Consider the following 72,089-nt stretch of genomic DNA (forward strand, 5'->3'; position numbering starts at 1 on the left):
GTTCCACCTTCCAATATTATAAAAGTTTCCCTTTATTCCTGAGTACCCCAAAAGTTTATAAATTTCTGTCTTAAATATCCTCAATCACTGCTTACTGGGAAGGAGATTCTCTCATTCAAGTCCTAACTGGACAACTCTTTATTCTGAGACTTTGACCCTAGTTCTCGACTCCTCCGTCGTGGAAAACATCCTCCCAGTATTTATGTTTCAGGTACCTTAAGAACTTTAAATGTTTCAGTAAGATTATGTTAATCTTCTCAATTCTGGGGAATGTAAGCCCAGTTTACTCAATGTCTCCTCGGAGGATAATCCTCTCATCCCAAGATGAGAACCTATGCTGCACTCCCTCCAATATGCTTCCTTAGGTAAGGAGACTGGGTCTGGGTTTTGCCTGGGGTGTGATGAAGAGTCAGTGGGTTTTGGCAGCAAACTGTCAGCATTCATTTCTGAAGCAGACCCCAATTTCAGGACATCTGGGCATGCACAGATTTGCAGGGAAATCCTGAAATTTGCAGTCTGTCGCTCAGGATTCAGAAACAGGCTGCACTGGGAGTGGCTCCATTATTACAAGATTATTAATTAATGCTTTCTCAATGCACAACAATAGAATCTTAAATAAACCATCCACTAACTATTCCAGGTTCCTCAACTTTCTGAACTGGAGAATGATCTTGAAAGTATTCCATGAGCTCATTCTTTACAGTGTTGGATTTGACAAGTTTATATGAAAATTAAGATCTCCTGTGATTATTATATTACCTTCTATTTTCCTGATTTATGCTCTGCCTAATGCTGAAACAATGTTATGGGGCCTATAAACTATTCACCTCCCTCAATGTTTCCTTGTCCTTGTTATTTTTTAACTCCATCCAATATGTACACACACCTCTGACCATAACAAATGGGTGCTGCACATTGTTAGAACCATAGAACCATAGAAAATTACAGCTCAGAAACAGGCCTTTTGGCCCTTCTTGTCTGTGCCGAACCATTTTATGCCTAGTCCCACTTGGACCATATCCCTCCACACCCCTCTCTCTCACAAGAATGTCATTGTACCCATCACCCCTTTAACTAATTCCCACCCTGTTTCCTGCAAACCTCCCAGACCGGGCTACCTCAGCATTCACCAGTCTGTTGACAGCCAGACCCGAGAGGTCACTGACTATCAAAGACCCTCAGCTGAGCCACAGAAGCCTTCAACTTCCAATGCAACAATTAGGGTTGCACCAGATTAACTAAGTGAGCAAGTAAGCCCAGCATTAGACAATACCCTCAAAGCCAGCAAAGCATTAACATTTGTAAGAGAAATTAGGGGATTGTAAACTATTTTCCAATATCTTTGTGTACAAACTGGGCTCTGAGAATATCTGATGACCCTGCAAGTTTAGTTGACCTAAATCCCAATTGTTCTTTGCGTGGATGTAATTTATTGGAGGCTGAAAGGAATGGCAGGGATGCTGGCTGTGACTGCTAGAGGAACGGGGATTGTTCCAGTGAAATACTCTTCGATGATCTGCGGCCGATGGACTCAGTTTGCCTGTTGCTTTTGAGCCCACCTGCTTCAGAGCTTTCATCCTCCTGGTGCTCAAGGACCTTCTCCATTGGTGGGACCAGGTGTTACCCCAATTGTAACACAAAGTTAAGCTAGATACAGCAAATCATTACAATGCGGAAAACTCTTTGTGGGCTAAGCTGCAATCCGTCAGTAAAACCTGGCTTTGTTTAGCGGGCCCAATAGTCTGTTCTTGTGGATGCATAAAGCAGGATGTGCCACATTTCCACCAATGATCTATGGGCTTCTCTGTGGTTTCATGAGCCATACATGCAGCCAATAGCCCTGGTTCCCAAGCAACCACCATCAGACTTGATGGGGGGGCCCAATGACTGGGAAATGGAAAAATGGAGCAATATGAAGGTGCCATGACAACCTTCAGGATAGTGGGCACAAATTGCTGTCTTAAAATTTATTCTTGGAATATGGAATTTGCTAGCAAGGCCAACATTCATTGCTACTCCCAGATTTATACATGGCCTGCTAGGCCACTTCAGAGGACAGTGAAGAATCATAGGAATAAGAGTCGGACAGTAAGTCCCTTGAGTCTCGCCTCAAAAACCTTTTGAGGGAGAGAGTTCCAGATTTCCATAGTATGTTTTAATAAGTACAGCTGCAGTGTTCCAAAACCAGAACTTCAGGAATAAATCCATGCCGGATTTCAAACCTCGCCAGTTCTCGGGGAAAAAATTGAAATCTCAATTCAATTGATAAGAGACACATGAGATCAAATGACTTAAGTTTCTTTTTATTAAAGATGAAATAAGAATACATAATAATGAAGAAATTATATTTGAAAAAAATAATAGGGCATGTAAGGTTGACTTGCAAGTTATTCTAAGTATGAGCATGTTAATGTAGCTACAAGGGAACCACTGCTTCCCATATGCGTGCAAACATGACCTATCATCTATTTCAAATCATTTCAAGCACAGCGATGGAGTAGATCGTGCCAGCTAATAGTTAAACCGAGAACCCTTGGACTGATTCACCTTCATTATGTATTCAGGCCATGAGAGGTCAGTTAGGGTCAAAGGTCATTGGGCCAGTCAGTGCACGGAAGAAAGGTAGGCGTGTGAAGCCAATGTTTAGTCCATGCAGCACCTTGCTGAACTGTTCCAGTAAGTTATTTTGCTCATTTAATAAGAATTAAAATTGCAGTATAGCAGCTTATAAAAAATGTCCTGCTTCCGGACAACTCAGGCTGCTGGACAGCCGGACTTGTGACATTATTGCCGGAATTCTACTGCCTCGCCGCCACAGAATCAGAGTGGGCGAGTGGCGGACAATGGAAATGTCCGTTGACCTCGGGCGGGATTTTCCGGTCTCAGGTTGAGCAAGGCTGTAAAATCCCGCCCTATATCTGTACTTCCTGACATCACCCTTGAATGGCCTAACTCCAATTTTAATATCAGACAGTCGTGTTTTGGACTGCCCTACCGGAGGAAATAAATTCTCAACATCCACCTTATTAAATCTTTCAATCATATTAAACACCTCAGTTAGATCACACCTTAACCTTCTGCACTCAAGGAATAGGATAGTCCATGGAATCTGTCCTTATAGTCTATCGCCCTTAATCTCCAGTTTCGTTTTGGTGAATCTGCATCTGCACCCCGTCCAAGGCAAACACGTCCTTCCTGAAATGTGAAGCTCTCCTCCACTGCTTTCCCTGCAGCTGCAGCTCTTTGATCCTCTTCTTGCTCCTTCACCTCTCGCCACAATGAAACTCCTTGCAGGAAACTCCATGAAAGCAAAAGCTAGTTGCCAGAAGCCAAATCTGTTCAACAATGTTGAACAGGTCAGTCGGTTTAGCTCAGTTGACTGGACGGCTGGTTTGTGAAGCAGAGTGATGCCAACAGCCTGGGTTCAATTCCCGTACTGACTCAGGTTAGTCAAGAAGGCCCTGACTTCTCAACCTTGCCCCTTGCCTGAGGTGTGGTGATCCTCAGTTTAAATCACCATCAGTCAGCTCTCAAAGTGAAGATTAACCTATGGTCATCTGAGACGATGGTGACTTTGCTTTCGGGGCAGCACAGCGGCACAGTGGTAAGCACTGCTGCCTCACAGCTCCAGGGATCCGGGTTCGATTCCCGGCTTGGGTCACTGTCTGTGTGAAGTTTGCACATTCTCCCCGGATCTGCGTGGGTTTCCTCCAGGTGCTCCGGTTTCCTCCCACAGTCTAACGATGTGTGGGTTAAGTGGATTGGCTAAGCTAAAGTGCCCATTAGTGTCAGGGGGACTAGCTGGGGTAAATGCATAGGGTTATGGAGATAGGGCCTGGTGGGGTTGTGGTTGGTGCAGACTTGATGGGCCGAATGGCCTCCTTCTGCCCTGTAGAATTCTATAATTCTATGATTCTAAGAACGAGAGACAGAGAAAGAGACAGCAACAGTACTGACAAAATTAGGCGTGGGCAGCATGGTGGCACAGTGGTTAGCACTGCTGCCTCACAGCACCCGGGACCCGGATTCAATTCCCAGCTTGGGTCACTGTCTGTGTCATTCTCCCCATGTCTGTGTGGGTTTCCTCCGGGTGTTCCGATTTCTTCCCACTCGTCCAAAAGACGTGCTGGTTAGGTGCACTGGCCATGCTAAATTCTCCCTCAGTGTCCCCGAACAGTGCCAGAGTGTGGAGACTAGGAAGATTTTCACTGTAACTTCATTGCAGTGTTAATGTAAGCCTACTTGTGACACTAATAAATAAATAAATAATTCAAAGTATTCAAAACTACACACCCTCGTCAGTCGAAAGTCACCAAAAATATTGTAGCAATTTACCTAAGTGCAGCAAATGATTCCTTTAAATATAGTTGAAAATGACTTATACCACTGGGTCATTTATTGGGTTGTTTTGGGTTATTAAACCAGCGCAGGATCATGATTTACTTAATAAGATTGGATTCCTGCCAATGTTCAAGTGGAAATATTGCCTGCCGATCATCGGGCCTGCTTGAAGATTGCACTGTGCTTGTTTCTGAAACAATTTCAGCACAAACTTTAAAATATAAATTTAATCCCGTCAGCCGGAAACTCCCACCGAAAAATGAATGGATGTTTGCTGGTTTTCCAACCCCTCGGTGATGGGTCCTGCCAACCAACATCACTATATTTTCAATGAAAATAGAGCAGTAGTGAAACAAAAATCATCCCCATAGTCTTTTATAATAAGTTTGCAATACATTTTCACTATAAGTCTTCCAAATCACAAGTGTATCGCTCCATATTTGTTGTTGGCATGAAGAAAATAAATTATTTACTAGTTCCTTAGCTCCTGGAAAAGTTTCATTATATAAACATAGATTTCTTACATATTCCACCATTGCAGAAAATGTTTTCAAAATTTTCATTGATGATTCATCTACATCAACATCATTGGAATCACACAAAGAATCTAATGTTCAAAACAGGAGAAAGGGGACAATAAGAACTATAATATTTCATTACATTTTGAGGAAGTAATGTCCCAAGTGGGTTGTGGAAAGCCTTGTGAAGCCGTGTGCCCAGGTTTCCAGAAGCCCTTCGATAAAATTGCTACCACATTACAGCATATAGAATCAGAGAATAATACAGCAAAGAAGGAGGCCATTTGACCGATCAGACTTCTGCTGGATCTTAGAAGGCTGTACAATTAACCTCAGTCCCCCTGGTCTTTCAAATAATGTACTTTATTCAACAAAATAATCTGTTCTGAGAGGCTCCTGAACAAATAGGTGGAAATTCCTCCAATTCTCTTTTTGTGCCCAGACTTACCACTGTGTAACATTATGCATGTGGGCATAGCTAAGATGGTAAAATGGTGAAAGACTCTCATGACCATGGAATGGGCAAGCTGCCAGTGTAAGTCTCACTGTTCATTAGCAGCTCACCCAATCACCAGAAAGCTTGCACACATGGCCCAAATATTTCGGGGGCATTACAAGACTTGTTAAATTATGAAAGTGCGGTCTGAGAGCATTTATGATGGGAAGTGCATCGGCACCATCTGATTATAGGCATTTGCCCGACCTAATGACCACCATGGAAAGCAGCAAGCAGATGCTGTAAATTAGTATGCAATGCTAACTTGAAGGCATCTCTGCCATTTTCCAATTTCACATTCCAGCTAATGTCCTGTTTTAACCTTGCAAATCAGAACACAGAGTTAAACAGAATGAGGAACAATCCACCAGTGCTATTTAAAAGACCCATGGGGTAATTATAGATTAGTTTCTGGATTATTTTTATGACTGCTGGTGAAATTGTATGTGTTTTTGGAGGTTATTTATATTTGGCTGCTGTTTAAATACTATATATATAACAGCGTTGCTGTATGTTTTTGGTTATATCAAGTATTGTGATGAAACAAGTTGTTTCATAGAATCGTAGAATCCCTACAATGCAGCAGAAGGCCATTCGGCCCATCAAGCCTGCACCGACAACAATCCCACCCAGGCCCTATTTACCATAATTAACCTTGCTAGTCCCCCTGACACTAATGGGCAATTTAACATGGCCAATCAACCTAACCCACACATCTTTGGATTGTGGGAGGAAACTGGAGCACTCGGAGGAAACCTAAGAAGACACGAGGAGAACATGCAAACTCCACACAGAGAGTGTCTAAGTTAAAGTTTAAAGTTTATTTATTTGCACCAGTAGGCTTACATTAAGGCTGCAATGAAGTTACTGTGAAAATCTTCTAGTCATCACAGTCCAGTGCCTTTTCGGTACACTGAGAAAGAATTGAGCATGGTCAACGTACCTAACCAGCACGTCTTTCAGACTGTGGGAGGAAACCGGAGCACCCGGTGGAAATCCATACAGACACGGGGAGAACGTGCAGACTCCTCATGAACAGTGACCCAAGCTGGGAATCGAATCCAGCTCCCTGGCACTGTGAGGCAGCAGTGCTAACCACTGTGCCACCATGCCACCACCGTCTAAGTGCTCCTTTTTGGTGTTTCGCGAGTGGCTGCTAGGTGACTGCTGGCCATCAATACAGATGACATTTTGTCTATATTATTGAAGGAATTAATTTCTAATGTTGGTTTTTAATTCTCATTTTCAGGTTATTTTTATTTTTGGGTTGCCTGAAGAATACAAACTTTGAGCCATTCAAGGCCTAGACAGCCCAGTTTTGGGCTGCACTATCTTGAACTTAATGCCAGGGGTTTGACTGGCTGGCTGACAGGCAACAGCAAGGTCAATGGTAAAAGGGGAGAGTGGGCAGGAGGAAAAGTGCTGTCTTCATGTTCCTTGGATTTACTGCCATTCCCCTGGTACGGCACCTTAACAATCCTATTGATCTAGTGGTAGATTGCTGGTCCGCTGTAACTCCCTGAAAGCCCCTTGCAACTGTGGTTTCAGAATCTGAGCTTACAAAGCACAGGTTGATCTTCCACAACAGCATTCAGACCTTTGGTGGAAGCTGTTTCGCTGTATTGTAAGCTGTGGCCTAAATCTTACCAGACTCATGTAGGCAACTTTGGTAGCAAGCGATTGGGTGGGGGGGGGCACGATGTATTGAAAAGGCAACATCGGGTTGGCCCTAGCCATCAGCTGATCTTGTCAGAGGCTGGTGAACAATGCTAGTGGTTACCTGCCAGACTGTTGCAGGCAGTGAATTAGTGGCAATTAACCCGGGAAATTGGAGATGCAACCATTATCTTACTAGTGGCAGAAAGGCCCTACACAGCGGGTGAAGTTCAACTGGTGGCTGCCCTGTGCAAACAGTTCCTCTCCACAGCGCAAGCCTGGCAGCTGTGATCAAAATTATTTTTAATTTTTTCTACATCTTAAGTGGGTGCCTCCATCTTGAAGCAACTCCACCCATTCTCCTGGTGGGGCTGCTGACTGGACTGAAGCCCACTCGGCCAACATGCATGCCCCACCTACTGCCTCTCAGTTGGCTGCCTTAGATGAAATCATGCAGATGGGTGGCCAGGCATCACTACTGGAGTCAGGATCTACTTTTGGCCTTGAAATCTGAAAAACTTTGAAGACAATAATATTCTGCCTTCTGACACCGACCATCAGGATCTGCATCATGGTGAGATCCACAGATGTTTTGCTGGATGTGATCACCTTTCTATGTTGAACGGACCGAGTAAGGTCAGAAGGTATTTTTTTTAAGTTAAGTTAGGGCATCATGATTGGCACAGGCTTGGAGGGCCAAAGGGCCTGTTCCTGCACTGTATTTTTCTTTGTTCTAAGTCCTTGGTTATGTACATTCAATCTTCTTCGGTAGCGTTAGCCATTGTAGTTCTCATTTCACTCCTCTGCAGAACTGGAGGGTAACCCTACCCTCCAGTTAACTGACACCTGCACTAGCCTTTCTTATTAACCAGGCTCCTGCGCACTTGTACCCATTGTCTCATGACATGCTTATCCTTCTGTTCTATTCTCTAAACTTCTGACAGTGTCAGTCTTTAACCTGGTAGCTGCAAAGGTAAGATCATATGATGGTATTTTTATCTTCACCATCCTCTTCCTGTTCCTCCTCTGACTGGGAAGATTTCAGTTCTTGGGTATCTAGAATAAAAAAGGGACATGAAAGGGTGGGGGCGTGATGAGCAGAGGGGAGAAAGTCAAAAGTGTGTCCTTACAACATCTGCAGCTTGTGAGTTAGAAGAGATTGCGGGATGAGGGAGAATTGGTAAGAGAGAAAAGGATTAGGTATGGAGAGACCCCCCATCACTGATCCCTCCAGCCCTGCCAGACGCCACAGCCTCAGCAGTGTTCCTTTGTATGATGGTCTGTCTCTTCCATGGAGGTTAAAACATGCTTGTCCTCCAATTCGTTGCTGCTGCCTCCTTTTATGCATTATCTCCTCCTGCAAGAAAGAAGCAATTTGGGCGATGTGGCAGTCATGATCGAATGGTTGCCAGTCTATGTGAGCTATAGGTTTTGGGTGTGGGACTTCACACAATTTTTAAATATGTAAGAGTGCGGATATGACTGAAGCTTTTTTTGGTAAATGGGTGATGGTAGACAATAAATTCAGCAGTGAATGAGGCCAGTGGTGCGGTTGATAGGATACACCATTTGAAGATTGAACACTCATCTAGGCAACTTGTGTCAGCTCGTTAAACTTCATTGTGCGCTTCATTCACATTCTTGGAGCTATACGCTTAGCATTGGCCTCCACCATCCTCCTGAACATATCATGTGAATGCTCCTGCCCCTCTCTGAATACAGGATGTCATTCCTTCTCTCTACATCTTGAACCAAGGCCTCCAATGCATTCTCAACATACATTGCAGTACACTCTCCGTCATGTTAGTTCTTCAATTTTTTACAGCAGATTCAATTAATGGAATACTCCCATCACTTCTTCCAGCCATAAGGTACCTCTCCTTTTAGAGGAGTCAACCAGCTGTGATATTAGACCCCTTGCTGATGTGTGCAGCCAATGAACAGCATGGATAGCCCCCCCTGGCTGTACACAGCAATCACGTAAAACAACAGACATCACCAATTTAATGCATTGCCTGCAACACAATGAATAAACACAGGTTAATTGCACACAACTATCCCCACACCTGCTCTGGGGGGAGGGGGGGTTACTCAATTTAACCCCTTTAATCTTTTATCAATGTCTCCCTCTTTCTAAACCACTCAATCACTGGAAACTATGGCCCAGATCCTTCAGTCTCCGGATGATCAGAGACTGGGTGTGCAACCCAAATGTGCACTGGGACTCCAAGGAAGTCCTGATGCATTGATCTCTATGGGACTTACCTGGGAAATTTGAACTTCCGATGGGCAAATTCCCTGTTCCTCGAGACCCTGTGCAAATGTCTCCAGCTTTGAGTTAGACTTCTGTGGGACTTAGCTGAATAGTCACCCAGGAAATATTAGAGAGAAAAGTCCAAGTCCAATTCCTGGGTAACTAAAGAACTGACCCCCCCAATCATTCAAACTGACCACCGCAATCCCCCCTCCACACCTCAACTCCCCCATCGACTCCCCAACCCTACTAATCCCCAACCTGACCGGACTAACCCTCAACTAGACCGGACCAACCCTCAACTAGACCTGCCTATGCCCCACCACCCAACTACACCCTGAACCAAAATGACCAGTACCTACTCTGACCAGAATATCCCACGACCCACCTGCCACCTCACCCACCTGCTACCCTCACAATCTACCACCTCAACCATCCACCACCTACTACCCTACTCGCTTCCACCCTGACCTGCTACCCTACCCACCTGACACCCCATACACCTGTCATCCTACCCAACTGCCACCTCAGTCAAGTGCCACCCTACCCACTTTCCCCACCCACTCAGCCCACTTACCTCATTCACCTACCAATCCTACCCGTTTGTTCAATCATCCATTCTGCTATTCACTTACATTCACATTGGCCATTTACACTTACCATACAATAGCTAGTGCTGTAAAAGGGGACATGTCTTGTCTTTCCCCCAGTGCTGTGATGAAGCTCTCTGAAGGAAATGGAAATCTGAATTTCATTAGAAACCAGGCTCAGAAGAACTCGCAAGAAATGCAAGCTGTGGGAAAGTTTGAGTGGGGCTACAACGTGATGACAATTGTTGCTACATGGAAGACCAGGACCTATTTGTTTCTTTCTTTACTATCTTATCCCTTCATAATCAACATTTAATCTAACAAGATATATTCATTATATTGCTTGTCGCTGCCATTACCTCACCCATGCCCTTGTCACCTCCAGAATTGTATATTGCAGTGCTCTCCTAGCCAGTCTCCCATTGTCTCTGCAACATAACTTTCATCATAATCTGCTGCCTGTATGCAACCATGGACCAAAACCCATCACAACCATCACTGGAGGAGGTGACAGGAAGAATAGGAGTCATGTGTTGAATGATGGTAGAGCACAGTGCCTCAATGACAGTAACACAACCGTATAAGCAAAATTAAATCAGTTTAACAATCGGATTTATCAGCAGTGATTACCAACATTCATCTCCAGAACCTGCAATTATCTCCATCATAAAATGTATTCATTGTTTCTACCCTGCAGCTGACTTCCAAGATTTTTTTTAGATTCTCAAAACTTTGAGCTTAAATACCTTATGAGCATAAAGATAGGGTCACTCTAACTATACATCACACCTCCAGGTTCTTGCAATAGAGACACTTCCAATCTGACCCAGTTCTTCTTTGCTGCTTTGTGCTCCACAGTTTTGAAATTCTAAAAAAAGCAGCTCTTTAATGTTGGTGAACAGCCCTTGCCTAGCTGCCTGTTCCAGTATTCCCCTCTCTGCCGTCCCATGGTGCTTCCATCAAATCCTCCAGGAAAACCACAGAAATGTTTTGATGAGTTGACCTCACAGACAAGTGAGCTTTGGGACAGACAGGTTTTCTGCGGTAGGTTCTCTGGGACAGGTTCTCTGTGGCAGGTTCTCTGGGGCAATGGGTCCCAATGGTATTATGGCAGGACTGTATAATCCTGCCCATAGTGACCAGAGCAATCTTTCTGCAACATTCTGTACAATCTGCTCGGAACATCTATTTATTTATTTGTTAAGTTTGTGTGTTTTTAAAGTACTGAACAGAACTACCTCTCAATGTCAAATCGTGTGAAGACATTTTGAATGTTTTACATTTATTCAATTCCATCAAGTAATGTAATAAAATGATATGCGCATATTTTGAATTACAAGAAAGGTTTTGATTTCCCTTTGAGATTTTATATGGTCATTTGATTTATTTTTATCATGCCTTTATTCAGTGTCTTCCCTCTCATGCCAGTGAATCACTCTCATTTAATATACAGATTTAGAATTTGCAGCATGTTGCTTTTTCATCATCCTCTATACAACTTCTACAGTCTCTACAATGTTCCATCACAATGGAAGCATCTTTTTTCTTATAGGAACAACTGTCATTAATATGTGCATGTAGAACATGGCTTGCCTTGTGCCAATTGAAACCTATAAATTATTTTTCTTCACCAACATATTGCGACTGTAATTCTTTCCTTCAGTATTTATTCAGAATACTGCAGTAATACAGTGTTATACAAATAGCTTTCTTGCACACATTGAACTAAGCAGCAGTGCTGGAAAACCTATTAGTGTTGCTTCACATTGTAGTACAGTTTAAACATTTATTTTTAATTGAAAATTCTGTCATGTATGAAAAAGGATGTCACTAAAAATATTACCTTAAGTCTATCAGTGCTAATAAAACTTGGTTTGAGTGTAAAATATTGCATTGCTGGCATAAAGGTTTCAAACATAAGAATATGCACATTTGTTTAAGTTAATTCAATCCCTCACTTCATAATTAGTCAAATTGCTGAGTTTGATACCCTGATGGGAATCATTTACCATGTGATACATTTAAAATATGCATACTGGTTTAACACTGCAACAAATATTCTCTATGCCTCAATTCCATTTATTCGGATTGTAAAATCACTAAAATTGCAAGGAGCTTCCCGATAAAAACATAAAAACTTGGAAGATAAATTAAAGATGTAATTTAATACTGAGAAATGTTTCCACACAGCTGTGCTAAAAATAACAAATCTATCAAATTTAAAGTTAAAGTTTATTTATTAGTCACAAGTAGGCTTACAATAACACTGCAATGAAGTTACTGTGAAAATCCCCCAGTAGCCACACTCCGGCACCTGTTCGGGTACACTGAATTTAGCATGGCCAATCCACCTAACTAGCACGTCTTTCGGACAGTGGGAGGAAACCGGAGCACCCGGAGGAAACCCACACAGACATGGGGAGAATGTGCAGACTCCCCACAGATAATGACCCAAGCCGGGAATCGAACCCAGGTGCCTGACGTTGTGAGGCAACAGTGCAAGGTTATCTTGTCCAGCGCATCATCATTTTACGTGTCACACTTCAATATGTCATTTTTAAAGCAATGCGTCTCCAAAGGAAAGGCCTCAGGTGAGCTTTGCCATATTAGGCAGGCTGCCTAATATGCTGCCACTGTTTAAAGAAGGTCACCAATCTTCGATTCAGCTTGGCTTCACAGGTTGTTACTTTCTCCATTGATCCTGAGAAACAAAGAGCTAGAATCCACATCTACAGATTGGGAGGATTCCCACAAAGACAAAGAACAACTGAAGGAACACATATTCGAAAGTCCCAATAAACAATACCTCCCAATTTATTTAATTAACACTCCCTGGTGCACAATGCCAATGGCATTACCTCACATATTAATGTCTATGGCATTGGTTGCTGGCCTGACACCTTTTTCATGCAACAATCCACCACCCATTATAACTCAGATCCATTTAACAAGCATGATTAATATGTCCACAGTCACGAATTATGAGTCTAACAACAAGAAGGAGGATTTGGATTTATATAATACTTTTAACATAGATAAGTGTCTCACGGTGCTTCATTGAGACAGAATTATAAAAAAGAATACCAAGCAAAATAAGAAGACATTAGGAATTTAAATTACAAAATACATTCTGATTTCCTTCTGAGATTTTATATGTTCATTTGATCTATTTTTATCACGTCTGTCTTCTCTTTCACGCCAGGGTATCACTTGAACTTAACGTACAGATTTGAGATTTGTAGCATGTTGCTTTTTTATTATCCTCTATAAAATTTCTACAGTTTTTACAATGTACCATTGCATGGGAGACTCTAATCTTATAGAAATTACTGCCATTAAAGCTTGGTCAAAGAGTTAGGTATTAAAGGCGGAGATACTGAGGGATTTTCAGATGGAATTACCGGGTCTGAATAGATTGCTGATATCACAACTGCCTATGAAGGGGCAAATTGTACGGGGAAGGATGCACAAAAGGCCCAAGACAGTGGCAAGGTAGGGCAAAAGGAGGTTACAGAGACAGGTGGGATGGCCAAGGCCCTGAAGGAATGTAAATACAAACATGGCAATTTTAATGTAAATTAGCAAGTACAGAGATGATGGGCAGAATTCTCCCAGAGGAGACTAAGTCCCATGGTGGAGGAGGGGAGGGGGAGTGTTTCCCACTGTGGAGGCTGATGGGAAATCATGCCATATCTTCCAACCCAGACCTGATTAATTATGCTGTGAAGTTTTGTGCCATATTCCGTCGTGGGATGGCCTTCGAGCCTTAAAAATGTTAAGGTGCAGAAAGAGGCCTTTCAACCCATTGATTGATTGCATGTAGCCCACCATCATATCTGGTGTCATATTTAAAAGGCATCCAACATCACCAACCCACCACTGAAGAAAGAAGATGGATCTTCAAACCCTGTTTGAAGGCTGATAAATTATGTGGTAATTGAGGCTGTTTTGCACAATCAAGAAATAGGCAACTTTGTACTATTGAACAAGTGGTCCTAATGCATCACTGCCAGAACGTTATGGGAGTACTAGGTATTATACGGGAAACTCTGTATTGAAAATATTGTGTATATTAATCTGATTTTTTTCACAGCTCAAGCGATGAAACAACACTTCTCTGCAAATTGTAAAGCCACCAATAATACATGAACACCACAGAAAGCAACTTGTATATCCATTTTTAAAAAATTTTTGGATAAGATTAAAATTATTGCCCAGTTAAAAAATTATCCTATCCATGTATTAGTTGTAAACTTTCCAAAATCAGCATCACAGCTTGTTGCTAAAATGCATCCTCAGTACTGTAGGGATCTGGGCTCTTTACTAAATCCCAGAGCAACAAAATTCTTGTCGAGGAATAATCATATTGGAAAAAAATGGATAATTACTAATTTCGAATGCAAACTAACAAATTTTATTGGAGATCAAAGATTAATACTTAACATTGCACTAGTCAATTTAGTCAATCGGCATTGCAGTCTTGGGTTCTGTTTACAACTAATGCTAGACTCACTGGAGCCCACATGTGCAAATGTGCCCTCACTATAATTCCCCATGTTCTTTCTTAAAGTTGCAGTCCAATATTTTGGCACTTAAAGAAGTGCCAACTTAAAAACTTGACAACATTCCAGTAATACATAAAAAATAAGGTTTTCATCACTAAGTTTATGTACAGTTCTATCTGATAGCTTAAGTCATATTAATTATACAAATGTGCCAATGAAGTGAAGCCTAACAGTACTGAAAACTAAACAACTTTGCACTTCCCTCGGCGGGCATAGATTTAGCACGAATTATTGTATTCAGTCTAAAATTTGAACATAAGCAAAGAGTGCTTCACAGCAACATTAGACGGGAGCAGTTAGCTTCAGTGGGTTGTACTGATGATTCATTCAGCTCAGAGGGTTGCCCAAACTGACATTTGTAAGAAAACACTGTAGAATATTGTTGTTACTACTGCTTTCCGGGGTCATAGTTTTGGCTTGCTTTTCTAAAACACAACACAATTCCTGCACTTACTGTTGTTGTCGTATTCACACTTTTAAAGATATTTTCCAAGGCCTCTGTAGTGCAGGTTATGTTTTCTGTTAAAATTAGGAGTTCTTGCAGCTAGGTGTTCAGTGTGAGATACATCAAAATTCTATTTATTGATGCATAAATGTCAATTCCTTGTTTGCCATTTACATTGCATTTAGAACACCTGCGAAACACAAGAAAATGAATAGTAAATGCCTTGATTGAACAATAATTACTTTTGGTCAATTAATGGAGACACAAGACAAAAATTATTTCAAGAACAGAAGCAGATAGTGTTGTTATGGATACTGATTTGTTTCTATAGATAGATCTGCATGAATTTGTTTTCCTGTTTTAATCATGCATTCTTTTCAAACATTACAGAGATCGAGGAAAACATTTAGATTTACAAGCAAATGCAATAGGGATAAACAACAGGGATCTGTATTTCCCACTCTCAAATGTCTCCAGGTCTTTCTCCTCACATAGGCTTTGAACACTTTTATTACTACCTATAATCATTTTCCAATCTGTAATGACTTCAGTCAGGCCATTGAGTTTGGCCTATTGGAGTGTAAACTTCCTGATTAATGATCCAATTGATGGGCCAATCAGGGAGTCTTTGCCTTGTACTTAACTGGGAGTGTCAGTTCCTCTGATACCCCGGGAGGTAAACTGCGAACTGATAGCACTCTGTGTACTGCTGTTAGATTTGTAAATAAAGGGATTTTGGTGAAGGGACATCAGCGTCCGCAGACTTATTACACAACCCCAGTCTTTTATGCCATCCAAACTCTGTACGCAATGTTAAAACCAATATACTTTTTTCTGCCAACCTTCTCTGTACATATATTCTCATTTCCTTTTCCTCAATTTCAAGCCACTGTTTCTCCGTACCTTCACAATTGCCACTTCTACCTTTCCTCTTTTATCCTTGGAGTCCTTTTCTCACACTCCTGATGAACTCCTTGAAGTTCTTCGTCCATCATCACCGTCAGCAGCATTATCAGCATCATCAGCCAGCTGCCACCAGAGCTCGTGTCACTGCTCTCCACATCTCTTCCAAGCCAGGACTTCATTCCTGATGTTACGTTTCAGATTGTGCATGGCCACCCTTACACTGATGTCTTCTGCACTGTAATGACGCCAAAGCTTGCTAATTGTAGCTAATACGAGGAATAGCTCATCTTCCATTTGCTGACATTTCCTGTATCAGAGATTCCACCCACAACCCCACGGCTTGTATCACCCAAAGGTGTTGGCACTTTCTGGAGGTGCCAAAGATACTTGACTAATTACAGTTAACACCAACTGCTCTCATTATGGTTGCAGGTGTTAACATTTGACCTGACACCATTCAACTCCATGGACTTCAATTATTGCCCATGTATGGGGGCTGGTCTTTATCTCTTGATCATCCTGATTTACATCTCAGAACACAATACAATCCAAGGAATGGTGGAAGGGCAGACAGCTGGTCTACATGGGGAACAATAACCAACAAACAACCAACTGAGGTTTAAACTGCTTAAATAATCTATGATATAAATGTTGGGGTTTAATAACGCATAATGAATGATCCGTCCAGTAATACAAATATTGCAATGCTCGCCTGTCATCACTCAAGCTTTCAGTTCCCTGCAGTTTCAATTCATTCATCTGAATTAGGTGAGTCACATGAGTTCTTTGCCAGGCCACTAGAGGGAGCAGCAGAGCAGAGTTTGGTATTTTACCTCAGGTCTGGCCTGAGGGATTAGAGGGTGTTGCAGGGAGCACATTGCCCTGAGCAAAACATCCTTCTTGTCAGCTCATCAAGGACGGATACTGGCTGTCATGGAAATAGCTCCTGTTCAGGTGCTCAGCAGAAGACATTCTACAATCTTTGGAAAAAGAAAGGAGTGGAAACATATATCAATTGAAATATAAATGGCAAAAAAAGGTAGTAAAATCACTACATGTTATAATTGCCATAAAAGATAAAATTAGAACTAAGTCGAAACAATACATATGGTTATGTATGATTTTAATATTTTACAGGTTTGAATTTTGCTTGCTTTTTTGTCAAAGAATGACAAAGCTTTTAGCTTCTCCACTTGTTTCTTCAATGCGTTGTTCATTTTGATTTAAATATCCCATTCACTTTTTTTGCAGCTGAGCTTTTTCAAACCAGCCTTATTAATAATTATATATTATTGTGCGATTTTTATTTTTATAAATTACCCATTGCTGTCCACCACTGCTGTCACAAACCTGACCAAAAAGATGATGCTCAATTGAACATAAAAAAAACAGTTCTCTGTAAACCTCAATTAACCATGATGTCTTATGACAGTCAGCATTTACAAGGTATAATTACACTATCACATCTGACATTTCAAGACTAAAGATAATTTAAACGACCTCTGCTTCAAGGGCTCTGTGCAAGCACTAATAATAACATCAATTAGCTTGGCACTATTACAATATAATGAGACTTCACTTAACTGAACCATTAGCTGCGGCAAAACTCTTTATTTAACACTGTTAATTTTCTTACTACCGTCAAGCTCAACACTTTGTTAAACTTGATGAAAGAATGGTACTTTGCATGGTAACAGGTAACAAATACAGCGTGTCAATAAATAAAGGTTAAGGAAGTATATTAATGTTGGTCATTTTCTTTGTGATCATTAATTCTATTAACAAATCAATATCATGCATCATCATTTCTGGATGTAAGTGTTCTCATTGAAATGAAGTCTGAGGACACTACTTGTTTCCTCACATCACCCTGACCAAAGTTCCAGCTAGTTTCACCATAGCAAATATCCATCACTAGCTCGACAGTCTGCGACTAATAGCTGACAGAATTTTTGTTTCCTTTTATTCATTCATTCACAGGCCATGGGAATGTTGGAAAGATTATTATTACCCATCCCGAATTGTCCTTGAGAAGGTGATGGTGAGCCACCTTCCTAAATTGCTGGAGTCTGTGTGTTGAAGTTACTTCCACAGTGCTGTTAGGTAGGGAACTGCCAAGGTTTTGACCCAGCAAAGAAGAAAGAACTAGAAAGACTTCCAAGTCAGGATGTTATGTGAATTGGAGGATAACTTGCAGGTGGCAACATCCTTCTGCATCCAGCTCATCTTTCTAGGAAGTACAGGTCACAGGTTTGGGAAAAGCTGTCCACAAAGCCTTGGTGAGTTGCTGCAGTGCACATTTTTTTAATAATCATTCATGGGACATAGGCGTCGCTGACTGGCCAGCATTTATTGCCCATCCCAAGTTTCCCTTGAGAAGGTGGTGGTGAGCTGCCTTCTTGAAACATTGCAGTTCAGTGGTGGCAGAGGCAGTGAATGTTTAAGGTAATGGATGGGGTGCAAATCATAGAATCATAGAAATCATAGAAATCATAGAAATAGAAATCATAGAAAATAGAAATCAAGCGGACTGCTTTGTCCTGGACGGTGTCAAGCTTCTCAGGCATTGTTGGAACTTCAATCAACCAGGCGAGTGAAGAATATTCCATCACACTCCTGACGTAATTGTGCCTTGTAGATGGTGAACAAGCTTTGGGGAATCAGGAGTGAGTCACTTGCCACAGAATTCCCAGCCTCTGACTTGCTCTTGTTATTACAGTATTTATATGCTTGGTCTAGTTTCAGGACCATGGTCAGCCCCACAATGTTAATGGTAGGTGGTTTCGTTTTGAACATCAAGGGCAGATGCTTAAATTCTCTCTTGCTGGAGATGGCCGTTGTCTGACAGTAATTAGATTTGTGATGGATTACTCTCCACTTGCCTGGAAGAGTGCATCTCCAACAACACTCAAGAAACACAACAATATCCAGAACAAAGCAGCCCACATGATTGGTCTGTTATTGTGGATTTATCTCAGGATTTGTTGGTTTCTTGCTCTAGAAGAGATCATGCTGGAGGCAGTTCAAAAACATTTATTTACATGCTAACTATTTACAAAGACTAAATAAGAACAAGACAGCAGGAGTTATTCCCTGACAGGCTTCACTCTCATCTCCTATCAGTGACTGACATCACTGTAACAAAGCTCCTTAGACACATGCTCAGTTGCTATCACCCTTTACTCTACGATTAGCACCCCATCCACCATCTTAAACTTTCCCTCCCTCCACCACTGCACAAAGTGGTAACAACGTACACCATTTACAAGATGCACTGTAGCAACTTGCCAAGGTTCCTTCAATGGCACTTTCCAAACACATGATCTCCACCAACTACAAGGACAAGGGCACCAGACACATGGGAACCTGCAAGTTCCCCTGCAAGCCATTCTGACTTGGAATTATATTGTCATTTGTCCACTATCACTGGAACAAAATCTGACTTCCTTCTTAACAGCACTGTTACCTACACCAGATGGAATGCAGCAGTTTAAGAAGGCAGTTCACCACCATCTTCTCAGGAGCAATTAGGGATGAGTAGCAATTGCTGTTTTTGTCAGTGTCGCCCACATCCCATAAAAGAATAAACATTAGAGCAGTGGTGCCATCAAGTCACTCATGGGAATGGACATACTCTCCTCTCAGAGTACATTCTGTACTTTTGCTACCCTCAGTGTTCCTCTCAACTTGTGTACAAGATGGAGTAGTACTGATTCATCAGCTGAGGGAAGGTGTAAGGTGGTAAGCAGCTGGAGGTTTTGGTTGCCCATGTTTGACTTGCTACCATGAGATTGCCAGAGCCGATGTTGAGGGCTGCTCCATCTCAGCTGTGCAGTACTGGGACAAGACATAGAGGCATGACTATCAATGAATCTGGAACATTTGTTGAGACGTATGATTCCATGAGTATGGCTGTTGCTTGACCATGTTGTGGGACAGCTTTCCCAATCTTGGCACAAGCTCCTACATATTCAAGAGGATGACTTTTCAGGGTCAACTGAGCTAAATGTGTTTTTCTCATGTCTAAAACCAGGGTCTAGGTCAATGCCAGGTGGTACATCTGTTTTTATTCTTGTTATACCTTTTTGTTATGAACGAGTAGCTTGCTAGGCCATTTCAGAGCACACATTGCTGTGGGTCTGGAGTTACATATACACCAGCTTGGATAAGAATGGCAGATTTCCTTCCTTAAAGGACATTCATGAATTAGATGTATTTTCAAGACAATCTGGTAGTTTCATGGTCACCCTTACAAACCTTTTACTCTTAATTAATTTAATTAATTGAATTTAAATTCCCCAGCTGCTATGCTGTGACTTGAATGCATGTCTCTAGATCACTAGTCCAGTAGCATAACCATTATACTATCTCACAATATATAGTATCTCACAACCCACTTTACTTCAGGTTCAGTATTTACAATTTTACTTCTTATTTCCTTGTTTACGAATGTATTTGAATACGCCTGTATTATATCAAAAAATGAAAATAAAAAACAGATATACTCAAAATAAATAGCAAGTGAGTCAACATCTAAAAGAGAAAGAAATGTTAATATTTTGGGCATGACTTTTCAGCAGAAATCTTTCAGATCACAGACACCTACTTCTCCAATACAAATAATTGTACCTATTCAAGTTGCCCTTCCTCCAAAGCGATTGTTACATCGTAATTCCTTGGCAGTACACTAAATATTCACTAAAGTCCTTTAGGGAAGGAAATCTCCTGTCCTTACCCGGTCTGGCCTACATGTAATTCCACACCCACAATGCCCTCAGGGATGGGCTATGAAAGCTAGCCCAGCCAGCGACACCTACATCCCACGAACGAATGAATAAAATGCCTTTTCTGATAACCAGATATCTCCAGATATTGACTTTACAGGCAATACAGTACTTTTGAAGTATGTTCACTGTTGTAATGTACACTTGTGAGCACAGCAATCTCGTACGAAGAGCAATATGATAGTGATCATGTAACCTAACTTTGTGATGCTTATTGAGGGATAATAGTATTTTTACATCCATTTGAAAGGGTAAATGGGGTCTTGATTTAAAATTTCATCCAAAAGACAGCACTTTCAACAGTGCAGTACTTCCTCAGTACTTCACTTGGAATGTCATGCCACGGTGGCACAATGGTTAGCGCTGCTACCTCATAGCGCCAGGGACCTGGGTTTGATTCCCGGTTCAAGTCACTGTCTATGTGGAGTCTGCATGTACCCCCTGTGTCTGCATGGGTTTCCTCCGGGTGCTCTAGTTTCCTCCCACAGTCCGAAAGATGTGCTGGTTAGGTGTATTGGCCATGCTAAATTCTTCCTCGGTGTACCTGAACAGGCGCCGGAGTGTGGCGACTAGGGGATTTTCACAGTAACTTCATTGCAGTGTTAATGTAAGCCAACTTGTGACACTAATAAATAAATAAACAGGCTTGTTTATTGGAACAGGAGCAAAACCCACAACTTCCAGATAGTAAGAGTGCCAACCCAGCCAGAGCTGACACACAATTGAACTGACGAAGAGTCATTCAAAAAAATTGTTTTTAGGATAGTTTCCTTTATCACAACCACAGCAAAATAACCAATGATTGGGATATTTAATTGCAAATACTCTTCTTTGAATCTGAAATCCAGCAATGATAGATGTAGCAATATATGCTTGCTCTTGTGTGCTCAGTTGGAAGAAGCTCGCTAAATGCCAAAGGATTGGTGTTTTGTTGCAATATTTACAATGCGCTTTTAACACACTGTTATTTTTATAAGAGATTTTATAAACTTTATAATTTGAAATGGAATGGATAGTTTAAATGTAGCAGCTCACCTCCACCTTCTCAAGGGCAACTAGGGATGGGCAACAACACTGGCAACAAGTGATGCCAACGTCCTGCAAAATATTTTTTTTTTTAATGATGTTTGGCTGAATTTGAATGATTGTTAAAAATCATGACTAATTGAATCATATACTTATTCACAGTAGTCCACAGAGAGGGACTGAAAGAAGAAATTCTCCTTATGTCTGGTCTCTACCACTCAATGTTTTGCCCTGAGGTTTTGTTGGCATCAGTAAAGTTACTTTATTCCCAGAGTGGGCTCAATAAAGGTGGGAAGCATGCTTCTGGCCTCCACAGTCAGTTTGTTCTGTGTCGAGAGGGTACCTTCAATTCATAGCTTTCATTGGGAGCCCACAAGTCAGAGGATCTGCGGAGATCTCAGCACAACCTGAGGTGGCAAAACAGGCATTTTCAGTTTTACCTCCACATTCCCACCTGCCCAAAACCCCAACAGCCACACCACACACCAGTACAATCTTAACATATTTCCTGCCTTTTGCGCCTGCAGTCTGCTGCTCTCCAATTTTCAGCCCTGCAGCTGCCGCATCACTTTCTGTTACTAGGGTTGAGGACTGCCTGAGGAATAAGTCTATGCAAATTGCCCAGGGCAGGATGCCCCTCAGCACACATCAGGAATAATAGGGACCCAATAATAATTCTGCAAACGGGCAGGAGTCAGTAAGTTATGTGAGAAAGCTGAAACTAAATACAACATTTTTGTCTGGCACTTTAATGCAGGTATCTCATTATCAGTTACTTCTATGTTTGATGTCTAAAGTGTAACAGTGGGCATGGTGATATCCAATTCCTGATGCAGTTTCAGCTCAAGTAGTTAAAGGACTCTTCCAAAGATAGAATTTGGGAAATACCCCAATAAATAGGTAGAATTCATATGTATTCAGGATATTATACTTTAGAATTGAGAAAGTGGACATACATTCATGTATGGCCATTTTTACCCAGAAACCTTAAAGCATATACATGGATGGCACTAGCTGGCAGCTTTGGTTTCAATAAGTGTTCAACAGATATCTGTACTATGCATAAAGTAACACTCTCTCTCACTCCCGCTCTTCATTGCTACTCTCCACTCTCTCTGTTATTCTCTCTCCATCTCTATCCTGTCTCTCTCTCTCTATCTCACATTTACCCTCTCTTGGGACTTTCAAATTCTCTTCACACTAAGCAAAGATAAGAACAAGTTCTAAAGTAATTTTCAAAGCTTTATGTATTAGTTTATAACACACAATATACTTTAAAGTGCATAGCAATGTTACTGACTATGAAAGACTATAAACTTTAAAAGCTTTCATGATGGTATTGTCTCTCCTTATCTATTCAGGAGAAATTCTTAAAACTTACCTCAGTAAATTAGAAAAACATACTTTAAAAAAATCTATTCCTCCATTAAAAATTTAAAATCACATCTATAAAAAATAGAAACAATTAGAGTTAAACAGGAAAAATATTAAGGACATATTTAAGAACACGGTGACCAATTTGTACCCAACTGCCAAAAACTGATACATGCGGAGTAAAGCATTACTTTGAATACTGATGGGTGTCCTTAACTTGATATTAGCTGTGGCATTGTATTTTTAAAAGTTTCATTGGATTTTGTATTAGAACTAAGATTATGTGTCGTACCTTTTATAGTCATTAATGTTGCAATGTATCTATCCACTTTAAAGTGTATCGCATGTTAAATAGTTTGATAAATTTGTAAATAAGTTGGTAAAGTATAACAGCGCTTTAGTCTTCTTCATGCAGTATGAGAACGCACCTCCCTTGTATTAAGCCAAGTGCTCTGGTTTTATTGATCTCTCGTGAAGTGCACTTAATTATGGGCCTTGGCAAAGAGAGCGTCCGTTCCTCCTGGATGCATTTATGCATGGAAGCCTGAGAGATCCCACAGGGGTCCCCAGTCCTGGAAAGAACCACTGGTGAAGTTCAGCAAGGCACTAACATTCATAGCCACTGGCAACAGATGTCCTCCTAGTCCACATGGCGCCGCTTTGTGAAGGATGTGGTATATGTGAGCCGCTTGAACCCTGGACATGCAGAGGCATTGGCCATGTTGTTTCTCGCACATCCGCAGGAAAGACATGCATGTACTGTAAACGCTGGGTCTTACAAGGTGCCTATGAAGGACTTTTCCGGGAGCCCCAACCTCGGCATACAGGCAGCCTTAACCTCAGCTGTTGCCGTTTGATCCTGAGGGTGAATCTCCTGCCTTTGCCATTACTGGTGCTGCCATCATTGTGTTCTCCTTTTCTCCTGGCTGCAGGCAATAATGGCGATTGCAATCAATGTAGCATCCACTTTCCTGAAGGTCTTCTCTCTGCAGCAGACATGTGAAAGACACGAGTCAGCATGAGGCTCCAACGGTCCTATTTCTTCTCATGATGACTGTCAAGTCATTGGTGGATAAAGGATTTGGTAGTATTGCAAGCAAATAACCACCCCTAAATCAAGTCATGCGTAGAGTGCACTTCAACATTACTCTTCCCCCTACCCTTTAGTTGAGGACAGTAGACTCTTTAGCATTAGGTGTTTTGAGGTATGGTGGGGCAGGGGCAGTTGGTTCTCATGGGTATACCTTCCACCAAAACAACTGTAACCAACGTGTGAGGCAGGTCAAGTCGCCCAATATCTCCTGATTCCCTGCTTGCTGTGAGAAATTTCAAGGCTGTGACCAATAAGATAATACAAAGTGATCGATTAGTGCAACTTATCGGTATTTTCTCACATGACATGCCCTTCACTATATCTTTCCTGTTTACCTGGGTTGTGAATAAAGGGTTTATAACCTGCCCCTCACACGCCCCCCCTCCCAATGCACCAATGGTCCCAAAGGCCCTCAGAGAACTCACCAGCTGAGTTTATCCTCATTTAATTTGTTTTGTTGCCCAATCACTTCATGTTGTCGGAAGGTGGTGTTGAGATCGCAGTGTCGGACCGGCTTGGCCTTTCTCTGTGCAAGTCCCAAAATCCTGGTGCAGCAGGGTTTTCGGGTTTCCCTCATTCCATCACCTTTCAATCCTTATACTCAAAGCCTCGACCCCATTGTGTGCCTTCGACCCAGGTGAACCTTGACCTCCAACCCCCACCTCATTTTGAGGCCTCGAAACAGTGTGATGTACAAACCTCTCCCACAGCACCCCAGTCATTTGTGAGACCTCCCTTCACCCCACAGTGCAGACCTTATGAGCTGCTGTAGTCCAAATCCCAAATGTTCATTCCTTGAGTCGGGGTCTCATCTTGCAGCTGGGTCAAAGCCACATCCCCCCTACCGCTGCTTCACCCCCACCCAGCCCCCCTACCGCTGCTTCACTCCCACCCACCCCCCCTCAAGAGTGATGTGCTGTTACCAGCTGAACCTGTGGAAGAATCCTTGGTGCTGGGCAGGGTGTGCGAGGTAGGTGAAGGAATGTGACTCACCAGGTTCACAATATTTATGTAGCATTGTGAAAGACATCGGCATACTGATCTATTGAATCACCATGGGAAGAGATTCCCAACGAGGAGCTCTTTTAATGAGTCTTAATGATATTCCATGAAGTTGTATGGTGGGAAACACAGACTGCCATCTGAGTCCTCACGATTCTATCGTGAACTGGTTTTATTTATTTTTTTATTTAGCACCCCTACTGTACAGAAGAAGGCCATTCGACCCATCAAGCCTGCACCAACAACAATGCCACCCAAACCCTATTCCCATAATCCCACGTATTTACACTGCTAGTACACTCCCTGAGACTGAGGGGTAATTTAGCATGGCCAATCAACCTAGCCCGCACATCTTTGGACTGTGGGAGGAAAAAGGAACGTCCGGAGGAAACCCACGCAGACACAGGGAGAATGTGCAGACTTCACACAGACAGTCACCTAAGGCCGGTATTGAACCCGGGTCTGTGGCACTGTGAGACAGCAGTGCTAACCACTGTGCCATGTTATGATGTCGTAAAATCGATGTTTTGCAGTCGCGATATTTTCTGCTTCCTCCTGCCATGACATCCATCATGGGGAGGAGCAGAAAGATCCCAACTAATGACACAAAATTGTGAACAGGACAGATTTTGCAACTATTGATTCAGTTGCATTCTCTCTCTCTCCCTCTCTCTTCACTCTACCTCCAGTTCGCTTAACGTTGATGTGGTATTAGAGCTAGCTGGTCAATTAGTATCAATTCCAAAACAAAAACTGTCAAAGTAGTGATTCATTACTATTACACCATCCTCTCAAAAGTCAACAAATAAGAAAAAGAGCTGTCTTCATTAGCAATAGCATTTTCTTCTGGTTTATAATTTGAGAATTCTTCATAGACAAAGTCAATAAGTACATTTTCACTGATTGAAAACTTATATTAAAAACATCAGCCAATTTCAATCTTGAATACTCTGCATATCAACGTGGATCATATTACTAACATTAAATAACTTAAATCCAAATAAAATTTAATCATCAATAATGTATCTGAAACAAGAGACAGTGATAATGATGTCTAATCTCCTCATCTGATAAAGTGGAAATGGCTGATTAATCACCAATCGCGCAGAGACTAGGGCTACCGTAAAACCAACTATGTACACGGGTTAATAAGATTTTCGAGAAAGAAGACCCAACAGTATTAATTTAGGACGAGTTACCTGAAGTTTTAAAGCTTGAGTCAAAAATAATAAAATTGGAAAGAACTCAAAGGGTTGGAAAGCAATACCCCAAACCTAATAGGATTCAAATGACCGTGATAATGCAATTTCACGATTACAAAGATTGCCAGAAGGCTCTTGATATGGAGCCAGGCTGGGAGGAGAAATTAAGATGGATGGCAACTGGGTAATAAGTTCTTCAGACATTTCACCACATTTACAGAAGAGGAGGAGAAAATCTGACAAGGTTAAGAAAATGCTTTGAAATCCTGGCCTTCAATTTTGATGGTGCAGTAAATGATTTGCCTTCCTTTTTTCCCTGAGTCTGGAGAAAGTGATGAATTTTATTCATCAAAAAGCCAAAAAAAAGGCAAATAGGATAGGAAAGACCCTCGAAGTAGAACAATTATTGGACAGCATAAATTAACTTTAATATATGAGGTATATAAATATAAAAGTGAACATGATTTGTGCTGTAATGTGGCTTCAATGCAATAGATATGCTTAACATATGGAGAGACCACTATATATAAGAAATGTTAGTGAGCTAGCCTATACACTGATCCTTCTTCTTCTGCATGACTATATCATCTTTTGTATCATATCAGTCAGATCTGTTCAGTTTATAATTGCAATCATAGATGTCTACAAGAACAAAGCTACTATGTAAATAAAGACCTTTTTTATCCTTTAAAACAAATCAATCTACCATTAGAAGGCATCTGTGGAGCACTATTGATGGCAATGAGCAAAAACAGGGGCTTTCCAAATTAAAGGTATCACGCATGTGCTTCAGTCATCAGGCAAAATGGCATGATGCCCGTGGGGTTTTCTCAGAGCACCTTTATTCTCTATCTTTACCAATACTTCTCTGTGTACCTCTTGAGGCAAGAGCTATAACATGGCCTTCTTCATTGCAAACATTAACTTTGAAGACAGCAGTTGAGACAGAAATCAAGCTGGGCTTTTTTAAAAGAGAAAGAAAGATTTGCATTTTTATAATGCCTTTCATGACCTCAGATCATCCGAAAGTGCTTTCAATGAATTAATTACTTTTGAAGTGCAGTCAATGTGGTCAGGAAGTGTGGCCTCCAAATTGTGCACAATGAGCTCCCACAAACGGCATTGTTGAGCATGGGTTACACGGTGGCACAATGGTTAGCACAGCTGCCTCACAGTGCCAGAGACCCAGGTTCAATTGCAGCCTCGGGTGACTGTCTGTTTGAAGTTTGCATGTTCTCCCTGTGTCCGTGTGAGTTTCCTCTGGGTACTCCAATTTCCTCCCACACTCCAAAAATGTATGGGTTAGGTTGATTGGCCAGGCTAAATTGCCCCTTAGTGTCAGGGTAAATACGTGCGATTACGGGGATAGGGCTTGGATGGGATTGTTGTCAGTGCAGGCTTGATGAGCCGAATGACCTGTTTTGGCACTGGAGAGATTCGATGAATAATGAAAGGGTAGTTTGTTTTCTGTTGAAGCTGATGGAGGATAAATGTTGGCCAGGACACTGGGAGAACTCTACTGCCACGGGATCTTCCTATTAACCTAAGTGAGCAAATGGCTTCAGCATAAGAACTCATCCGAACAATGACATAGAAACATAGAAAATAGGAGCAGGGATAGGTCATTTGGGCCCCTAAGCCTGCTCCACCATTCAATACAACCATGGCCAATCCTCTATTTCAGCACCATACTCCTGCTCTTTCCCCATTCCCCTTGATGCCTTTAGAGTCTAGAAACCTATTTTCTTCTTAAGTTCCTCAGTGAATCACAAAGAAGTCTCAGGCCTACAACATTTTAAGCCTTCATCTTGAGAGAAGTAGGCATAGAATCATAGAAACACTACAGTGCAGAAGGAGGCCATTCGGCCCATTGAGTCTGCACCAATTCTCCAACAGAGCATCTTACGCAGGCTCACACTCTACCCTATCCCCATAACCCCACACAGTTATCCCACTAATCTCCCTAACCTACACACTCTCAACACTAAGGGGCAATTTAGCATGGCCAATCCACCTAACCTGTTTGGAGGAAACCCATGCAGATATGGGGAGAGCATGCAAACTCCAAACAGACAGTCACCTTTAGACTGGAATTGAACTCGGGTCCCTGATGCTGTGAGACAGCACTGCTAATCACAGTGCCACCGTGCCACCCCCATGATAGCATGACAGTAAATGTCTTTACTATGAAGACCTAAATACATGCTACATATTTTTGTAATCACCTTTATCTTGTGTGTGCGTGTATGTGTGTGTGTCTGCATGAGTGAGTGCTGAGTAATAAACATGTATCCTTCGACTTTTAAACTGGCAAGAAACCCTGTCATTGTCTGTTCTTAATAATCACAGTGCTCAGGAGGTTAAAACACTTTTTTTTCTTTTAAACACATTTCTCTCTGGTTAGTTTAGAGGTGGAAAATGCGGGACCATTCTATATCTCTCCCCTGACCAAGACAATCCACTCTATGAAGTACTCTAAGTATGATCCAGCTAACTTTCAATACAGGTTTAGTATAACTTCCCTACTTCCCAATTTTATCCCATTAGAAAGAAAGCCTAGTGCATGGTGCCTTTTCGAATACTTTGTGGTGCAACTTTGAGCAAATGGTGCATTTATACACTGAGATCCCATGTTCCTCTACCCTACCTAGACTTAAATCTTCCAATTAATAAATAACTTCCCACCAAAATGCGTTACGTTACATTTTTCTGTGCTGAACTTCATTTGCCAATTATTTCTCTGTTCTGTAAGGTTATTAGTATCCTCCTATATATTGTTGCAGTCTTCATCCGTATTGACATTCCCTCCCAAATTTGGTTTCATCTGCAAATTTTGAAATTGTATTCTTGATTCCAAAGTCCAAATTGTTAACGTAAATGTGAACAACAGAGGTACCAGCAGGATTCTTGTGGAACACAATTTCCCAATATCTGCCAATCTAAGTGACTTAGGAAAAAATTAAGGTAATGAGGTAAAGTCAACATGGTTTCGAGAAAGGGAAGTCACATTTGACCAATCTATTGGAGTTCTTTGAAAAAGTAATATGTGCTGTAGATAAAGGGGAACCATTGGATGTATTGTATTTAGATTTCCAGAAGACATTTGATAAGGTGTCACATCAAATGTTATTGTGGAAAATAAAAGCTCATGGTGTAGGGGGCAACATAATGGCATGGGTAGGAGATTGGCTAGCTAACAAGACAAGAGAGTAGGCATAAATGGGTCATTTTCTGGTTGGCAATATGTGACAATTGGTGTGTCACCAGGGATTAGTGTTGGGGCCCCCTTTTGCAAGTTATATAAATGACTTGGATGAAGGGAATGAAGATATAGTGTTAAATATACTGATGACACTGATAGGTAAGTAAGTTGTGAAGGGAACATAAGGATGCGAAAAAGATTTCAAGGACAATTAGGGATGAGCAATAAATGTTGGCCTAGCCAGCGATGCCTACATCCTGTGCATTACTTTTTAGAAGTAGGTTCATTGAGAGGGCAAAGACATGGTAAATGGAGTATAATGTAGGAAAATGTGAAATTGTCTATTTTAGCAGGAAGAATAAAAAAGAAGCATATTAGCTAAATGGTGAGAGTTTGCAGAGTTCTGAGGTACAGAGGGACCTGGCTATTCTAGTCACTAGGAACTAGTGCTTAATTGCCACAGTTAATATGCAGGTGCAGCAAGTAATTAGGAAAGCTAACAAAATGTTATCATTTATTGCAAGGGAAATTGGATACAAAAATAGGGAGGTTATGCTTCATTATACAGAGCATTGGTGAGATCACATCTGCAGTACTGTGTACAGGATTGGTCTCCTTATTTCAGGAAGGATGGAAATATGTTGGAAGCAGTTTAGAGTTTACTAGAATAATACCTGGAATTGATATTGTTGGAAATGTTAGACAAGGTAGGCTTGTATCTGCTGGAGTTTAGAATAGTAAGAGGCGACTTGATTGAAATATATACAGTCCTGAGGGGTCTTGACAGGCTGAACGTAGAAAGGATGTTTCTTCTTGTGGGAGAATCTTAAACTAGAGGTCACCCATTTAAGACAGAGATGAGGAGGAAATGTTTCTCTCAGAGGGCTGTGAGTCTTTGAAACTTTTTTCCTCCAAATTTGGTGGAAGCAGAGTTTGAATATTGTGACAATATTGAATATTGTGGCATGTGACGATTTAATATATACACAGTTCTTACAACCACAACACCCATTCCTTCTGAATTCAATTAAGTCTGAACTGAATATATACCTTCAGTCTCCTTCCTGTCACTGGCCAGCACCAAGTGCCCAAGTCAAAGCACTCACTCACAGGGTTGAGGTGTATGCAAACACTTGGGATGACTTTGGACTCTGACAGCCTGAAGCCTAGTAGGCCCTGACTGGCTGAAGGGCTCCTGCACAGGAACAGGAGCCTCCACAGGCTGCCACTGAAGCTGCAGTAATGTCAAAAAGGCTGATCACAGACAGCCAGGTGGATTCCTCAAGGACAACAAAGTGCAGCACCTGCTTCTGGCCTCGAGATGGGCTGATAAAATTCAGCCCACTGTGTGAATCGCTGTACAGACATTTTAACTCGTGTCTAATAGGAGTTCTTCTCACTTTATGTTTCAACAATCTAAAATACCCGTGAAAAGTACCAGAGACCAAAGAGGGGTTAATTAAGGTTTTTATCAAGAAATGAGAAAAATCTGTTTCCACTGGCAGGAAGGTCAGTTACAAAAGAACAAGGATTTAAGATAATTGACAGATGAAGAGGAGAAATGTAGAGTGTTCTTCATGGAGCAAATTGTTCTGATCTACAGTGCACTGCCTGAAAGAGTGCTGAAGGTAGATTTGGATATATACTTGAAATTTAAAAATAGACTTCCATCTATGTAGCACCTTTCACACCTAGCCAATGCCCCAAAATACTTTGCAGCTAATGAAGTACTTTTAAAGTGTAATAACTGTTGCCATGTACGAAATACAGAAGGAAATTTGCACATAGCAAGTTCCCACAAATAGCAATGCATTAATGACCATATACTCTGTTTTTGTGATATTGACTGAGGAATAAATACTGGCCAGGACATTGGAAAGAACTTCTCTGCACTTCTTCAAAATATTGCAATGGATCATTTACATCCATCTGGGAGGGGAGACAGGGCCTCAATTTAATAATTTATCCAGAAAGATACACTTCTGAAATGCAGCATTCTCTCAGTATTGCACTGGAAAGTCAGCCTAAATTGTTGTGCTTGAATTCTGAAGAGGCACTAGAACCCACAGCTCAGAGGTGAGAGTGCTACCAACTGAACTATAGCCGACACACACCAAGCGAAGCAATTGCTTCGGGGAGATGATGTCCTAGTGGTATTATCGCTAGACTATTAATCCAGAAACTCAGCTAATGTTCTGGGGACTTGGGTTTGAAACCCATGGCAGCTGGTGGAAATTGAATTAAATTTTTTTAAAAATTGGAATTAAGAATCTACTGATGACCATGAAACCATTGTCAGAAAAACGCATTTGGTTCACTCATGTCCTTTAGGGAAGGAAATCTGCCATCCTCACCTGGTCTTGCCTACATGTGACCCCAGACCCACAGCAATTGGTTGACAGTCAACTGCTCTCGGGCAACTAGGAATGGGCAATAAATGCTGGCCAGCCAGCGACGTCCATGTGCCATGAACCAATTTTTAAAAATTGCAGGTCTATGGGGAAAGAACAAAGGGGTGAGGCTTAACAGTTAGCTCTTTCCAAGTGCTGACACTGGCGTAATGGGTTGAGTGGCCTCTGCATTGTTTGAATCTACCATCTATGAGCATAATACAACAACAATAATTATTTGCATTTTTATGGTGGTTTTAATGTCGAAAAACATCCAAGACATTTCCCAGGAATGGAATCAGACAAGAATTGACACTGACCCAAAGAAGGGGATATTAGAATGGGTGACTAAAATTTGGTCAAAGCATTAAGTTTTAAGAAGGGTCTTAAAGCACAATTGTGAGTTGGAGAGGCAAAGGTGTTTAGGGAGGAAATTCAAGAGTTCAACCCTGGTATTAATAATAAGACGTAACCAAGCAGGTCTTATTCAATTTATAGGTCTTATAGATTGAAGGATAGCATGACATTTATTGTTTTGCACTAGTGAGACGGAAACATTTGGAGGGTGTGGAAGCCAGTGTCAGAAGAATATAGATTTCTCAGAGGGTTTTAGGACTGGACAAGGTTACAGAGGATGATTTGAACATTAGAATGTGACTTTTAAATTGAAGCATTCTTAAACAGGGGTCAAAGTGCATTGTTGAGAACAGGGGCTGGGACTGGTTGCCAAATTTCCTGCTTGATCAATCAAGGTTGAGACCACACATGGCTCAGAATAATACTCTAAATCTCAAAAACAAAAAAATTACTGTGACTGCAACTAGCTTTTAAACAAAATATTAAACAGACAGAGTCACAACTGCAATGAACACAGAATAATGCTTGAGGAAAGTATTTAAAACTATTCAAGAATAAGATTGTTTGAAGGAACCAAGAAGGTTAGCAGTTGCAGACTTCAGCAGAATAAGGTTCAGGTCTGAAATTCTGGTATTTTTATTCCAGCAAAAACAAAGCTATAGTGCAGTGAATAATAATTTAGAAAAATGAGATTTATGAATTTCATCAGATCTGAACACAGCTTCTAATAGAGTACTTTGGGATCTTTAAACTGCACGTCAGCCACTGATTGCTCATTCACTCAGCCAATGCCCCACATAAATCAGTTGATCAGTGAATGGATAACTTAATGTTGAAAATTTTCAGTGAATCTTGATTTACCATTGTATATCTAAAGGCAGTGGCATGCTGAGTTTGTTGTCTTTTCAGAAGCATGATTTCTGAGAAGTTCTGAGGGATCTGTTGAGAGAGAAAAGTCTGAAAATGCCAACTAATGTTTCACATAATTATGCTGCGATTATTTTTATTCTACCCAAATCAGATGCATCTTTATAGTAATTAATTACAACAATGATGCTTTTGTTAGCTTCAGTGTTAAAAACATATAGAAAAAGCCGGAGATAAGAAATGCTAGTTGGCCCATAGCTCCCACACAGTAACTTTTTCATCATAATGTTTAATTGCATTTTAACAGTCCTCATAATTTGCCTCCTGTTATCGTGCATTAGTATTTCCCATATGATTTGTGTTTTAAGGATTTTTTTCTGATTTATGTTTTAAATTATCGGGTATAATAGTTATAGCTTTGACACTGCACCAGCAACTCAGAATTGTGAGTTCAGATCCTATCACTGCGAGATATGAAATTGAATCCAGTAAATCTGGTCATTTGTGGGCTGGCACCAGAGGAAAAAAAACCTTGAAAATTGATGGATTGCTGGAAAAACCCAATTGGCTCACTAATGTTCTCAGGGAGAGAAATCTGCTACCTCCAACCGGGTTGACCTATATATGACTCTAATCCATGCTATGTGATTGACTTTTAATGAACTCTAAAGCAGTTGGGCAAGACAAGGCAACTCGGGATGCGCAATAAATGCAGCAACACTAACATACACCTGAGGGAGAAAAATGAATATTTACTTGTCAGTCATGTCTACTCTTTATATCCAATCCCATTTCCTTGAATTACTTCATTTATCTTGTCTTTACACATTTTATGTGCTTTGATAAGGTCCTTTCTTAAAAGCACCCCCATTCCCCCAAAGTCTATAAAACTTCAGTGATACAAAATTGGGTTGTGTAGCACCCATATAATCAGCACTCATGTGTTGATCCGATTCCAAACTGGTGTTTGTGGCCAATGTACCTGCTTCTGGTCCTGGCCATGCCAACTGCCATTTTGGTGAGGTTTTAGCAAAACCGCTCCAGAAGTCTATAGAGTAGGCAGACTGTGGCATCAGTCAGTTGGCAACAGTGATTTTCTGCCTGCACTGCTATTTTCAATCTTGCCCAACTAATGCCTTCACTCATGCAACTAAACATGCAGCAGGAAGGACCAACACTATTCAAAAAGATCATCATCTACTTACTGGTTAGTTGATGATTGATTTCTGCTGTTTATTGCTGAATTTGTAGAAATGGTTGGTAATTTGCGGCTGTTAGAAACTTAGAAACCCTACAGCACAGAAAGAGGCCATTCGGCCTATCGAGTCTGCACCAACCACAATCCCACCCAGGCCCTACCCCCATATCCCTACATATTTATCCACTAATCCCTCTAACCTACGCATCCCAGGACACTAAGGGCAATTTTAGCATGGCCAATCAACCTAACCTGCACATCTTTGGACTGTGGGAGGAAACCGGAGCACCCAGAGGAAACCCACGCAGATACGAGGAGAATGTGCAAACTCCACACAGACAGTGACCCAAGCCGGGAATCGAACCCAGGTTCTTGGAGCTGTGAAGCAGCAGTGCTAACCACTGCGCTACCGTGCCGCCCGTGTTATATAGGGTGGGGTTCTCCCAAAAGAAATTCTAAGTGTTGAATTCGCATAAGAACTGGAGTAAATCCCGTTGTTTTTGCAGCAGGAGTTTAAAAATGAATCTCCCACACTCTGTGCACTGGAGAGTGCACTAGTATAATTCACGTTAAAATGATGGGGGCAGTCCCTATTCCCACTGGAGAGGCTGGCAGCATATTGCTGAGCGGGCCACTGCGCATGCGCCGATCTGTCAGCGCCGAGATTGGTGCATACGCAATGGCCCCTGTCTGCTGGCCTCCCGATCGCTGGCCAGCCCCGCGATCCTGCAACGGCGGCCGTGCGATCCCCCTCCACAGCCTGACCACTGAACTCCCGGACATGTCCGGGCCAGCGTCAACCTTCCCCCCTTCAGGCCCGCCTCCATCTCACGCCCCCCACACCCCAGCAGCCCCAATCTCCTGCCTCGCCCCCCCCCCCCCCCACTGGCAATCCCAAACTCCCCCAACAGTGCTGACCGTCCCCTCTCCGCAGTGCCGACCTCCACTGCAGACTGCCACCCCACCCCCACCCAGATGGCCAGCCCTGATCACTGGCCTCTCTCCCTCCCCCACCGATCCCAACTGCAGAGTGGCAGCAGGAACCCCCATCCCCACAGATCACCCCCAGAGGCCCTGCCCCATTAGACCTTGACCCCATTAGGCTCCACTTCTTGTCACTGCCCTATGCCCAGTGGGCAGTGCCAAGGTGCCCCTTGGGCATTGGCACTTTGCCCCTTAGGCAGTGCCATAGAGCTCAGGCTGGCACTGCTAAGGTGCCAATGCCAAGGAGGCACTCCCCTCTCGATTGCCCCCCCTTCACTCCAGCAGGGTTGGGCTGCCAGCTCCTCATAAGTGGGGTGCTATTGTAAACCCTGTTGGAGTGAAGCACTCCTGGCAGGAGTGGGAAGAGGCTAGCGGGCTTGGAGACTTCATTCCCGGGCCTGCTAGTGATATTCAAAATATATTTAAACTAGACTCTGCATTGATTAGGCAGCTTTGCACCAACTTCTGGCATGTAACTGATGGCACCGGAAATCCTGTGCTGGGAGATGTGCGAAGGCCTGGACGCCCAGCGTGGATCACGCGAATCGGCCTCTGCTAGAGTCTCCCGGCCCGCTGCGCTAAAAAGGCAGCACAGCGGGATGGGAGAATCGCCCCCATAAAGTTTTAGAAGCCTATAGACCGTGGTAAAGCATGTGTTGAAGGACTTAGTCCTGACTTCAATAACTTGGGCTTAAATTTTTTTTTCATGGGATGTGGGCACCCCTGGCGAGGCCAGCATTTGTTGCCCACCCCTAATCACTCTTGAACTGAGTGGGCTGCTGGGCCATTTCAGAGGACGATGAAGAGTCAACCCTTGTGGGTCTGGAATCACATGTAGGCCAGACCTTGTAAGAATGGCAGATTTCCTTCCCTAAAGCACATGAGTGAACCAGATCAGTTTTTATGACAATCAACGATAGTTTCAATTTTCAATTTCAGATTTTACTAATTGAATTTAAATTCCGCCAGCTGACATGGTGGAATTTGGATCCATGTTCCCTGAGCATTAGTCTGGAAACTCTGGATTACTGGTCCAGTGATGTAACCACTATGTCACCATGTCCCCCCCAAAAGTTCTGCTCAGACCATTTGCTCCTACACATAGGTTCAGTAGTTAGTTTCTCCCTTGGCCTGAAGCATGACAGGGAGAATGAGTAGAAGAAACACAGAGGGGGATAAGCTGTTTGAAGAGGGAGGGGGGTGAAGGCAGAGAAAGACTCTCAAAGGAAGGCCTTATCTGCCCAGGGTCTTCAGTGAGCAATTCTGCTATCTCAATCTGTGTGGAGAGCAGACATCTCCACACCATTAAGGAGGAACTCAATGATGACCGTGAAATAGGGTAGACTCTCAGAGGCTATTTCCAAGAATAGATGACTGGATAGGGTAGACTCTCAGAGGCTATTTCCAAGAATAGATGACTGGATAGGGTAGACTCTCAGAGGCTATTTCCAAGGGCTGAAATGGTTGCTACGAGAGGACACAGGTTTAAGGTGCTGGGGGGTAGGTACAGAGGAGATGTCAGGGGTAAGTTTTTCACTCAGAGGGTGGTGGGTGAGTGGAATCGGCTGACGTCGGTGGTGGTGGAGGCAAACTCGTTGGGGTCTTTTAAGAGACTTCTGGATGAGTACATGGGATTTAATGGGATTGAGGGCTATAGATAGGCCTAGAGGTGGGGATGTGATCGGCGCAACTTGTGGGCCGAAGGGCCTGTTTGTGCTGTGGCTTTCTATGTTCTATGTTCTAAACCATTGTTGGTTGTCATAAAACTCATCTGGTTCATTAATCTCGTTTAGGAAAGGAAATCGCTGGCCTTACCTGGTCTGGCCTACATGTGACTCCAGACCCACAGCAAAGTGGTTGACTCTTAATTGCCCTCTGAAATGTGTGACAAGTCATTCAGTTCAAGGGCAATTCTGGACGGGCAATAAATGCTGGTCTTGCCAAGATGCCTAAACCCCATGAAAGAATAAATAGTATCTGCCACCAATTGCAGCCAGAACTGCAGTCTTAGAACAGGGTAAGGACAGCATTGTCAGTAGTTCAGAAGGTGATCGTGGCTGTGAACCTTTATTTATCGGGCTCTTTTCAGTTTGGACCAGATGATATTTGCACATCTACCATTCCACTGTTACATGAGAGAGACCACGTAAACTTCACATTTGATAAGAGCTGAATATATTTAGTTCTTGCATGTCAGAGAGAAGGAAATGGAGTGAACAATGTGGCTTTGTCAGGATTACACACCCATCACTTTGGGATGCTACAAATTGATTCAGAGATATACCACAACTGGAGGAATTCTACTCCTCCAATGTCCAGATGGTGTGTGGTCCTACTTAGTACATCATGCAGGTCAATGCTTGGGAACCTGGCAGCATTCATGATATCTTTATTCTGTCAGTGTTATCCAGTCCTCAGTGCTATCTGTGTTTAGTGGCCATGGGAGGCTGTGGTGGCCAGCAACAGAGGGAGGCAAGGTGTGGGACTGTTAGCAAATTAGAATTGGGTATTCCAGTCATTTGAATCAACCACAGGTAGCCGAGTCAAAAAGGGGATGAGTTGGTTGCCTCAAACCTTCCTATTTCTCCTGCTATTCCTCTTCAGCAACTTCTCCCATCTCCTTTTCCTCCTCCTCACCATTATGCTTTTCAGATGCTTATTGTCTCTCTGGTGGCTTGGGTTGTATTCTCATGATACTGAGGTTATATCGTATGCAGCTGGCTACAGTGAACCTTGGCAAGTGCTCTGCTGAGGATTGCTGAGTTTCTCCAGAGAATTCTAGGCAGTGAAAGTATTTCAGCACACTGACGGTACGTTCAATCACATTTTGCGTGGTGATATAGACTTCATTATATGCATTCTTCCCAAATGTGCATGAGTTGTGCACAGGGGGTCATGAGTCAGATTGTCAGTGGAATGTCCTTGTCACCCAGTCGGCCAGTATCAATACTCTCTTTTCAGCAGTCCCTCGGGATTGAGGATAATTTGCTTCCACTCCAGTTTGATGCGTTTTGAGATGATTGATAAGTCCAATGTTTGATCTGCAGACTCTGCCACATGCAGGGAAGGTGGTACTTGAAGTGTCAAGCAGATGAGGGTTTGGAGGATTGTGTACTCTCATTGACATCTTGACTTATAAGTGCTCCCAACAAAGCCTCTTGATATGTTTGGTGTCTTTCCCCAGAAACATTCTCCATTCTGGTCAGTCGCCAAGAACTCTCATAAGTCAGTGAGAATGTTATATCTTTTTCAGGGATGGTTTGAGGACACCCTTAAAGTGTTTCCATTATCCTCCTCGAAGTCTCCTGCCATAACCAAGTTCCAAGTGGAGTAGTTGCGTTGGAAGTCTGATGTCGGGCATACGAACAACAGGTCTCACCCAGCGGAACTGGATTTGAGTGATTAGCGACTCACTGCTGGGTGTATTGGCATTGGAGAAGGTGCTGCTTATGAACCGCTTTTCTTGCCTCCAGATGTAACGGATCTTGTGAAGGCACCACTGGTAGTACTTTTCCAGTGCTTTGAGGTACCTGGTTGTCCAAGTTGCTGATGCACATAGGAGTGCAGCAGCAATCAACAGGAACATGACAGATCTTATCTCAGTGAAGACTAGGGTAAAACAATGTTGTGCTATCACACCAACCCTCTTCTTCATTTTGCTCATTGAAATACTACTACCTCACCTCCAACAAATTACCCCCAATGTGGAGATAATCCACAGAACAGACAGAAAACTGTTCAACCTTTACCACCTTTAATCCAAAATTAAAACCCTTCCGACCTGTCATAGAGCTTCAGTATGTAAATGATGCTTATGTGTGTGCTCACTCATATTCTGAGCTCCAAGTTGTTGTCGATTCTTTCTCCGAAACACCGGAGAAAACGGGTCTTTCACAAAACACCTGGAAAACTGAGGTCCTCTTTCACTCCGTTTGTACAGTGCAACACCTCTCCCCATTGATTCAGATCAATGTGAGATCCTGGAAAATGTGTATCATTCTCCATATCATGGGACCCTCTTCTTGACGAAGGCAAACATAGACAACAAAACTCATCATCACTTCTAATGTGCTCTTCAACTGACTGTGGGAAGAGTATTTGAGGATCTCAAACCTGTGTCATGGTTTACAAGGCAGCAGTGATCCCAGTAGCCAGAATGCTGAAATAAAAGCCACCACAAAACAATCATTCCGACCAACATTGTAAATCAAATCCTCCACTGTTCCATGCAAAATCAACCTTGTGCATTCCATTAGTGCCTATCTTACAGGTGTCTTTGCCGGCCCTGGTGTTTCTATGCATAGCTATCACACTTACTGAAGCCTGACTGGTGGAAGGCTACTGATCTTCTCTGAGGAAGAATGCAAATGACTTTACAAATGTCTTCAATTAGCAGACAGTATGAAATTTGTGCACTGCCTGCATTAGAAGGAACAGGTACAGGTTAAACGCACATTGTGATCTGTGCATATTTTTGACAAATTTTGCACCCAGCATTTTTATGTCATTTTGTTTACACTCGGGATTACCTTAATTGTTCTCCTCTCCACCCTCTCCATATTTGTATATATGTGTATAGTCTGTTGCAAAAGCTGACTGCAGTAACACTGTGTTGTGTAAGAATGGAACCTTTAATACGTTATACTTTTCAGAATAAGCAAAGAATTCTTATGGAATTGGCAGACATGCCTTCAGGCCATCTTGGCAAAGAAACTGTTTTCTTTCTCTCTCTGGAAAAGAGTCTCTAAAAATGTTAAGGCCTCCTGATTCAGGTTTCCATGTTGACATTCCTGAGTTGATAGAATACTGCCTTGTGAATCCTTTTATTTATATGAATGTCTGGTAAGGGCTAGCAACTGGTCCTCAGCATGAAAAATGACTCGAACTAAAGTGATGGACAAAGGAGGGGTGGCCATCCTGACATTGTGGATACCTGTCCTGTAACCATTGGTTAAATGACCACAATCAGTAAGGGTAGGCAACAACACCTCCTCCATGATCATCCTCAACACCGGTGCCCCACAAGGCTGTGTTCTCAGCCCCCTACTATACTCCTTATACACCTATGACTGTGTGGCCAAATGCCCTCCAATTCGATTTTCAAGTTTGCTGATGACACCACCGTAGTGGGTCAGATCTCAAACAATGACAAGGCAGAGTACAGGAATGAGATAGAGAATCTGGTGAACTGATGCAGCAACAATAATCTCTCCCTCAATGTCAGCAAAACAAAGCAGATTGTCATCGACTTCAGGAAGCATAAAGGAGAACATGCCCCTGTCTACATCAATGGGGATGAAGTAGAAATGGTCGAAAGCTTCAAGTTTTTAGATGTCCAGATCACAAACAACCTCTCCTGGTCCCCCCTTGCCGACACTATAGTTAAGAAAGCCCACCAACACCTCTACTTTCTCAGAAGGCTAAGGAAATTTGGGATGTCAGCTACGACTCTCACCAACTTTTACAGGTGCACCATAGAAAGCATTCTTTCTGGTTGTATCACAGCTTGGTACAGCTCCTGCTCTGCCCAAGACTGCAAGAAACTACAAAAGGTCGTGAATGTAGCCCAATCTATCACGCAAACCAGCCTCCAATCCATTGACTCTGTCTACACTTCCCACTGCCTCGGCGCAACAGCCAGCATAATTAAGGACCCCACGCACACCGGACATACTCTTTTCCATCTTCTTCCATCAGGAAAAAGATACAAAAGTCTGAGGTCACGTACCAACCGATTCAAGAACAGCTTCGTCCCTGCTGCCATCAGACTTTTAAATGGACCTATCTTGCATTAAGTTGATCTTTCTCTACACCCTAGCTATAACTGTAACACGACCTTCAGCACTCTCTCCTTTCCTCCTCTATGAACGGTATGTTTTGTCTGTATAGTGCGCAAGAAACAACGCTTTTCACTGTATACCAATACATGTGACAATAATCAATCAAATCAAATTAAATCAAAAACTCAAATCAAAAAGGATTGGAACAAATAATTAACACAGGATAAAGTACCAGACCCGAGGAATAAGGTATATTAGTGGGTGCTCGGAGATGGGAGCAGCCTTCATCAGGCAACAACGTTCTTCAGATGGGGAAAGACCAGGGAAGATGGAGGAAGACTGGGGAAGAGTTTTCTAACAGTTCAGCTAGAGAACAGAATGCTGTTATCACAAGCTACTGAGATCAACACACTCTGTGCCAATCGTCCGTCATCCTCTGGGATCAATGAACCACAACTGTCACGGGTCAAGTGCTTTTTCTATCTATTTATCAAATGCATCATATCTGAACAGTTGCATCTCAATTAGTTCTATACACTACCTTAATATCACTTATGAGTTCTCAATTGTCTATTTTGGTAATATGCGATTCCAGAACCTTGAAAAAAACCATTATTGTTCTGTCCAGTGCTTTGTAAATCTTTACATTATCTCTGTAAATTTAAACCGTATGCTTTGGGCTACCTATGCTAGCTTCCCACTTTTTTTTTAGTTGCATCCTCACATTACCTGAACACTCAAATTGTCATATATACTATTACTGTCATGTTTTAAATCGCTTTGTGAAAATTCACTTTCATCTTCTCCCACTGTTTTTGAACTGTGTGCAATATTCTGGATTTATCATTCATTTGCAATGTGAATGAGGAGGTAGGCAGACAAGCTCCATAAATGTAATTTTCAAGTTGGCCTTGGTATAAGTGATCTGCGATCCTGCCCAAAATGAGACCAGAGCCTCAATGAGTTTATAAGTCAGGGTCCGTTGCCATATTGGATCTCAGTGCAATTATGGTTTTTGTATTCCAATCAGAGAAACTGAACAGTCCATATGCAGATAGTCATTAAAGAGAATGAGAAAAACAGCTTCAGGCCAAAAGTCTTCACATCCATCTGTAACCCTGCCTGGCATTGCCTCCCCCTTCCAGCTGTCCCCATTCTTGCTTTAACCCACAGGAGATGCAAGATTCCCCTTTTCAACAACCCCCCTACACACTCTCCACACCCCCTGGCCCACTCTCAATCCAGTTGGAAGTTTGCTGACTGATAGAAAGTCCTGGACCCTTCAAGAAAGGACATACAAGTTTCTTCAAAATATTTATTTATTTAAAATATTTATATAGCATATATATATAATATTTACATACCTTCGAGTCAGGGTGACCCTTCATCTGAGCTGAAGACAAGGAAAATAGGAAATTTTGTTGGAGAGAAGAGCAGTACTTCTTCGGGGAAGGCAATCCTGGGAGAGAAGTGACAGTGAGTTAAACACTAAGATAAAGGCAAAATACTGCGGGTACAGAATCTGAAACAAAAACAGAGAATGCTGGAAAATCCAATGATATGAACTGTTGAGGAAGCAATCAATATAATTTGCATATGTAAATAAGGTCTTATTAACACACTTTTGCTAATACAGTAAATCTCCATTTTAGCATAATGAATATAACCCAAAACATCTTGGGAGTAATTGATTGAGTTATAGGGATTTGTATTTTGAATGAAGACAATTTGCATATTTTATTAAAATGTTATCCCTGTGAGCAGAATAAAAGATAGGATTCATGTATTTTCCCATATTAATGACAATTTATACAAGGGTGTTGTCATGATGCCAGAGGTAAGAGCACCAGACAGCAGCACAGAGTTGGATGTAGGTTTGATGGTTTATTCTGCTGAATTCTTGAACACTGTGGGGAGAAGAAGCCAGCTGCCAACCCACAGAAATGATGGGAAAATCTGTGGGCATTTCTCATGGACTGCTTTCACATGCCTTGATATTAGTAGATATTCAAATGTGGATCATGGAGATCTAAAGAGGGCTGGATGACCAGAAATATAATAGTAAATTCATTTAGTCAAAGTATCTTTACAGTTCATCAAAAGAAATAACTGAAAAACAGGTATTGTTTAGACATCTTCGCCGAAAACCTCCAATCTCGTCCTTGGCTTGGGTTCTCCAGTGATGCCGCAGTGAATGGGGTTTTGGCTGAGTGCCAAATTCTCTATTCCCGCTGGCAGCAGGGCAGGAACGGATGAGATGGGAGAATCCCACCCCTTATACTTCTGTATATCGAGGGATTGTTCTATTGCATGTTAAAATCTTTATGCTAGAAATCTCAGAACTGATTGAAGTAAACATGAACAGCAAGTGAATATGTGATTTCTCTTTGGCCTCTACTAATTCTGCCCAGTGAACATTATTTGTAAATTTGTAATTGGATGTCATTTCTTTCATGTCTCCACTAACTTGGAAATCGCACTCCTGAATGTGCACAGCTTTTAATGAGATAAACTAGGGTAAGCAATTTTCAAATGGAAACGAGGAAATCCAATTTATCTGCAAAATAGCATAAATACAGTTCAGAAATTAAGGCATGCTTTCAATACCAAGCGCCAGAGCAAGATATCCATCATTTTGTGGATTTATTTGCTTGACAGTGTGAATTAAATGGAATAATATAGTCAACACAGAGAAATATATCGGAGAAAAAAGCCTTAGCTAATTGCAGCCATGACAGCAGATTTACCACGGAAGGTCTTTGTAAAACAGCTAATAAATGACTAATAGAAGGCAGGATTTTGGTGGTCAAATGGGGTGAGAACTGAGGTGGGGGGGGACATGCAATTTCCTGACACCTACCTTCATGCCAATTTCCTGATGCCATTCTGATATTCTTCATGATAGGTTGGTATTGGCTCCAGAATGAAGCTATACAGCGTAAGTTGCTTACAGAAACATAATTGACCCTGAAATCAGCAGCAGACATTGCAATGTCAATGGAGCTGGCTGCTAAAGAGGCTTCACAGATAGGAGTCACAGCGAAGATCCACAAAATGGAGACAAATCAAAATAAATCTGCAAAATAACAGGCATGTCACTGATGTGCACAAGTTGGACACTCAGCTCGAGTAGAGAAAACAAGTGCAAGAATTGTAGCAAAAAGGGCTATATTGCCAAAGCGTGCTGGACATGGCAAACTCCCCTTACACCAAAAACATCTAAGCAAAAGAAAACATTGAAGTCTGCAAATGAATCTATAAGATGACAGGCAAAGATGAAGACACCTTAGAAGATAATGTGCTAAAACAAATTCAAGTGTTAACACGAGACGTCATGTTGGTACGTGGCAATTCACAATGTTTTTAGATATTCCCTAAAATTAATGGGAACCTATTCAAAATGGAAGTGGATAATGGGGCAGCAGTATCATTAATATCTGAGACAATCTATAATCAGAAGTTAAAGCATTTGCTGTTGAAACCATCAAATGTTATCTTAAGGACATACACAGAAGAGGTCATACCACTAAAAGGATATATTACGGTAAAAGTGGAAGTGAATGGATAAACAGTAGAGTTGCACGCTGTCCATGGGAACTTTCCTGCTTTATTTGTAGAGCATGTTTGGGAAACATTTACCACAACTGGGGAGCTGTAAATCAACTGGTTGATAACAAGACTGACAAACAGCAACTTCTGGAAAAGTACAAAAGTGTGTTTGAAAACTCATTGGGCTCAATGACAGGAATTGAAATCCAACTCAAAGCTAAGCCAAACAGTATGCCAAAATGTCTCAAAGCCAGATGGTACCATACACTATCAGACCGAAAATTGAAGAAGAACTAGAAAGATTACTCTAAACAGGAGTCATTGAACTAGTTACTACAAGTGATTGGGCTACACTAATAGTGTGTGTGCTAAAACTGGATGACTCAGTAAGAATATGTGGAGATTTCAAGATGATTGTTAACCCAGTCTTGTGTGCTGAGCTGTATCCCCTCCCATTCATTGAATACTTATTTGTTGGACTATATGGGGGCCAGGAATTGAGTAAAATAGATCTATCACAAGCATACTTACAAATTAATGTAGCTGCAAGATCACAACCATTACTCACTATCGTAACACACAAAAGTCTGTTTTGATACTGGAGACTGCCATTTGAGATAACATCCCACCTGCTCTATTCCAGAGATCCATGGATTAAATTCTGAGTGGGCTAAATGGCACATTGATGATATTCTTATCACAGGTTCAAGTGAACAAGAGCACTTGAAGAACTTGGAAGCTACACTGGAATGTCTGCAAAAACAAAATCTCCAAGTCAAAAAGAAAAAGTGCAACTTTTCCAAGACATCCAATAACTATTTGAGTCACATCATTAATGAAGATGGCTTGCAGAAGGAACCAAAAAAGATGATAGCAATTTTTGAAGCACCACATTCTCAAAATGTGACACAACTGAGATCATTTCTAGGATTGATCAACTATTACAGTAAATTCATTCCAAATTTAGCAGCACGATTGAAGCCATTACACACTTTGCTATGTGTCAAACAGGCATAAAATTGGATGGAAGAATGTGAAAGAGTGCACAAAGAGGTAAAAGAAGCTTTAAAGAATTCAGAGCTATTGGTCCATTTCAATCCCAAGTTGAAGTTACAGCTTGCTTGTGACACATCGCCCTATGGAGTAGGCGCAGTCATCTCACACATCAGGAGAAGAATGACCAAAAGCCTTTCCTCATGAATGCTTACGACTAGAACCATAGAACCATAGAAAATTACAGCTCAGTAATAGGCCTTTTGGCCCTTCTTGTCTGTGCCGAACCATTTTTTGCCTAGTCCCACTGACCTGCACTTGGACCATATCCCTCCACACCCCTCTCATCCATGAACCCGTCCAAGTTTTTCTTAAATGTTAAAAGTGGCATTTACCACTTTATCCGGCAGCTCATTCCACACTCCCACCACTCTCTGCCCGAAGAAGCCCCCCCTAATATTCCCTTTAAACTTTTTTCCTTTCACCCTTAGCCCATGCCCTCTGGTTTTTTTCTCCCCTAGCCTCAGCGGAAAAAGCCTGCTTGCATTCACTCTATCTATACCCATCAAAATCTTATACACCTCTATCAAATCTCCCCTCAATCTTCTACGCTCCAGGGAATAAAGTCCCAACCTATTCAATCTCTCTCTGTAACTCAGCTTCTCAAGTCCTGGCAACATAATGCAGAAACAATTATGCTCAGCTGGAAATAGAAGCTTTGTGTATTATATTCGGAATAAGAAGATTTCATCACTACCTTCATGGGCATCATTTTACATTTTTGACAGATCACCAAGTTTGACAAAAATCTTCAGGCCATCTCAAGTTATTCATTCTTTAACAGCTAGTAGGTTACAGAGATGATCTTTGATATTATCAACAAACACCTATGATTTTGAATATCGTCAATCGGGGTAACGTGTGAATGCTGATGTTTTGTCAAAATTGCCGTTACAAATTAAGCAAGAGTCCAATGGAAATTTTGTTAACAACCTACATTTCTCACAAGTGCATAGGGTGACTTGTGCATACCTGTGACTTCATCTCAAGTTCAGAGACATACAAGAACCGATCCAGTGATGGGGAAAGTTATGGATATGGCCCTAAAAGGAATAATGACAGAAGTACAACGTAAAAACCCAGACCTCAAGCCTTACATCACAAGAAGACTTAAGTTCACAGTCCAGAGTGGAGTTTGATTATGGGGAATCCGAGTGATTGTTACTCTATGCTTGCATTGGGGAATCCTTGAACAACGATACCAAGGGCATCCAGGTGAGGTAAGAATGAAGAAATTGGCACATAGTTATTTTTGGTAGCCAGGATTAGATGCACAAATCAAAGGGAAGGTGGAGTAATGTCAGTCCTGTGCAAAACTAAGAAATACTCCACTCCTACAACCCTTACAAACCAGCCATGGCAGAGAGTATACATAGACTATGCTGGTCCAATAGCGGGACACATATTCCTAGTAATTGTAGGTGCACGTTCCTAACGGCCAGAAGTAGTAATCACAAAATCCATGACAGAAGAACAATAAAAGCTGTACAAAATATTTGATAGATTTGATAGACCAGAGCAAATCACAAGTGGAGTTTGAAGACCACTTGAAAGGAAATGGTATACAACACATTAAGTCGGCTCCATATCATCCATCGACAAATGGATTAGTTGAACAATTCGTTAAGTCAGTCAAACACTCAATCAAGGCATCAAAGGACAAAAGTACTTTGTCAAGACAAGTAAATAACATTTTGATAACATACAGGAATACTGCACACACAATGACACAGAGTTCATTAGTGATGCAGTTTTTAAAAAGGAAACTTAGAACAAAGTTTGACCTTTTGATACCACTAGATACTTCAGAGATTGTTGAACGACAACAAAAACACAGATTGCTAGGAGTGAACAGAACTCTAAAAATAAAGTACTTACTCAGGGAGAACAAGTATTAACAAAATGCTAATGAAAAATGGGTGCCTGCCGTTATCTCCGCAAAAACAGGTCCAATATTTTACACTGTACAGGCGGATGAGGAGAGAGTTTGGCAGCATCACACTGACCATGAAGTGAAATCACTGAAACTTCACAAGAATTATTTGCATCAGAAATGCTAAGTAGTGATACTTCTGAATAGAGACTAACCACAGAGATAAACCCAGATACTGTTTCTGAAGAAACTTCAACACCAATTGAAACTGACACCAAAATAGTTTCACATGAATAATTACCAACAGAAGAGAAGGAGGACACTTCCAAGGCCTCAAGTAGCCAAATTCCAGAGCATCAAGTGCAACCCTACAGAAATAGCCATCCACATGAGAGACCGACTCATAAAAGCAAATTACTGCAGATGCTGGAATCTGAAACAAACACTGAAAATGCTGGAAAATCTCAGCAGGTCTGACAGCATCTGTGGAGAGGGAACAGAGTTAACGTTCCAAGTCTGGATGACCCTTTGTCAGAACTGCCTTATTAGTTGTATATACGGGAAATTATGATACAAAATAATGAATCTACTGTTTAATTGGGTCTGTTGTTGAAACATTGGAAAAAGCTGTTGTTTGGGAATTAGAGAAGTAAAGGGGGAGGGTGTTACATACTTCATGTAGTTGTATCTCTGCTGGTATAATATCACATGGCCTGTAGTGACATAATCAGAAAGATTTGTGGGCTTTTGTGACTCTTCCATCTTGGACCTGGAATAAGTAACATCTTAATAAACCTACATCATATTTAATTTTAACCCACAAGTGTGGCAGCTTATTACTTTAATCTTTGCTAATCATACCCGATCAATAAGTAACACACGTGCAGTAAATGCTCCCCCTAGCATTGCATCACCAAATATTCTGTCTTTATCAATGCTGCCAACTCCAAAGTAGTTTTAGGATTTCAGCCTTCCAGACAGCTCAGTAACTGGAAGAGAAAATGCTGAAAAATTTCAGCAGGTCTGGCAGCATCTGTAAGGAGAGAAAAGAGCTGACGTTTCGAGTCCAGGTGATCCTTTGTCAAAGCTAAAAGGCAGAGAAAGTGGGAAATTATCTTTCATTCCCTCCCCCTGCAGTATAAATATCTCACACTTTCTCTGCCTTTTAGCTTTGACAAAGGGTCATCCGGACTCGAAACGTCAGCTCTTTTCTCTCCTTACAGATGCTGCCAGACCTGCTGAGGTTTTCCAGCATTTTCTCTTCTGGTTTCAGATTCCAGCATCCGCAGTAATTTGCTTTTATCCAGTGTTTAACTCACTGCCACTTCTCTTCCAGGAATGCCTACCCCGAAGAAGTACTGCTCTTCTCTCCGACAGGATTTCCGTATGTCTCTCCCCTGCCATCCACCTTCCCTCCTTTCCATTTCTCTCAGTGTTGGACAAGGTATTTACCACATCTCGCTTCCATAGCCACATTTGCTTCCTCAGTGACTGTCTTTGTCTCCGACTTACCCCACATGGATTTCAACTCAAATCCCATCCCGCATGTAACCTCCAGGATTACAAGGTACCTGCAGGATATACAACATTCTTCGAACTGCTGTTCTCACCGCATTCTGAAAGCCACACTCAGTTCCATACCCCACGACATGAAAACACTCAACATCTCTCCAGCAACACTGTCTTACTCTCTCTCAAAGCTGTCCCTGTCCCCAGTTTCAATTCATCCTCCGCACCATTCGACATCTTAACAAAAATCTTTTCCTGTTTCTTGCAGATGTAAAGGAACAGAAGCTTCAACAACTTATCAATACCGCTGCCCATCCGAAGCCCTCCACCAGTCCCAATCCCTCGAACTCCATCTCTTCTAGCCCCAGCCCTTGCCGTGTCTTCACCATACCCTCCGACCTTCCCCTCTCTGAGGCTGAGCGTGCTGTTCTCACCAAATGATTCAGCTTCGTACCCTCATGTCGCCACCTCAATGAATTCCGGGCTCGACATGATGTTTTACTCTTCTTCCGTCGCCTTCGTCTCCGTGCCCACTTCTTTGGGCAAAAGCCCTCCCCCTGTTCCACAGATGCTTTCATGTGCCTCCAACATTCTGCCTCCAAATGGACCCCCACCAGGACAATTACCTGCCCTCGATCTTTTCATTGGGAACTGTCCTCGGGACTTAACCATCTCAATTTTTCCACCTGCCCCCCCCCCCCCCCTCCCCCCCCCACCCACCGGCCCCCCACCCATTCCAACCTCTCTCTTTCCGAACTGTCCACCCTTTCCTCCCTCAAGTCCAATGCTGACATTGTCATCAAACCTACCGACAAAGGGGGTGCTGCTGTCATCTGGCGTACTGACCTCTACCTCACAGAGGCTTAGCGCCAACTCTCAGATACTTCCTTCTACCTCACCCTGGACCATGACCACACCACTGAACATCAAGCCATTATCTCCAACATCGTCACCGACCTCATTTCCTCCGGATGCCTTCCCCCCACAGCTTCCAACCTCATAGTCTCCCAACCCCGGAGAGCCCGCTTCTACCTACTTCCCAAAATCCACAAAAAGGGACTGTCCTGGTAGGCCCATTGTGTCCTGCCTCACTGAACTTATTTCCTTTTACCTTGACTCCATCCTCACTCTCCGGTCCATTCCCTCCCCACCTACATCCGAGATTCCGCTGATGCCCTCCGTCATATTGACAACTTCCAGTTCGCAGGCCCTAACCGCCTCCTATTCACCATGGATGTGCAATCTCTCTACACCTCCATCCCACACCAGGACGGCCTGAGAGCTCTTTGCTTCTTTCTTGAAAAGAGACCTGAACAATTCCCATCCACCACCACTCTCCTCCACCTGGCTGAACTCGTTCTATCTCTCAACAACTTCTCCTTTAACTCATCCCATTTTCTCCAAATCAAAGGAGTAGCAATGGGTACCTGCATGGGTCCTAGCTACGCTTGTCTTTTTATGGGGTATGTGGAACATTCCTTGTTCCAGGCCTACCCGTGTCCCCTCCCACAACTCCCTTACCGGTGCATCGATGACTATTTTGGTGCCGCTTCATGCTCTCGTCCAGATCTCATAAAATTCATCAACCTTGCTTCCAGTTTCCACCCTTCCATCGCCTTCACCTAGTCCATCTCAGATACTTCCCTTCCCTTTCTTGACTTTTCTGTCTCCATTTTCGGCAATAGACTATCTACCAATATCTATTACAAGCCCACTGACTGCCACAGCTATCTCGACTACAGCTCTTCACACCCTACATCCTGTAAGGACTCCATCCCTTTCTCTCAGTTCCTTCGCTTCCGTCGCATTTGTTCTGATGATGCTACTTTCCAAATTGGTGCTTCTAATATGTGCTCCTTTTTCCTCAACCATGGATTCCCATCTACAGTTGTCGACAGGGCCCTCAACTGCATGCAGTCCATCTCCCGCACCACGACTCTCGCCCCCTCCACTCCCTTCCCAAACAAGGATAGAGTCCCCCTTGTTCTCACATTTCACCCACCAGCCTCCACATTCAAAGCATAATCCTCCACCATTTTCGCCAACTCCAGCGTGATGCCACCACCAAACACATCTTCCCTTCACTCCCTCTGTCAGCATTCCACAGAGACCGTTCCCTCCGGGATAACCTAGTCCACTCCTCCACTATACCCAACACCTCTCCCGTCACTCATGGCACCTTCCCACGCAATCACAGAAGGTGTAACACCTGTCCCTTTACCTCTTCCATGCTCACCATCCAAGGTCCAAAACATTCATTCCAGGTTAAGCAGCGTTTCACTTGCACCTCTTTCAATTTGGTCCATTGCATTCGCTGCTCCCAATGTGGTCTCCTCTATATCGGAGTGACCAAGCATAGACTGATTGCGCACAGAACGAAGGTGCTCAGCAAAGCGATCAATCAGGACCCTGACCTTCAGGTTGCTTGCCTGATGTCGAGGTCCATGCCGCAATTAGGAAATCCAGCCCACAGACTCATATTCAAGATTGTTATTGGTAAAACACATCATCAAAAAAGTTGAACTGAAAAAAACATATGGGTCAGAATTCTCCGGCCGTTCACACTAGATTCATAGAGGTTTACAGCATGGAAATAGGCCCTTCGGCCCAACTTGTCTATGCCGCCCTTTTTTTTAAAACCCCTAAGCGAGTCCCAATTGCCTGCATTTGGCCCGTATCCCTCTATACCCATCTTACCCATGTAACTGTCTAAATGCTTTTTAAAAGACAAAATTGTACCCGCCTCTACTCCTACCTCTGGCAGCTTGTTCCAGACACTCACCACCCTTTGTGTGAAAAAATTGTCCCTCTGGACACTTTTTATCTCTCCCCTCTCACCTTAAACCTATGTCCTCTAGTTTTAGACTCCCCTACCTTTCGGAAAAGATATTGACTATCTAGCTGATCTATGCCCCTCATTATTTTATAGACCTCTATAAGATCACCCTTCAGCCTTCTATGCTCCAGAGAAAAAGTCCTAGTCTATCCAGCCTCTCCTTATAACTCAAACCATCAAGTCCCAGGAGCATTCTAGTAAATCTCTTCTACACTCTTCCTAGTTTAATAATATCCTTTCTAGAACAGGGTGACCAGAACTGTACACAGTATTCCAAGTGTGGCCTTACCAATGTCTTGTACAACTTCAACAAGACGCCCCAACTCCTGTATTCAATGTTCTGACCGATGAAACCAAGCATGCCGAATGCCTTCTTCACCACTCTGCCCACCTGTGACTCCACTTTCAAGGAGCTATAAACCTGTACCCCTAAATCTCTTCATTCTGCAACTCTCCCCAACGCCTACCATTAACTGAGGAAGTCCTGCCTTGGTTCAATCTACCAAAATGCATCACCTCGCATTTATCTAAATTAAACTCCATCTGCCGTTTGTCAGCACCCTGGCCCAATTGATCAAGATCCCGTTGCAATTCGAGATATGTCCACTATGCCACCAATCTTGGTGTCACCTGCAAACTTACTAATCATGCCTCCTATATTCTCATCCAAATCATTAATATAAATGACAAATAACAGTGGACCCAGCACTGATCACTGAGGCACACCGCTGGTCACAGGTCTCCAGTTTGAAAAACAACCCTGTACAGCCACCCTCTGGCTTCTCTCAATTTTGTATCTATTTAGTTACCTCAACCTGGATCCTGTGAGATTTAACCTTATGCAACAACCTACCATGCGGTACCTTGTCAAAGGCCTTGCTAAAGTCCATGTAGACAACATCAACTGCACTGTCCTCATCTACCTTCTTGGTTACCCCTTCAAAAAACTCAGTCAAATTTGTGAGACATGACTTTCCACTCAAAGCCATGCTGACTGTCCCTAATCAGTCCTTGTGTCTCTAAATGCCTGTAGATCCTGTCTCTCAAAATACCTTCCAACAACTTACCCACCACAGATGTGAGGCTCACCGGCCTGTAGTTCCCAGGCTTTTCCCTGCAGTCCTTTTTAAAAAAGGCACAACATTTGCCACCCTCCAATCTTCAGAGACCTCACCTTGTGACTATCGATGATTCAAATATCTCTGCTAGGGGACGCACAATTTCCTCCCTAGCCTCCCACAATGTCCTGGGATACACTTCATCAGGTCTTGGGGATTTACCTACCTTAATGCGCTTTAAGACTTCCAGCACCTCCTTCTTTGTAATATGTACACTCCTCAAGACATCACTATTTATTTCCCCAAGTTCCCTAACATCCATGCTTTTCTCAACAGTAAATACTGATGAGAAATATTCATTTAGGATCTCACCCATCTCTAGCAGGATTCTCTGGTCCCACTGCAGCGAACGGAGATTTGGCTGAGCGCCAAATTCTCCATCCTTACTTGCAGCGGCGGTGGGGCATGAATGGTCAAAGAATTCCAGCCATGGTTTTGCTACTTAGATGTAGAGACTTCTCATGGAATTAACTGAAGAATCACATTGGCTGATTTTCAGGTCTGCTGCCTTGTAGCAGCAGGGCAGAAGCACGAACAAGGTGGTATTGCAGCACTTAATTCCCTGTATACACTAATGCCTGATTCTCCACTATGCTTTTGGTGGGTTATGAAATGGTTGATCCTCCAGCCATTAAAAAGAGTCAGGAGCTTCATTTGTCCATGAAAATCGGGGCCCAATAACACCAAAAGCAGCTGTACCATTGTTAAGTACAAATGATTGTTTGGGCTGCTCTGCCTTGCCACAAAGGCTGACTCTCCATGGTCCACCCTTCAAGATTGTCTCCTATCTTTTAGCACTAAATTGGATGCAGAACAATGTTCGCTCAAATCAGAAAGCATCTCAAGTCCAGGCTCAGAAGGATGTTTTTAACCACACAATATGTCACATTTCTATTTCCCATAGAAGAATGCGCAGGATGAGAAAGTTCATTCAGGTATCAAATCAAATCTTTCAGTACACCAAATACTATCAGCCTCATCACAAACTCCACTCCATCTATTCAATCTCCAAGAGAAAATTCTCACAGGGAGTCGATAAACTTCCTGATCCCAAGTGCAAAATTCCAGCATATTTATCCATTCCCATACCTTCACTACAGAAGTGATGAGCTGTCACATTCTGTTTAGGCCAGCTATATGATCTTGACACTGCTGATCTATGGGGCCATGCACATCCCTAACAACAGTTTACCAACTGAATATATGCAAGTAAGGTTGCTTTAATTGATGTTTGTGGCACCTGAATGATTGTAGTGTTGTTGTGTTCACCCTGCAGTTTGAACAAGTATGCGTCTGTAATTTGGGGGAACAAGGTCATCCATGAAGCTCCTACTTCTCGAAACAGCTCTCCAGTAACACTGTTCACCTCCAATTATACCCAGCTTCAATTTTTGGAGCAGGATTTATTTTTTTTAATTGACTTACAGAAGCTAAAAGGCTTCCTGGGTTTTGGATTTGGATTTCAACAAAGATGAAACAAACATACTGCTAAAAAGAGATTCCTGGTATTACCATTGGTTCATTGCAAAAAGAAGCAAGACCACTTTTTGCAAATTGCCTTGTTTCCTTTGAAATCAACTGTCCAACCAGTTTAATATTGTCCTCTTAGCACTGGGACGCTGCAAATACGCACAATGCAGGTGCCAGAGCTTTTGTATTAAGACAGCATTATCTTGTTGGCCAACAGAAATTCCATATAGCTAGCACAAATCAACACAACATTGACAAGAGTTCAACTGATGATTGAAAAACTAAATTAATTAAAATTAGAGCACAATCCACAGAAATAACGTAGAGTAAGAAATATTTGCTCATTCCCAATATTTCACAGTGACAAAACACTCCTTGCTTGTGGCTTTAAGTTATGAATTGTAAATTGAGAAATTTTCACATGATCTCCTTTTTAGGCACATCCAGCAAAGGCAGCTAATGAGAGTTTTTCATGAATTCTCATGAACATTAAGGAATTTTCATTCACGTAAGGAGTTTCAGAGCTAGTAAATTTTTACAATTTGATTAGGTTGCAAATGGGGCTTCAGCTACCAAGAATTAAGTAATCAAAATGTTACTAGAAGTATTCATGTGAGCTTAGGAAACAACAATTGCCTTTGTGTGAATTCATAAGAAATAAAAGAGCATATTCGAAGCATCAGGTTTCTTTCTGTTATGCTGAACACTACATATTTTATCACCTTTATGTCTTTAACAATTAATTGAAGTGATGAATGTAGTTTTATTTGCAAAACAAACTCACTCCAATAATAGAACACTTTCCTTAATACTTATAATCAAATATTTTACTTCAATTGTTAATTTTTCCAGGGAACGTAAATACAGTGGAGATGAAATTAGTCTATATGGACTCACAGTGAATCAGCAGCCAATTTTTCACCATGTGCAATCTTTCCAACTTCAAAGAATGACATTATCTCTTTTTGGAGACTTGTTTCCTCACCTCACTGTCATTTTTACTTGGTTTGAAATTAAAAATCTTGGCAATATCTTCAAGTCAATGGAAAATAAAACCTGGTGCTGTGTATAATAGGCTACTGATTTACTCCAAGCCCATTTCACACTTCACAATTTCACCAACAGCCTCCCCCCACAGGATATTAAGGAACTGAGAATATAACAAAATATGGAGACCACAATATTTGACCTTGCAGCACCGGTAGCTGTGGGGCTACAGTTGCAACTTTGGGACCAAAATAGCCTTTGCACAAACTTTCAATATAACCTGCATTATGTTGTAAGGGGCATTAGCAAAGTTCATCAAAAGTAAGTAGAGTGAGTATGAACGTACAAACAAACAGATTATGAGCAGGAATGGGCTGTTCAGCCCTCAAGTCTGTTCTGCCATTCAATACGATCATGGCTGATCTGAATGGGGCCTCAACCCCACATTCCACCTGGCATCTAGCGTAAAGTTCCCCCATTATCTTATTTCTTTCAATAAGATCATTCTTCTAAACTCCAATGGAGACAGGCCCAAAGGGGAGCAACAAATGGCCCCTGAAGGATGACACTGAAAGACCCTGAAGGAGGTCAACAAAAGCCCACGGGTGGGTATCGAAAGACTGCAGGGGGAGGGCTGAAATCAAGACTCAGTTACATCCCATCCTTTTCTATTGAAATGAGAAGTTCCTTGAAAGTTTAGCAATAACCTACAAGAAAACAATAAAGCTGTAATCATTCAGAAAGTAAGACAAGTCACAGCAGAAGAAGTAAGAGTGTAAAAAAAAAGAATTGGATAAACTTCACCGAGAGCTCCAGTAACTAGAAAATGAGGTAAAGGTTTGTGACTCTACTCTAAATGAGAAGTGGCCCAGCTACATCAAAGAAAATAAAAACAAGCACTATGAAAAAGGTGGAAGTAGCTAAGAAATCTGTTAGGGCCAGTAAAAAGCAGTACAACATTCACCAGCAAGCGACGAACGAACTAGAGTTAGAGCATGAAGGTGTGATTAAAAGGGAAAAAGCGTTGAATGAAAAGTTACTGATGAAGGTAAGCATAAAGCTATTTCTGATGAGCGTTTGTGGAAATAAAACGTATAGCCTTATCAGGAACTTCATCACCCCTGATGCACCCAGTACTAAGTCATACAATGAGTCAGTAGAGATTGTGAAATTCCATTTTCATCCAAGACCACCTGTAATCATGCAGCACATCAAGTTCAACACAAGAGCTCATGCTTCAGGGGAATCTGTTGCTACCTTTGTGGCAAACCTAAAACAGCTCACCAAGTACTGTGAGCTTGGGGATGTCTTGAATGATTTGCTATGGGACAGGTTAGTATGCAGAGTGAATGATAATCCTATACAGTGCCGCTTGCTGGCTGAACCGGATATTGATTCCAAATGTACTTTATAACTTTCTCTCACCATGGAGAGTGCCACAAAAGATTCTCAGGATTTACAAACCGTAAATAATGAAGCAATGCACTACGTTAGGCAGAAGCCTGTGATGAGCATAGTGCAAAGAGCAGCACTACAGATTTTCAGTGCAATTCCTTGTCTACTTGACAACAAGTCAGGAAGCCTACCTAGAGTGCAACAGCTGACAAGGTATGCACCTACTGTACGTGTAGAAGGAATCATGGACTGAACACATGCAGGGTTTAGAGAGGCAGAGTGCAACTATTGCAACAGGAGAGAATATCTGGCTAGGCACTGCAGGACAAAAAAATAAAGAAATAGCAAAGCAGAGTGAAAATCTGATTGAGTCGACTGACACAGCAGAAGCTGATGTTGCTGCTGCAAACTCTCTGGGCCCGATTTTACCATCAAGTTGTGCCTGTTTTCGGGCACGAAAACTTGGTAAAGTCAGACGTGAGGGGAGTAGCGCGCCTCCGCGCCAGTTACCTCTTTACCAAGGCCTGAAAATGGCCATGATCGGGACTACACCCGAAATGGGTGCAACGGCCGTTAAAATGCATTTTCATGCATTTAAATTGACTTAATGGGCTGCACGCCCAACTTTACTGGCACTTCCCCCTTTAACACTGCGTTCGCCCATCCAGAGTCGGCCCAAGACAGACATGCTCCATGGAACTCCATTAGTGAGGAGGTAAGTGCCGAGTGTCCGACGACTCTCTGCTTGAGATTGGTGGGGGGAAGGGGGATCTGCTGCCACTCTGCCTGAGGTCAGTGGGGGGAAAGGGGAATCCGCTGCCACTCTGCCTGAGATCAGTGGTCCGCTGCCACTCTGCCTGAGATCAGTGGGGGGAAAGGGGGATCCACTGCCACTCTGCCTGAGATCAGTGGTCCGCTGCTACTCTGCCTAAGATCAGTGTGGGGGAAAGGGGGGTCTGCTGCCACTCTGTCTGAGGTCAGGGGGAGGAGGGGAGGTCCGCTGCCACTCTGCTTGAGATTGGTAGGGGGAAGGGGGGAGGGGCCCACGATTGGTCTGGGTGGCAGGGGTGGGGGATAATGTTGTGGGGGTGGGGCAATGTCTGTGGGGGCCAGGGGGAGGCATTATCCGGCCCAGGAGGGATGTGGCAGTTGAGCAGCATTCTATCATTTGTTTTTCTGTGCATGCGCAGTTGGAGGCGCCGTTTGGAGCTGCAGGGTTTCGGGCGCATTAAGCCCCACTGCAGCGCGATTCAGAATTCCTGATATTGCGTATGAGGGCGCCTGAGAATGGGTCTAAAAGTCAGATCTGACACAGCAGAAGCTGATCACTCCCAGTTCCAAGTCTGCCCAGCACTTAGAATCAAAATTGTAAAATAGGGCCCTCTGTGTCAGCTGACTGCTGTTAAAACTGCCCTCATTGCAGTGACACTGATATCTACTTCCATCTGCAGTTGCAACGGCAAGCAACTGCAAATGGAAGTGGATATCAGTGCTTCATGTTCAAGAACCTCAGTGAACATGTAAGCCATGGACATTGCAGCGCATGTCCACCCAACTGACAACCTACACTGGAGAGACCATTCATGTGAAGGGCATTGCTGCTGTTCCAGTCTGCTACTGACAGCAGATAGCCCAGCTTCCTGTGATGATGATAGAGGGGAAAGAGCCCAGCCTTTTGGGTCAAGATTGGCTGCAAAATATAAAACCAGATGGGTCTGAAATATTCCAATGGAATGATGTCCAGTGGAAACCAGAGCTTTTGAAGAAATATGACACTTTTTTTCAGGATGAATTGGAAAACTGAAGGGCATGCTAGCTAAAATACACGTCAATCCCCAGGTAACACCATGCTTCATCCAGACCTGGCCAGTGACTTACTCCCTAAGAGAAAAGGTGGAAGTAGAGTTGTGTAAATTGGAAAATCTAGGAATAATTCAGCCTGTATAGTTTTCTGAGTAGATTGCACCCATTGTTCTGGTTCTTAAGTGAGACCAGGCCATATGTCTGTGCAGTGACTACAAACTGATGGTCAACAGTGCAGCAAAGTTAAATAAGTACCTCATTCACAGAATCAATGACTTGTATGCCAAGTTAGCAGGAGGCAAGTCATTCACCAAGCTAGATATGAGTCATGCCTTTCAGCAGTTGGAATCGGACAGCACATCAAGGAAGTATGTGACAATCAATACTCACAAAGGCCTCTACCAATACACCCGGTTGCCTTTTGGTGTTTCATCTGCATGTGCCATTTTTCAGCGGACCATGGAGAGTCTCTTGGAGGGAATTCCACCTGTGATTGTGTGCTTAGACAATGTCCTTGTCACTGGACCGACTAAAGCTGAACATTTAATCAACATCGAGGAAGTGCTTAAAATACTTAATGAAACAGGTGTTCACTTGCAGCAAGAGCAATGCACATTCCAGGCATCGGAGATAACCTATATGTTGAAGACAAGGTTCAAGCCATTAAAGGCACACTTATCACTCCATAATGTGTCACTCTTCCCATAGAGATTTGACTTGTAGAAGGGGAGAAGTTAAAGCCGAGGGGCATTGCTAATGTTTTATAAGGAACTTAAAGGGAGAAGAAATATAGGCCGGAACTTTACCATTCCACCCGCCAACGGAATCGGAGCGGGCGAGGGGTGGACCATGGAAAGGTCCGTTGACCTCAGGCAGGATTTTACGATTTCGGGATGAGCGCTTGCCCTTCCCTCCCGGCAACCAACTGGGTGCAGCAGGCAATTAAAGGCAAATGGCATGTTGACCTTTGGGACTGGAGTGCAGGAATAAAGAGGTCTTGCTACAATTGTACAGTGCTTTGGTGAGACTATTTCTGGAATACTCTTTGCAGTTTTGGATATCCTTGCATTGGAGACAGGAGAGTGAAAGTTCACTAAATTACTCGCTTGGATGTGAGGTTTGGCATATGATGAGAGGCTGAGTAAATTAGAACATAGAACAGTACAGCACAGAACAGGCCCTTCGGCCCACGATGTTGTGCCGACCTTCATCTGAAACCAAGATCAAGCTATCCCACTCCCTATCATCCTGGTGTGCTCCATGTGCCTATCCAATAACCGCTTAAATGTTCCTAAAGTGTCTGACTCCACTATCACTGCAGGCAGTCCATTCCACACCCCAACCACTCTCTGCGTGAAGAACCTACCTCTGATATCCTTCCTATATCTCCCACCATGAACCCTATAGTTATGCCCCCTTGTAATAGCTCCATCCACCCGAGGAAATAGTCTTTGAACGTTCACTCGATCTATCCCCTTCATCATTTTATAAACCTCTATTAAGTCTCCCCTCAATCTCCTCCGCTCCAGAGAGAACAGCCCCAGCTCCCTCAACCTTTCCTCATAAGACCGACACTCCAAACCAGGCAGCATCCTGGTAAATCTCCTCTGCACTCTCTCCAGCGCTTCCACATCCTTCTTATAGTGAGGTGACCAGAACTGCACGCAATATTCCAAATGCGGTCTCACCAAGGTCCTGTACAGTTGCAGCATAACCCCACGGCTCTTAAACTCCAACCCCCTGTTAATAAAAGCTAACACACTATATGCCTTCTTCACAGCTTATATTGGGCTTATATTCTTTCGAGATTGGAAGAATGAGAGGTGATATCACTGAAACTTACAAATTTCTGAAGCGTTTTGATAGTATAGACTGTGCAATTATTTCCGCTGGTCAAGGAATCTAAAACATGGGGGGAGCAGTCTCAGGATATGGGGCCAATCATTTAGGACTGACATGAGGAAAAATTACTTCACTCAAAGGGTGGTGAAGCTTTGGAATTCTCTACCTCTGAGTGTTGTGGATTCTCCATCGTTGAATAGATTTTTGGCTGGGATAGAGAGATTTGTGGTCTCTCAAGAAATCAAGGGATATGGGGAGCGAGTGGAAAAGCGGAGTTGTAGCCCAAGGTCAGCCATAAATGGCAGAGCAGGGTCAGTGGGCCATGTGGTCTACACCTGCTCTTATTTCTTGTGTTGTTTTGTATAACCTTATATTGTGAATTTCTAATACTAATAAATGGCTGTACCTTGGATATACAAGTTTAAACTAAGCATAATTAGCACAAATAGACTATTAATGGAGAATATAAAATTGTGGATGTGCATCATTTTGTTCTGTAGAAAAAGGAGAGATGTATATTGGCAGTCTCAGAGCCTGGGGCATTCCTTCAGTGGGCTTTATGTGCAAAGATAAAAAGGACATTTTCTTTTTTAGTATTATCATAAAAATTCAAAGACATTTTAATAACATCAAAATAAGAGAGGACTAATGATATTTAAATACATAGCTATCTGTCGTGATGGTAGATGTGTTTTTATATTTCAATGATTTTCTGCTTCTCTCACCCTTATAATGAATTTCTCCTCACACATTAAGCCAAGTTTTCAAGTAAAAGAATATCTACTTAGGGATAGGATTAAGGGTTAGTGCAGATGGAGGTAATCACATACAATGCAGAATATTACGGCTCCTTATGGGGAACTACAGGATAGTTAGCCCGAAATCTGTCGTCCGGAAAATGCTGGAATCCATTATTAAGAAAGCGGTAAGGGGATATTTAGAAAATCATTATATCACTAGACAGAGTCAATATAATTTTTTGAAAGCAAAATCGTATTTAACAAAGCTATTAAAGATTTTTGGGGATGCAACATGCATAAAGATGAACCAGTGGTTGTAATATATTTGGATTTACAAAAAACATTCCTTAAGGTGTCAAACAAAAGATTTTTCCACCCAGAAAAAGACCCATGGTGTTGGGAGTAATCTATTAGTATTGATAGCAGATTGGTTAAAGGACAGACATAAAGCAATGAACAGGATTAATAAGATCATTTTTAGGTTGGGAGGCTGTCACTAGTGAAGCATCTCAAGGATCAGTGACGTGGGTTCAACTATTTACGATCCATAGCAATGAGTTATAGAATTTATAGTTTTATAAAGCTACTGAGTGTAATTTTTCCAGGTTTCCTGATGGTACAAAACTGAACAGGAAACGGTGGCACAATAGTTAGCACTGCTGCGTCACAGCGCCGGGGACCCTGGTTCAATTCCTGCCTTGGGTGACTGTGTATGTGGAGTTTGCACATTCCTCGTGTCTGCGTGTGTTTCTTCCGGATTCTCCGGTTTCCTCCCACACTCCAAAGATGTGCAGGTTAGGTGGAATGGCCATGCTAAATTGCCCTTTAGTGTGCAAAGATGTGTAGGTTAGGGAGATCAGCAGGGTAAATTTGTAAGGTTATGGGGATAGGGCCTGGGTAAGATGCTCTGTCGGAGAGTTGATGCAGACTCTCTGGCCAAATGGTCTCCTTTTGCACTGTAGGGAATCTATGATTTTTCTCTGAAAGTAAGCTGTGAGGGGGACACAAAGGACAGAATTCTAATTGAACCAACCCGTCCAAAGAAGAGGGTTTCTGGAAGAGGGTTGGAAATCTATTGTTGCAGAAGCAAGCTTTGCCATGGCCATTTAACTCAGCCATAGCTTTAACACCCTGCCTCTGGGTTTTGCAACCAGAGTGTGGTTCTGATCATAATCTGCTTCATATTTAAATGTTGTGTTTTGATGCTTCAGTAACGTATTTGTAAAATTTAGTAAAGTTTAGTGGAAAACAGTTATTAACAAAAATAATGTTATAAATGCAAATCTTTGATACCATTTAACATGTAACTAAACATTTAACATTAGCAGCTGCAGCATGACATCTCGTTTAATTGCCTCATCTTTTCCAAATTTCTTGCAATAAAATATATTATTTCTCTTCGCCACAATAATCATTCAAATATTTATTTTACTTTAACACAACGGTTCTGTTGTGTTTCTGTAATCTACTATATACCTTCTCGATGTCTTCTGCCCAAGTGAGGACTCCATCCCCTGGGGTGAATACCCACTCTTGTCCCAATTGGTCCCTCAAGCCAGGTGACCCTCTTCTGCTGTGTTGCCCTTAAAGGTACAATGACAACTATCAGCACATCCCTCCCCCTTTAACTCCTTTATACAATCTTCAATAACTAGTTACTCAGTCATGAACTATAACTAAACATTACATACAGGAGTTGGACAATTAGAAATCAAGTCTTTGGGGGTTTTGCCGTTTCTTGTAGGGCAGTGTAATTCAGTAGTCTGAGATACTTCCATAGGATCAACATTGAAGGGAACTGCAATAACAGGTATCTCTTCTGGCACAGGCAGCTCATTACTATTTGCTTCCACTGAGATATCAGTTATGTATATAACAGGTCAATCAGGTAATTTGGTGCTTACAGGTTCGTAAACATTTCTTGACAGCAACACTGACTGCTGGAACATCTCTCTACTCCTCAAGTGCTCCACCTGTTTACGAACGGTCCATCTCTCCATGCCTTCTGGGTACAACAGGAGTCCGGTTACATGGACAATGGCCCATAACTTCCAACTAGAGGCAGAAAGCCGCAGGCTGCCAAAAGTAGCTGAATGTCTTGCGCACTTATCTACATTCAAAAATCATGATCCAACTCCTGATGGGAGCAGCAACCTTTGGCCTTCAGCTAGGCAAGCCCCAGCCTGGTGCCAGAGGACTCTAGCCATGCCCCATTATGACAGGGCCAGACTGCGAATGCCCATCGAGATCCAGCTTTTAAACAGCAATTTTGTATTGAAGACAGAGTTGAAGGATTCCCTGCTATTATAAAGGTGTGTTGAATTTTAATTTTTTTTCACTATTTCTTTTAAGTAGTTAATCCAACTGTTATTGGCTCAGTTAAAGTGTAATTTTTAATTTTATTTTTATGATTGAGGATGAAGAAGAGTATTATTTAATATGCATAAATGAACATAGGTTTTGTTATTTGTTTAAAATCTGTGAAACTCCTATTTAAATTTGCATCATATTATTATATAATTTTATGTGTGCATGCTTAAAAGTGTTTGGATGTTTTCATTTGGATTATTGAGGCTGAAAATGTAATTGGGAAGAAGAAAGGTCAGAACTTCTTGGGCAGTGCCAGTTTGCCCCTTGGGCAGTAGCAGGGTGCCAAACTGGCACTGCCCAAGGGGCACATCCCCTACCCTGCCCCAAACTCTCAGGGGGGCCTCAATGGCTTCTATCCCCACTGGTGGAGTGAGGACATCTGTTCCCCATTAGTGGGAAGCAGTTGTAAATCCCACTTTGGGGGGGGGCGGGGTGTTGGGGGGGTGGGGGAACGCTAGTGGGCCCATAGAATACCATCCCGGGCTCGCTAAGCATATGGAAATTGGTAATTGGCTGAGTTAGATTTGTCCTGCTTTAAGTAGATGGGACATAACTGAGAAAGTTTGTACATTGTCACGTAGATACCAGTGTTGTAGCAGTACTGGAACAACTTTGCTCGGGGCACGGCAGCTTTGGACCACACGTCTTCAATACTACTCCCAGAAAGTTGTTGGGTCCATTGCCTTTGCAATATCCAATGTCTCAATTTCTTGATATCACATGGAATGAACAGAAACAAGTAAATCAATCAATATTATAGTCTTGCACCTAAAGCAGACAGGGCCCAGAAAGAGGTGGACATTCTTAAACAGTAACTACGCATAATCAGTCCAAAAATATTCTGAATTTGCACTTCAATCAAAGCTCCATATATAGACTTTAATTTCCTTCACCAACTTTCTCCATTCTTCTCTCCCAAGACCATTAGTGGTTGGTAGTTTCATGAGCAGCTTCTTCCCTTCTATCATCAGACTTTTGAATTATCCTATCATACATTAAGCTGATCTTTCTCTCCTATCTATCTGTGACTGCAACACTATATTCTGCATACTATCCTTTCCTTCTCACCTATACACTCTATGAACGGTATGTTTTGACTGTCCAGCATGCAATAAACAATTCTTTTCACTATATCCCAATACATATGACAATAATAAATCAAATCAAATCTTAAAAGTTCTTGTCTAAGTTTCCAGCCAGTAGATTAAAAATCACTATTTGAAATAACCACATCCTCATGACAAAGTATTAATTTGTGACTCATAAGCAATACTTAATGAAAGTGCCATCAAAGTGGTAAAATTCACAATATACAAAGTACACTAAGTTATGTTCTATGTTATTATCTTCATAATTAGAAGAACCTTAAAAGCAAATAGTAAAATGATCTCAACTTCTATACTGAGATGGAAATTACAATATTTGGTATTTATAAAAGTAGCAATGCAGGGCGGGTCATGTTCTGTAAAATCATAATGTATATGATCAGATTAACAAGTACAATCAGGGCATAGGTTTCATCATTCAGTGCAAACATGTAGCAAAGTAAACCTCACAATATATCAATTGTAAGTTTATTTTCTTCATTTAAAGTCAATATATGTGTAGACATTGAATTGATTTAGGAATAGAACTAACAATATTTAATCCAATAAAATATAAATGATCCATTCAGGGCATACCATATTATAACATATAACATTTGGCAGGATCCACCTCAATGTGACTGCGAATTTTACACTTCAATTAAGTCTCTTGTGTGATAGTTTTCATTCTTTGCATCACCCATGTCATTTCTGGCACTTGAGAGGTAAATTGAAAAATAAATTCTGACAGACTACAAACACTTTCTACAAAGCAGTCAGAATTTTGAGGGAAAGAAAACATCATCTGCGTGATGCAGCATTTCAAATAACAGGGACTACACCCTGTGGTATTGATTTGAATAGAAACCAGAAAACCATAGGCATAACTTTGATTTCAGTCACATAAATGTATTGCTAGATGCATATATCTTACAAAACCTTCACAAACAGCAATGTGATAACGATTGGGTGGGCGGCACAGTGGTTAGCACTGCTGTCTCACAGCGCCAGGGACTCGGTTCAATCCCCGGCTTGGGTCACTGTCTGTGTGGAGTTTGCACCTTCTTCTCGTGTCTGCGTGAGTTTTTCTCCGGGTGCTCCGGTTTCCTCCCACAGTCCAAAGATGTGCGGGTTAGGTTGATTGGCCATGCTAAATTGCCCCTTAGTGTCATGGGGGACTAGCAGGGTAAATGCATGCATTAACGGGGATTGGGCCTGGGTGGGATTGTTGTCGGTGCAGACTTGATGGGCCGAATGGCCTCCTTCTGCACTGTCGGGTTCTATGGTTCTATGGACCATATAATCTGTTTCAGTAATATTGGTTGATGCCTACAAATGGGCCGGTACACAAGGAGGAACTCATCTGCACTTCTTCAAAATAGCATTTTAGCATATTTTTCTCCATCTACGAGTGTGGTATCAGTTTGGCAACTCATCTGAAAGATGGCACCTGTGAGAGTGCATCATTCTCTCAGTACTACACTGGAACATAACCTACATTTTGTGCTCAAATGTCTGGGGTGAGATCTGAGCCACAACATTCTGACTTAGAGGTAAGTTGCTACCACTGAGCCATGGCCAGTACTTAAAAAGAAATCATATTGCTGTGGAGAGAAATAAATCTCCCAGGATAAGTGTTGGTGAAACAGATCTCATCTTCAACATCATGAAATGAATGGCCATCACATTTTGAAGATTTGCAATCAGTCCAGGGAAAAGCTGGGAATGAAAAAGAGGCATGAGTTGTGGAAAACTAATCAAGAACAAATTCATCCAATTTAACAATGGACAAGGCACTGCCCAGCTTGAAAGGAAAGTGATGAAATAGAAAATATGGAAATTGATGAATAGAATACAGGAACAACTAAATAGTGAGGTAGGATTAATGACAAACTCTGATACGTTTGCATGTTATTGATGTGATTGGATCATAAATTTCAAGGTTCTGAAGAAACATGAAAGGTCCCTTCATAGGTTTTCTACCTGTGCCTAGGATACAATAATATCGAGTGCCTACAGGCAACAAGGAAAGATAACACAGGATTCTGAGTACCTGATCATTGTGTGAAAGACTTTTTAAAAAATATTAACATTAAAATATATACTTGAGAACACGTTCCTAGCTTATTAGAGGATTATCTAATTGCTGATGTTTAGTGTCAGAAAGCTAAATGATCCTATCCATGATACACAGTTCAAAAGAGCCATTGGTTCTGATTTACACACTTCAGCAGAAAGGCCAAATGTAAAAGCATTATTTTGAATCAAATTAATGGTTCCTGTCATCAATGGTCTCTTCCTTCTTTGCAGCAAACGTTTTCCTAACAAGGGGGAGTATGATTTCATAGGTCCCCTCATGGTTCAGCTCCCTAAATGCAGAGTTTCCTATAGTGAATCCCCTCAAGATCAGGGATTGTAGAAGGTGGAAAAATAAAAGCAACTTCTGTAAGTTGCCAACTGGCAACTTCCCCCATGTTTGCACCCTACTGATGCAAGACAAAAATGAAGATTTGCGAGAAACCCATCCAGTATCATCAGATTGATCAAAAAGGCATCTCCAATAGAAGGCTTTGGATTTTATACTGGGATTATGCTGGGTATGATTGCATAATTCACTTTAATCCTTCCACGAGCTGAGCTGGGGGGGTGGGGGAAGGAATTTAGCAGCTGGGACACCCAAGGTAAATACATACTGTCTGTGCCAAAAATGAAAATGAATTCGGCACTCCATCCACTGCAGTGGGACCAGAGAATCCCAACTGCAGGCGGGGTCAGAGAATTCCGGCCTTGGTCTTTGGGTAAATTTTATTGGAATGCGCATTGGGAATTAGTGCACTGAGGTTAGCACATGAACTTCTGCCCATCCTCAAAGCTGATATTCCCAAAGCCTTGTGCCACAGGTTAATGTGGATGTTAACCACATGTTTTGGAGTGATTGTTCAATTTTCTTTGGGATTAGAATCACGCTGGCTTCTTGATTTGAATCAAAAATGCTATTGGCTCCCAGTCCAGCAGCATCTCAATTTTTAAATTCTCATTCTTGTTTTCAGACCTCTCTGTGGCCTCACTCTTCCTCACATTTGTAACCTCCTCCAGTCCTATAAACCTCGAAGATCTCGGTGCTCCTCTAATTCTGGCCTAATGCACCCCCCCCCATGATTTGAACCGCTCCATCATTGGCAATCATGCCTTCAGCTACCTCAACTCAGGAATCCTTCCCTAAGTCTCTCCAGCCCCTAACCACTCTCTCCTCCTTCAAGATGCTCCTTAAACCTAACTTGTTTACTAAGCTTTATTGCTACCTGTCCCAATATCTCCTTTCATGGCTCAGTGCTATTTTTCAATAATGCTCTTGTGAAGCATTTTGGAACATTTTGCTACATCTAAAACACTATATAAATATAAGTTGTTGTGAATGTCATTTTTTTTTTCCTCTGTCCTCTCCTAGGCAACATGCACAATCAAAAGCGGCACAAGCTCGTATCACTGCCGTTCATATAAAATGCTATTTGTGGCCACTAAAGCACACTTCTTTGTCAGCTACAAGACAGAATAAAAGAAAAAATAACTTTTATTATAAATCCTTCAATCACTTCTTTGCTCCCACCTGGTGCCACATGTAGCAGCGCCATCTCCAGAGGCCTTATATTATTACAAACTGGACTTTGGTGACTATTGAATTAACTCATCTTGACTGCATGATGGTTTTTTTCCCTTATGCAGTCTGACGCAAGGAACGAGGACACATGCTGCTGCCTGCACCAGCTGTCACTCAACGTGCTGAGAAGACAGACAAAAATCTTGTCATTGGGAGTTCAACCCCTCTGGAGACTGAAATAAGAAACTCAGCTTATAGTTATGGCACATAGCTCAGTCAGTTCAAGGACAGTGCTACCAGCAGCACAAAGTGACAGCAATTGTTGATATGGACAGGAAGCCTGGTATAATCCCTGTCAAAAGCCCACTGTCCACTGCATATAAAGCACACACAGGTCCAGATCACACTAATGTGTAATCCATGAAATAAAATATGCCTTTAAATATTTCCAATATCGAAACTGTGAATAGAACTGTTGTGTTTTTTTGGAGTAGCTAAGGAAATTATAAGTGTAAAACCCAACCAAAAAAGGCAGTTCCACAGTTCAAAAAGACTTTACATATTATCATGCTACCTGAAGAACACTTTTTTTCTGTCAATTAAATAAAACCTCATTTAAGTTTACATGCAACTACAGATAATTTGGTCTTTCCTTTGTCTATCAAAGGGATCCCTTGCCCATGTACAGTCACAGGCATGTAAATGAATTGAACTCCAAATCTGAAATAACCCCAATTTGGAAATGATTTGACCATTACAAAACAAAAAAAACACTGCAGGATAACTAGCATTATACAGCTGAGTGCTCATTTTCTTAGCAATAGCAAGGATTCTTTAAAGTTTTCTGACTTAACCAGAATTTTACATTTTTTGAAACTTTAACTAAATAAGTTTAAGATGTGTATCAAAAACAAAAAAATGCTGGAAAATCTCAGCAGGTCTGACAGCATCTGTAAAGAGAGAATAGAGCCAACATTTCAAGTCTGGATAACCCTTCATCAGAACAGGAAGTGCATTATGTCTTGAAATCTATTTATCTCTTTGTCCCTTTGTTCTAAATTAGCAGCCCATGAAAATTGTCATATTTAAGGCACAGGATGTTCCAAGGCTCATTACATTGGTTCCTGCCTTGTAACAAGGGTGGAACCTTCTTGGAGTATTGTGATAGGTCACTAGATCAGTGCAAGTATCAGTGAACGGCTGTTCAGAGGTAGTCAGTTTCAACAAGTGTCACAGAGACAGGAACAGGAAAAGCTTCCAGTTAAGTTAGGAAGCATGAAAATGGCAGCAGTGAGCAGACTTTAAGTGATGCGAGCTTGAAGAAGCCCAGAAGATCCAAGGAGGGAACCAAAGTTTGTTGACTCCATGCTTTCGGCCGTTGGGGCAAAGGTTCCTCTTTGGAGCAATGGTGTTCTACTTGGCACAGCTGAACATCTGATATTTTGCTTTGAGGCTGAAACATGAGTGTATTTGGGAATCCAGGGGAGGAGTCCTGGAAGGCACAGTTGGCTATTGTTGAAGATGCCTGAGTGGGAGCAATGTTTGGATAGAATTCCAAGGTGAGATCTTCAAATGTGAAGAATGGAAACCCTCGTGACAAAGACAAAGTTTCAGTGAGATTGGTTGGCTCACAATGTGACAAACGTCTGGGTGGGTTGCTGAAAAATCCATGGAATCTGTTTTGGTCACATCTGTCACTTTTTGTGTACTGGGGAGTGTTCAACCACAGTAATTTCATTCAGTGTTAATGTAAGCCTACTTGTGACATGAATAAATAAACTTTAAACTTTAACTTTAAACTTTAAGGTTATTGATGAAGCAGCTGAAGAAGATTGGGGCATAGGACACTACTCTGGCGAACTTCTGCTGTGATGTCCTGTGATGGGAATTAGGGGGCATAAGATGGGAACAGAAACTGTCAGGGAAAGGCACAAATGAAAAGTGGAGCTTGTTCAAGGAACAAATACTGTGTGTCCTTGATAGGTATGTCCCTGTCAGGCAGGGAGGGAATGGACGAGTGAGGGAACCATGGTTCACAAAAGAGGTTGAATGTCTTGTCAAGAGGAAAAGGGAAGCGTATGTAAGGATGAGAAAACAAGGTTCAATTGGGTCACTTGAGGGTTACAAGGTAGCAAGGAATGAGCTAAAAAAAAGGGCTTAGGAGAGCTAGGAGGGGGGCATGAGAAGTCCTTGGCAGGTCGGATCAAGGAAAACCCGAAGGCTTTTTGCTCGCATGTGAGAAGTAAAAGAATGACCAGAGTCAGGTTAGGGCTGGTCAAGGACAGTAGTGGGAACTTGTGCATGGAGTCAGAAGAGATAGGAGAGGCGATGAATGAATACTTTTCTTCAGTGTTCACCAAGGAGAGGGGCCATGTTTTTGAGGATGAGAGTGTGATACAGGCTGATAGGCTGGAGGAGGTAGATGTTCTGAGGGATGATGTATAAGCAATTTTGAAAAACCTGAGGGTCGGTAAGTCCCCTGGGCCAGATGGGATATATCCTAGGATTCTTTGAGAAGCAAGGGATGAGATTGCAGAGTCTTTGGCTTTGATCTTTGGGTCCTCACTGTCCACAGGGATAGTGCCAGAGGACTGGAGAGTGGCGAATGTTGTTCCTCTGTTCAAGAAAGGAAATAGGGATGACCCTGGTAATTATAGGCCAGTTAGTTTTACTTCGGTGGTCGGTAAGTTAATGGAAAAGGTCCTGAGGGATAGGATTTATGACCATTTGGAAAGATGTAGCTTAATCTGGGATAGTCAACATGGATTCGTGAAGGGTAAGTCTTGCCTCACAAATTTGATTGAATTCTTTGAGGAGGTAACTAGGTGTGTAGATGAAGATAGAGCAGTTGATGTCGTATACATGGATTTTAGTAAGGCGTTTGATAAGGTTCCCCATGGTCGGCTCATGAAGAAAGTAAGGAGGTGTGGGATAGAGGGAGATTTGGCTGATTGGATAAGTAACTGGCTATCTCATAGAAGACAGAGGGTGGTGGTGGATGGAAAATTTTCAGACTGGAGACCAGTTACCAGTGGTGTACCACAGGGATCAGTGTTGGGTCCTCTGCTATTTGTGATTTTTATCAATGACTTGGAGGAGGGGACTGAAGGGTGGGTCAGTAAATTTGCTGATAACACCAAGATTGGTGGAGTAGTGGATGAGGTGGAGGGTTGTTGTAGGCTGCAAAGAGACATTGATAAGATGTAGAGCTGGGCCGAAAAATGGCAGATGGAGTTTAACCCTGATACGTGCGAGGTGATTCATTTTGGTAGGACAAATTTGAATGCAGATTACAGGATCTACGGCAGGGTTCTGAGGAATGTGGAGGAACAGAGAGATCTTGGGGTTCATATCCACAGATCTCTGAAGGTTGCCACTCAAGTGGATGGAGCCGTGAAGAAGGTCTATACTGTGTTAGCGTTTATTAACAGGGGGTTTGAGTTTAAGAGCCGTGGGGTTATGCTGCAACTGTACAGGACCTTGGTGAGACCACATTTGGAATATTGTGTGCAGTTCGGGTCACCTCACTATTAGAAGGATGTGGAAGCATGAAAAGAGTGCAAAGGAGATTTACCAGGATGCTGCCTGGTTTGGAGGGTAGGTCTTATGAGGAAAGGTTGAGGGAGCTAGGGCTTTTCTCTTTAGAGCGGAGGAGGAGGAGAGGCGACTTAATAGAGGTTTATAAGCTGATGAGGGGGATAGATAGAGTAGATGTTCAGAGACTATTTCCTTGGGTGGATGTAGCTATTACTAGGGGGCATAACTATAAGGTTCATGGTGGAAGATACAGGAAGGATGTCCGAGGTAGGTTCTTTACTCAGAGTGGTTGGG

The sequence above is a fragment of the Mustelus asterias genome, chromosome 6 (genome assembly GCF_964213995.1).
Source record: "Mustelus asterias chromosome 6, sMusAst1.hap1.1, whole genome shotgun sequence".
In the NCBI taxonomy this organism is placed as follows: domain Eukaryota; kingdom Metazoa; phylum Chordata; class Chondrichthyes; order Carcharhiniformes; family Triakidae; genus Mustelus; species Mustelus asterias.